The sequence below is a fragment of the Notolabrus celidotus genome, chromosome 5 (assembly GCF_009762535.1).
Source record: "Notolabrus celidotus isolate fNotCel1 chromosome 5, fNotCel1.pri, whole genome shotgun sequence".
Lineage (NCBI taxonomy): Eukaryota > Metazoa > Chordata > Actinopteri > Labriformes > Labridae > Notolabrus > Notolabrus celidotus.
The window spans coordinates 23,069,345-23,141,433 of NC_048276.1; the positions used below are offsets into that span (position 1 = coordinate 23,069,345).

The 72,089-nt window shown below is 40.3% G+C and overlaps 1 protein-coding gene across 1 annotated transcript; it reads right to left on the minus strand.

The window, feature by feature from the left end:
* Nucleotides 1-303: 303 nt before the first annotated feature.
* samsn1b (SAM domain, SH3 domain and nuclear localisation signals 1b) lies at nt 304-13,499 on the minus strand. Its single transcript, XM_034684185.1, has 13 exons — nt 13,345-13,499; nt 13,044-13,087; nt 12,885-12,925; nt 12,203-12,300; nt 10,914-11,049; nt 10,012-10,397; nt 7,235-7,303; nt 6,985-7,080; nt 4,573-4,702; nt 4,179-4,330; nt 1,284-1,484; nt 1,051-1,201; nt 304-686 (listed from the first exon to the last, which is right to left on the minus strand). The coding sequence occupies exons 1-13, from the start codon at nt 13,492-13,494 to the stop codon at nt 493-495; spliced, it is 1,848 nt and encodes a 615-aa protein (XP_034540076.1). The 5' UTR covers nt 13,495-13,499; the 3' UTR covers nt 304-492.
* Nucleotides 13,500-72,089: the final 58,590 nt, after the last annotated feature.

Below are 72,089 nucleotides of genomic sequence, written 5' to 3' on the forward strand. Positions count from 1 at the left end.
CAGAACAAAGCGTTGTTTGTCAGGCCTTATAAATGCACCTTTAATATCCAGTGTTTGTTTGCTTTGGCAGCCAGCCTCAAGTGGACACGTGGAACTGCAGTTTTAATGTCACATTGGTGTCATTTTTCATCATTGGAGGTTGGCACTCATCAAGAGTGTAATAATACAGATTATCGCTTCTCCAATGGGTTTTTATATCAGTGATTCAGTCAGATTTATGTCACTGACAATACTAAAATACAGTTATAATGATGAATATCAGCAGATGAATAAAATCTTTTATTTCTGAAAACATTACACATTTTAAAATCCATCATATGTCCAGTGTTACAGTTGAGGATTAAGAGTGGTAAAGCCTCCCAGTATAGGTTTGTTTTTTGTACATGATTAGATATGACACTCCTGAAATTACTAAAATAGACTGCTCTTGTTTGAAAAGTCACCTCAGCAGGGACATAGAGTAAAAGAGTCGCTGAACAAGATGGTTAATGCTCAAGAAGCTTCCATTTCAGGTGGTGTCGGGGACTGAAGATAAAAGTGAAGGTCTGCGTCCTCTGTGCTGGTGTCGGGGCTGTCAGATACCATGTGGCAGCCAGAGTCTCTGGGACAGTTACTCACTTCTGCCTTTGTGTTCTCGCCGGGGGTCTCGACCTCCTGATTGGCCTCGTTCTCCGGCTGCCAGTCAGCTGTAAAGCAGAGGAGATGTGCTGGTTGGATGTACTGTCACAGAGTAGAATGGATGAGTGCTTAGTAATCCTTTACAGCCATTATTCATGAGCATTAGGGCTCAACAGCCAATCCGTCTGCTGCTACTGTCCTTGTGTGTCCTGCTCTATTCTGAGAAATGCTCTTGGAGGTTATCCTGTTATCCTTAACCTCTTTAGCCTTGACCCTGATTCACTTCAAGTCTTATCTGCTTCAGGTGCAATGTCACTGGTCCCTCTTCCTTTCTGGATCCAAACGTCACAGTAAATATTTGCTGCTTTTATCATGTCCAAAACTGGGTGCAGTGATGCTGTCCTACGATGACCTTTTGTGTGTTTTACTCACAGTGCACTTGCTGCAGGGAGTTGAGAGCGGTGAGCAGACGATGCCGGTGCTCTGGATCAGTCACATTCAGCTCTGTCAGGTGATGTTCCCTCAGCCTCATCAAGTCGTCCACTGTTTGGTAGCCGTGTAGCTCCAGGGAGGAGGTGTACTCCTGGTGAAGAGTGAAGACAAAACATTTAGCAGCCAAGAGAATCCCTCATGTATCAAAGATGATTGCATTAAAATCAAATTACCTCTAAGCTGAGGCGTCTTAACACTTCCTGGATGGTTGATTTCTGTGTTATACTTTTAGTTTGTGTCTCCTCACATGAATCAGGACTCTCCTCTCTCAGCACGTCCACATATATGAACTTGAAATTGCCCATTTTTCCGTTTAGCATTCCCGTCCAAATTCCCATGGGAGGCTTGGCATGGATGTGAATCACATCTCCCACCTGAATGAAAATGTATTTCAGTTTGATTAGATTTATTTGACTGGGAAATGAATAAAAGTATACAAAGAACAGAGGTTTTGTATTCAATTTAGGGTAGCTACTTTTCATCAGTGCTCCTTGGGCCGGTTGCGATCAATGCTAACTGTTATAACATAAATACAAGATAAGAATACCAGCAGGCTACGCATGTTATCCAAAACACCCTCCCCATACCAATGTTTCACAGCTCCAAAACTCTGGGGATTCTGAAGTATTCCCCGGCTAAATGAGAAACATAATCCCTCCAGCGCTTTCTAGATCCACCCTTGGGTTTCCTTCCCATTGGAGAACCTCCAAACCTCCAAAGAGAGGCACCCAGGAGACCTCCTCACTAGATGATTGAACCACCTCAGCTGGATACTTTTGATGCAAAGGAGTAAAGGAGTTGTCTGAGCTCCAAACCCTAACTCATTTTAGATGCTTGAATCTGCGACCCCATTCTTTCAGTCAATACCCAAAGCTCATAGTTGAAGATTTGAGCGCAGATCGATGGTTTCAATCAAAAGCTTTGCTTTCAGACAGCTCCGTCTTCACTATGCCACAATGGGCAGCAAAAAGCCTCCAGTATTGCTAACAGAAGTAAATCTGTATCTCGAACCAACTACAACTACAACAAATGCTCTCCCTTATCTTTCAACGGCTGTCAATGAAACTTAAAGGGCAGGATCAAAATGTTTCAATCAGTCTGGAAACAGTAGCTTGGAGTCCACAAATAGGTTTTCTTTGATTTTTTTTTTTTTTTTTTTCATACGGATCCTTTAGAATGCTTTCCTTTAATACTTCCACAGTAAGTTATGAGGAATAAATCCTGCTGTTTTCATGGTCCCCATGTTGTGAAAAAACATGATTATAAGTTTTTTCAGAGAGCCAAATTGATATCTCCAAAAGGTTCCTTCTTTTTTTTTTTGAAAATATCCCACTTTTTCTTTTGATCCCTGAACTGCAGCAGGAATGAGTCAAAAGTCGTCTGTTACTGGGGATAAAATTCAAGAAATTCACTTAATTTGAACTTGAACAGCTGGATATTTGTGTTAGCCTTAGATACAAAATAATGTTTTACATTTTAATCTAAATCAATTTAATTTACACAACTTTTTTTTGATAAAAACACACATATCCCTCTTTCAAGACCCAACTCAGACGAGGCATGATGGCTGTCTAACATGAGTCTGGCTCTGCCTGAGGTTTCTGCCTGTTAACAGGAAGTTTTTCCTTGCCACTGTAACTAGCTAAATACTGCGATGTGCAATGCTCATGATGGATTAAGTTGGGGTCAGACTGAGTCTTATCCTGTCTTGAAGTTGGGTCTCTGTTCATAATTTGACATAGAGTGGTCTAGACCTCCTATGTTTGTAAAAGCGTCTTGAGATACTGTTTGTTGTGATTTGGTGCTATACAAGTAAAGATTGATTGATTGATTGATTGATTGATTGATTGATTGATTGATTGATTGATTGATTGATTGATTGATTGATTGATTGATTGATTGATTGATTGATTGACATATCCTTAGCTGTTTGTGTTTTTCTTAGAATGAACCTTGCAGGCTCAAGTCTGTAGAATCTATAAACCTCTAAAGCACATAGTAGAACTGGATGCAAAGCGGCTGTGCTATTGTACCCTTTACACACAAAACACACATCACTGTATGAGTTATGTGGATGCATTTAATGTTCTTTGCACTGAAACAACCACACTGCACAGCAGACACGGTAAGGGACTTTAAGTAAAGAGAGAAGCTGTGTACATTTATTTAGTTGCACACTGACGTAACTTCACTAATTATTAAAGTCTCCAGACATGCCGACGGTATCAGATATGATCTTTTGTTAATGAAAGTCCTGTGTGTATGAAAGGAAAGTAGGCTGTGAACCTTGACCTTTTCTACTTGTCAGTTTTTCTACATGAATGGTTACGTTTGAGTGTTTGTTTCTGTATTTATGAGAGAAAGAGTGCGTTGGTGTGAGAGAGCAGGATGGATGGCTGGATGACTCGGTGTCAGTCTGAGAGCTGTAAAGGGCTGGAGTTTTCGGACCTGTGCAAGGCTGAGGTGAAGCAAGCGTATGAGGAGTCAGAGGTGAGAGTGTCCTTGTCTTTTACCATCTCCTGATTGGTCTCATACTGAAAGCAGCAACATGACAAGAGGTGACAAGGGACATAAGAGCTTACCATCTCCGAGGCTTATGTCCTTTTAAAAACTAAGTTTGAATGTATCAACAAATATACTGATACTTCCTTATGAGTTGGAGCGCCACATGTCTGTGTATTCTGTCTAACTAATCCCTCTGATAGCAGGATAAACTGAACAGTTAACTTTGAGCCATGTTTTAGTCTGTGTCTAGGGCAGTCGCCCTCTGTGTCATCAAGACAGCATCCTAAGATCAGTATGTCCATGGGCAACCAGGAGGAGCAGTGAGCTCCCTAACCCTCCAAACTACACCTGTTTGATTTGGGTTTAAAGAAGTATTTACATATATAAAAAGCCAGAAGCCAGTTTCTTGAAAATAAATCAACACCGACAATTGAATCCTGGTCTCTTGATGGTTGTCCCTGCAAACTGCAAATATGGACGTAGATAGTTGTTTGCAGGGTAGAAATCAAGAACTGACCCTGGAGCAATATGGATTCTTCTCCTTTACTTTTCAAATGTTTCACCTTGAGTCTGAGGGATTCAGTGTCATATGGACTTGGAACAAAGTCAGTATGGACTCTTGCTCTGCCATAGAATTGCTTTGTGGACAACAGGTCATCATCCAGTCTCAGACTGTCTCTGTTACTGGACCAGCCTGACCCACTGGCGACTCCACCTGAGGAAGAGCAGACAAACAAGAGGGTTGAATAAAGTTTAAGATGGTTTAAGCATTTAATGATACAGTTATGTAATTAAATTATAGTAATGTCAGTAACACATCCGCTGAAGTCTGAGTGGAGGATTCTGCTTTTGATTGTTCAGTAATAAGTGTAGCTTAAGAAATTAGTGCATCGTAAGGAGAGTACGAGACACTTGAGAGAGGATTGCATAATGGCTCTGTGCCTGAAAGGTGCTTACTCGAGGAGCTTTGTCCACTGTTAAGGCTGTAGAGGCTTTCCAGAGAGTCACCAGAGCGCCTGTGTGCTTTCTTAAGCGACCCCCCACCGACTCTTTGCTTTTCTGCTTCATCTCTCTGTGTGATTCCATCCTGCACAGTCAAAGAAACAAGTCACATTTTTATCTGCCTTGTATGCTTTTGGTTCACTGCTTTGGTTATCTCCCACTACAGGCAAAGAAAAGAGAAAGCTAACCGACCAGAGAGCTGAGTCAGGGCTCTGAACTGCTACGTTTGACTTCTCGTGTGATACAACAGCTCAGTCTACAAGTTTATGCGGGGACACGTAGGATTTCTGGCAAGCAGGATACTTAATCCTGCTGGGGTTGCCTTGCTTTTTATAGCTGAAACCTGTAGGTGGTGTGTAGTGAGCTTTAATCCTGAAGTACCTGTGCTCAGCTCTCAAGGTCACGTTTATGTACAGAGGCTGTCACACCATGGATCATACTTATACGTCCATCAAAGTGCATTTCTCATTTAGTATAATTGTGGATAAGTTGCACTTACAAATATACTGATGTGCAGCCAATGAATTTATTTGAATTTAATTCATTTTGCAGGCACTGTTTTAAAAAGTGGGGAATGCATTTTTATGAGTATACAGATTATTAAAAGCAAGACTTTCACATATTAAAAATCCTAATCCGCAAATGAATATGACAGAATATAAATTATTGGTTTGTAAACTGCATAAAATTTTTATTTCTTCTTAAAGTAGCTTTAGCACTTAACCCTCCTGTTATGTTGTGGGTCAAATTGACCCTTTTTAAAGTTTAAAAAAAAAAAAAGAAATGTTAAAAGTATTTTTTAAGTATGAAACGTCATTGCTTGGCTTAATAGGTGAAATCAACATAAATCAAAATGGTTCATTTCACATTTTAGATAATATATGCCTTCCAAACAAGCTAAAAACAGCCTAAAAATCTGGGCAGCATGTGACAGAAAAGGGGTCGTGTTCATTCATTAACATCACTTCATAAAAAAAATAAAAATGTAAAATAAAATAAAGAAAACAAAAATCTATGTAATGTACAATTATTGTATTTATATTTAGTGCTGTCATCCTCAGGATTGAACACGCACACACTTGATTTTAAATTGCACTATAGCAAAGTTTTTGCACTGTTTTAAACTGTATTTTATTACTTTTATTAGCTTACTCTTTTTAATTTTAGCTTATATTACTCTAGCTATATCCTAAATTCCTATTTCCTGTGTTTATCTGTTGTTGTCGTTGGGTCTGAGAGAGAAACGTAATATCAAATCTTCTGTATGTCTGGTGCATGCTGCAGTTTTCAACAATAAAGTAGACTGAACTTTTTTCGAATGTACATTAAAAGAAGTTTTAACATGAATCTTAATGAAAAACGAGTGAGTTATCCTCATTGAATTATGATCTGTGAGAATTAAAGAACACCAATTGACTAAATCTTGATTTAAATGGTTAGTAATGGAGTAAAAATTTAGATTTAAAAAAAATGTGTATTGGGATTTTTTGGGGTTCTGACACTTTTGGATAATTGAATATGCCCCGGGTCAAATTGACCCAGGAACATTATTTCTGTTCCAGAGAAACGAACATAACAGGAGGGTTAAAGCCTGAGGATAACTTAGCAGGCCACATGTACACCCTGTGCTTGTTACATACTCTACACACTGACCAAGTGTCAATAAGCTGTCAATTCCAGGCAACAGTTATATAATCTCTTTTAATCTTTTGCCAACCTATACTGAGGTATACTTCAAAAGATGATCCACCTTCCTCATTCTAATCCAGGAAACCATGTTAAAATCTATTTCCATCATCATTAATGGGACTCTAATCCTCCATCAAACATTAGTCCTTAACCAATAACAATGAATATCTTGATTTTTCACATGCGATACAGAGCATATGAAAATCAGCATGGGCTCTATTTATCACTCCTCCACAATGTTACCAAACATTTCTCATGTGCAGAATAAATATTCCACATGTATTAGAGGTGTGGTTTTTCTTTATTGGCAGCTGAAGATAAGATTGGCTTTGTGTTAGCTGCCATATTGTAGGTATTACTGCTGCATACACATTCAGAGATAAGGTATAATGAATACTTTGGTAGAAATTTTGTAAACCATTTATATTGTTTTGTGTATCTAATTGTGTTTAAACAAAGTCATTCACTGCTGTAATTCCAGTGCTTGTGAAGCTGTGTCTGTAAAATGACAGATTACAGTTTGATACTCTGTTAACAATCTGTCAGAACAGGTGTGGGTCTGACAGCTGTGTCCTGTTGTTGACAGGTGTTTGATTCGGTCTGATCACATCACAAGCAGGGTGCCATGAACTGACAGTGGTTCTGTTAACAAGAGCTTTTTTAGAGTGAGGGACTTACATCGACGGCTGTCTGTGTTTCCTCTGGTGAGGCCTTCGGGTTCTTATCTGACTCCCTCCTCTCCACCCAGACGTTCTTTGTCTCGTCATTCTCCTGCTTCAAAAACAAAGCATATTTCTATAAGAGCATTGCCCTAAAGCTGTAGAAATAAACATTGGGCATATGTCCTGTCTTAAAAACACATCTGGCGTGTAGTCGCTGATAGAGGGGGGTTAAATTCCTCGATAAATGAGGAGGTTTTTTCTCTTACCGAGGGGCTTCCATTATCCTGAGGCTTAGATGAAGGTGGGGGCTGTCCCAAGGCATCAAATCTGGTCAACTGTTGGAAAAAGAAAAGATTAACTGTGTGTTTTCTGGGGACAGATGGGCATATCATCTGCCTGTGTGTGTGTATGTGTGTGTGTGACCCCACAACATAAACAGCTGAGTGTTTGTTTTGTTTATGGCTGGTGTTATGAATTAGGTTAAACCCTGGCAGCCAGCCAGATCATATAGATGTGATGTATTTTTCAAGTCCTGAATCACAGCATCATGACTGCTGTATATGGTCATGTTGCACAGATTTTTCTTAATATATTATGTGACAGAGAAGTTAACTGGTAAATTTGCTCAGATATTTGTCTCATTTGTATTTCCCCAAAGAAGTGTCATGAGCATCCAGACAGTAGGAAAGAAACAATTCATTAGTTCTGAGTTGGTTTAAGCTTCTGTTATTCAGCGCTGAGAGCATCTGCTACACAGCTTTAGACAACACTGACTGTTAGATGTTGGTGTGACAGTCAGTGTTACACTAACATTGTCTTTAAGGTGCAGTGTGCAGTATTTAGAACAGACTAGGTAGAAATGGAATATAGTATTCACAAGTATGTTTAAATCAGTGTTTAATTACATGATTATAACTATAATTTGTTTTTTGTTAACTTGGAATGAGCCTTTTATATCTACATAAGGAGTGGGTCACCTTCATCAGGGGCCGCCATCTTGTACCGCCATGTATTTTAGTGTCTTTTAGTGTTAGATATTCTATCTCAAGCAAAATAGCTTTTATTACTTTTGTATATTTTAGCGTTTTAACTCCTGCTTGTGTTTTATTAGTTTGGGCACATTGTTGATAAATGACACGGCCCACACTGACTGTGGTGGCCTCTTCATAGGAACCCCTGTGCTGTATTTCACTGTTCATGTTAGATTTTAATGGTATAAACGTGTCAAATGGAGAATCACGCTACTCACGCACCACTGGAGCTTCTTGTCCTCAAAGGCCACCATCGCTTCACCAACGAGAGGGGTGAGCAAGGGAGCGTTTCAATAAATCATCACATTTCTACACACCATGAATCTGAATTCTAACGTCATTGGGACCTAATTTGATGTGACTGAATTTATCTTATAGAGTGGTTAATGAGTTCATGGTGCATGTAAAACAGTTAATGTGGTAATATAGAGTTAGAAGAAGAGTGTACAATTCATTTGAGTATTTTATTTGTGAAGTGATAATCCCTGAGAATGATTTGGAAGCCATTTACATTGTTTTGTATTTAGAGGACTTCATTGTCCAAAATGCTGTGTAAAGGAAACAGGACAATGTTTTAAAGGGGAAAATCCAGCTAGTTGGGGATCTGTTGTCAGAAAGGTTTGCACTCCTTATTATAGCGAGCTAATGGGCAAACCATTTTTTCTTTAGTTCAGTATTGTGTCCAGTTTAAGGTCCAGAGTCTCATCAAGTAGTTAAATGAAGTTAAAACAAATGTTTCTCTACATAAGTCACACAAACAGTGTGACAGTTGAAATAAATTATTAATTCCTTCCTTGTGTGCGATTCCTTTAAGAGCGTCTGTTAGACCACTCTTTGGCTTTTTTCCAGCACTGACCGTTAGTGAAGTGAAGCCTCACTGTCATACACTCACAGCTCTGATGAGCCACGAATAATACTATTTTTTTTAACACTGAAAACAAACCTGGAAATGTTCTTGCTGCTGCTACAAGGAACCAAACTTAAGTAAATCTTGTTCCTCCACACATCAGAGATCTTGTCTGGGAAGGTTCTCAGCCATCCAGGTCATGGTAATCCAAAGCTTGAGCCATAAGGCAACTGGACTGGTAGAAATTTTTGAAGACGTTTCACCTCTCCTCCTAAAGGCTTTTTCAGTTCTGAGAAAATATAAGCCTCTTACAGTTGTGGGTGTGTCCAGGTAGTCACAAAAGGGTCCTAAGTAGGGTCGTTAGTCTAGTTCCTGGCAGTTGTTCTCCTATCACCTGACAGTTTTTCAGTACCTATGTCCGGATCAAAACACCTGGGGCCTGTAATGTCTGTGTTTTCTTTATAGGCTATATATTCCTCACGTGTCTCTCACAAGTCTCTTTTTCCCCAAAACTGTAGAACTCCATCAAAATTTGGAGCTGTCTCTAAACGAAAACATCCCTTAAATAATTTTATTGCCTTAGTCAAAGATTAGTCTTTTATAAAAGCCTTTATCAGGTATTTCTTTTCTGTAAGATATCTTTTGCTGATTTTATGTAGTCATTTATTTCTCACTTTTTTGGGGGGATAATTGTTTTAGATCCTTTATAGTGTTATCTAATGTTTTTAATTTATGTGCTGTTTCTATTTAAAGCACATTGGGCTGCATGCTAGATGAAATGTGATGTATAGATTAAATTGAGTTGAGTATAAACCCTGATTTAAAGTAAATTGTTCTCCTTGTTATTCAGGGAGAGCCTCCTCATTTGCCATTTTAAGATGGATTGTAAACACATTCTTTAGTTTGTAATTAAAAATAGCTCATGACACACTGGAGCTGCAAACTGAAGCTGAAAATGAAACTATGCTGTATGAAATGTTTGCCAGGAAACCCCAGATCAAATAAAAAACACAAATTAGCAAACGTTCGTCAAAAGTTACAGATGAGTATAGAACGTGACAAAAAAATGAGACTGAAGATCGAAGTCACAAAGATTAATTGCATCCAGTAGTTGCTGGTCAGAGAGAGTTCACCTGGTCCTACTTCCTGAAATCAAAGGTCTTACTGTGTTTTGTGAGAACTGCAAATCTGCGATGGAGGGGATCATCTGTGGAGGTGACAGGTCCGGCTGCTTTCTGTCCAGCTCCTGTATCAAACTCTCAAAACGATCCCACTCTGTCGCCCAGGGAAGAGACAAGGTGCCGCCGCCGCAGACCCTCGGTTCATGCTGAGGTTGTTGACAGGTGTGGTAGAAGGGAGACCAGGGCTGCGGACACTCAAAGGGGCTCCACCAAACGCCTTCATCTTTTGAATCTTCATGGATATTTCTGACTTTGTGTTGCTGAAGCTGCAGTGATGAATCAGTTTTAGATAACGTATTCTCTGTTCTCCTCCCCAGGCCGATACAGGTCAGGACAGGATTGTTGTTGCTGAATACATCTGTCGAATGATCTGAAGATAAGAAGAAAATGTTGCATTTATTATACTATTAACAGGTTCATCTGTAGGCCTGAAATGCATGTGGAAAAAAACTCTGGTGATCCATTCTTTGAGTAGTTTCTGAAATAATTTCTCTCCTGTGTTCATGATTACAATACTGTTGGGAGAAAATGTGTGATATTATTTATTTTTTATTCTCAGACCCCTGAGACTTTTTGATTAAAAAAATAATCTATGGTTCTTTTTAGCTTCTATATAAGAATATTGTTTTCTTCAGTGAAAAACTGCATAAAGCTGAATAAGCTGAATGTTTGTGTTCAGTTTCCAAAGTCACTGTTTTGTGTGTGAAACAAGTAAAAACAAAAACTGGAAGGTAAAGAAGCAGCTCAAAAATGACAACAAAAATCATCCAGGGAAACATTTTTAAACAATCAGTTATAAGAGTATGTCATATATAAGATACAAAAATAAAAAGGGACTACCAGATCACAACTTTGATGACATTATCCGACATCCTGATTAACTCACCAGGGTTGTCAGACGCACTCTTTCCTCTCCTGGCTGTGCACTGCTGTCCTTTCTTTGTTTGGACCAGGCTCTGTAACTTCTTGATTCTTCCTGTGGTGTGCAGTGACTCTGCCATGTCAGCTGCTTTTTCACCAACCTGTGAAGAAGTTAGAGAACTTCACATTCACCACTTACTGTAACAAATCCTGAAAACAATAAAGGTAGTTTAAATTCATTAAAATCAATCATTAACCGGTGTGCGTTTTCCTTCCTTTTACTCAAGAATATTTAATTCCAGGAGTAAGACCTTTTGATTTCATGCTCAAAGTTTGAATTTGTTTCCTTAAACCTGCTCTTGTACTCAGTTATTCCCTGCCAGCACTCTGATTTTCACCCCCTGTCCAGTCAGCATGTTTTTCTCCATTGACTAGAAGAAAAAAAAGACTAGGGCAGAGCTTAAAAGAGAAGGAAAAGAAAACTGGCTCAAATGTGAATTTTTATTTCAATATCTATTCATACACCTTTATTTCCTCTTTGAGCATGATAAACCGTGTTCTTGTTGTGATATCCTGTCTTCACGTTCTGCAGCTGGCAATGTGCACAACTAAACACAGGTTTTAAGAGAAGCACAGGGCAGACACAAGTGATCCGTAGAAAGAAGATTAAAGATCACAAAGCAGATTACAGAGACCTGTGGATCTGATCTGCAGGCTGATCCTGCTGACTTTATACTAACTCAGGTTTACTTCACTTTTACTCTCTGTTACTGCAAATCTGAACAACATAAGCACCAGGAGTTATTTGTTCTATAGCACAGGCCAAATAACTCTTTACACATCGGAAGAACAGAAAAGGCACTCTTGTTTCCTGTCAAATTTCCTGATAGTCTTTTAGAGTCCAATCTGAAAATATGATCAAGAATATAATCCTTTAATATGAATCTACCAGTTACATAATCAGAGAGTGGAAGATTAGCAAAGATGAACAATCATTGTCCCTCACATGCATCAGCATGTGCACAATCAGTCAGGTATGTCAGGTGTGTCTGTTTGGCTGTCATGTGGATTCAGGATTACAAAAGACTACTCTCTGCCATCTGCAAGGCTCTGCAAAATAATCAGCATTTGTTGAGTATAAGTGATTGTGTCACATGTCAATGATGAGACTTTATTTAAAGTGTAAGAAATACAAATGTTATCACAATATGACTGTGTATAAACTTGCTCAAATTATAATGTCATGTAATGCATGATATTCATCCGATCAGGGCTCTATTTGAGGATGAGTGGGGGACAGTACTGTGGTTTTACCTGAGCTGGTTGATGTGTCTGCATCCTGTCACATCTCTGCTCCTTCAAGCTGCCGTTTCTCGTCAACGTGCTACTCTGAGAGGGAGCTTTACACTTTTCTGTTGGATCAATCCACACAGGACAGACAAAGACACACACAGAGACATCAGTTTTCAAGTTGGGTCTCATATTTTACAGTCAACATGAACATATCACAGATCATCACAGCGACCAGCTAAACAATTAACTATCTACACTCCATTGATCACCACTGAGCTCTTCTCTATCAACTCCTGTCTGGTATCAATTAACTACATCAGCATCCAGGGCTATTTTGACCTTTGACCTCAAATGTAACAAAAAAATCAGTTTCTTCAGTGTGCCGTCTATCATCTGGTCTGACACCTACCTCATTGCAGTGCTTACAGGCATTACATGTTATAGTTTAGAAGCTGTCAGTCTTGTTATTGATGGTGCTGTTTTTAAAAGGAGCTAAAAAACAAACTCTCACAGGAGCTTTAAAATGGGACCTAAGGGGGTTTATTTGTCTTTTGGGACCAGCCTCATATGGACACTACCACAGTGGAAATAACACCAAGTCCCAACTCCATCAATACAACTTAATGTTTGCATTAATTCAAGCAATCAGAAATTGAAAAAATTAAAAAAAGCATCAGAATAACTTTGATAATGTTGTGCTGACCTGATGTTTCATTGTTCAAAGGGGATGTTGGCACACAGGACCTGATTTAAAAAACAATATTAATTATTAAAATACAAACCAAACTATGAAAAAGTGTTCAAATTAGTAGAAATCAATGCAATGTTATGTGTATTAAAGTAGTAAACAGAGTTCACATACCTTCTGTTATTTCTTTTTGATGAAATTGAACACTGAGTCCGGGCCTTTAAGAAACACACACACGTGAGGAAAAATCTACAGAAGCTCTCAGTTTGGAAATTGGTTACATTCAGGACTAATTACTGGAGCTGTGTGAACATGCTTTGAACACAACTGTTCCACCTCGGTAGTGTCCAGAGGTCGGCTACAGGTTGTGCAGTGTTAAAGTAAGTCATGCACAGTCGCTGATTTTAAAAGCAACACAAGTTTCCAAACTTGATCTCATCTTGGTCTGGATAACACAGAAAGATTATAAACTTACAGAATTGATGGACAGATCTGAACCGCTCCATTCAGGTTTACGGCTCAGTAGAGCAGGGCTGCACTGGTACCTTGGGAGGACTTCCTTCAGTGTTTGGCTGTAGGCTGGTTCATAGATGCTGTCTGTGGAGCCCTCCTGAAAAACAGTCATCAGTGTGATGCAAAGCTCATCTTGAGAAAACAGTAACTGCTCCAGGAGATCAGGTCAGCTATCTCTTTTTAATACTTATCCTTAATGTGCAAGCCTTGTCTAATTTTTCTGTTTGTCACCTGATTTTTTATTGTATTAAATAAAAACACAAAAAATCCTACACAAAAATAAATGGATGACTTTTATATTCATAGGACACTTATAGGTATACTTCCTCCCTACTTGACAAGTCTTTTATCTCCACATGTTTCAAGTCATTCAACCAGATCTCAACACTAGATTACTTTAAAAACACAAAGGTTGAATGGGGATAGACTGCCTCCAGTAATACTGCTCCTATTAGGTGGAATCATTTTCAAATGACAGCTTACCTACCTTCTGTGGTTTCATATATATGACATTATGACATTATAAAAAAAAGGAAACCTTTTTTCTTCATGATCACAATTCTGGATTTCAGACTTAAATCTTTTTTCATAGTCTTCCCTTGCTTATATTATTTTAGTGATAGTGCTTATAGCTGCTTTTGAAGTCTTGTCAACCTTTTGGGTTTGCATTTCATTGAATTTTCCAGACATCTCAATGTTTAGCCTTATTGTTGAATGTTCATTCTGTAATATAAAGCTCCGGCGAAAATCAAGTCAGTAAGACTTTGGCTGTTTTCGAAACCGCCTACTATACTAGCAGTACGTACTGAGTTGGCCAAAATTCAGTATGTAGTAAGTAGTATGTGAACAAGAGCAAAATCTGCAGTATGCCAAAACTCCCCAGATGCCTACTGATTTGGGAAAATTTCTCAGTATGCATCGGACCAGTCTGCCTCGCATACTGTTTCCCACAATGCACAGCGCTTCCGTTACGCTTTTTCTTTCAGTTTTTATGTGCTGTGAAAACTACTAAATTCCATATAAACCACCTCTTAACTTTTTAAATCATTTCAGTCAGACAACTCACGTTTAAATTGTTTATTGAGGCAGCAAATACATATTCATGTTTGGCGCCCAGGCTCCGGCCTCATCACTCCCTGCAGCTAAGTTTACATGCAGACTTTGAGGAGTGATGAGCAAAACATACTTAACACCCCCGGAGCCTGCAGGTGGAAGCTGGGGAGGCGGCGGGGAAGAAGAAAATATCAACAATGGCATGCAGCAGCAGAGGCGTTGACAGGTAGAGGGGGAGATGGGAGATTTTTCCCCAGTTTAAATGACCGCCAATTTGAGCCCCAGTTTAAATGACGGCTAATTTGAGAGGCAGAGGGCAGGATTGGATGATGGTTATGAGAGTGGGACATGTGACGTGTATGGCATTGCAGCTCGAGTTGTCTGCCTGAACTAGCTCGCAGGCGTCGCTCCATTAGTGATGCTAAAAGAGCAGTTTCGCTATTAGCTTGGCCGTTTTTTACTTCCGCTTTCCGAAACCGGAAATTCAGTGACGTCTGGCCCAGCGTACTGCAACACAGATCAAACAGAACAGTCATACTACATACTAAATTCAAATGCAGTATGTAGTAGGCAATACCTACTGCCTACTACATTAGTAAGTAGTATGTAGCAGGCCGTTTCGAAAACAGCCTTTATGTGCATTCACAGTAGTAGCCTAACTCTCTTCTCTCCCTCAAGCTTGCTCACCCTTTTCCATCTACATTCACCGACACTGTCATTGGTTAATCAGCAGTTGCACTGGTAGTCTCTCATCCAATAGCACAGAGGCACACCCTGATCATCAGCCTATGACTATTCTGCTCTCTTTTTAAACATGATTCTTTCACTACCTCTTGTTCCTTCTTGCTGTTGATACATTCTGATGTTTTTGACCTGTCTCTGTTTTATAAAGAGTTTGGTTATTTAATAAAGTTCTGTTGGGGGACTTTAGACTGACGTCCTTTTAAATCCTGCCACAAACTAGAAACTTACGTAACAAGCCGTTCATCCTAAGTTAAAGAGTTTCAGGTCATGTTCTGGATCAGCAACATCTAAAGGGCTAAACTCTGTTTGTGTACAGAGCAGGGTGGGACTGATGGTAAGAGCCACCATCATAAACTCAACCTTTTTGACCCTGACACAGATACTGTAAACTGTTCAACTCTGAACAGCATGTTTTGGCAGCATATTGGGATCATCTCTTCATTCAAATTACTCAGGGGAGTTTTCAGCTCTTTGTGTCTTCTCCTGTGTAATATTTGAGGCATTGATATAAATGTTTAGTGTCAAGTAAGGAGCCTTGTTGTGTAACCTCTGACATAAATCTGTCACAGTCTTTTCAGGTGAGCATCTTATGCTGCTTGAACAGTTTTGAGTTCATGAGTTCGGCCGATGACTTTTTGTACTCTTCGTGTTACTAAATTTAGAGTAAAGATCTGAATCTGTCTGGGTCACGTTGGAGTTACTACTACTCATCATGACTATGAATCTAACATGTGAAGCCATGAAACATGTGTTTAATGTTGACTAATCTCTTTTAAAATTATCAACGATGGTAGGGGAAGTAATTGATAAGTATTGGAGCAGAGCTGCTCTCAGAAGAAATCTAGTTTGGTTGACAAAAGTGACTTTGAAAACTTATTTCAAACTTATAGGAAAAAAATGAATCATTCATGTTCATGTTCATTCAATCATCTTATCTAATCTATCATGAGTGTAGTGTAGTGTAAAAACTCCAGACTGTATAAAAATGGACAAAACTGTTACCCAAAAGTAAGGAGTACGACACATCAATTCAGCACAGAGCGATACGAGCTAGACAGGAATTCAGACACGAAACAACATTAAACTTGTTGACACCAAAAACAAAAACAATATACGAAGCCAATATACCTTCATAAGGGTATATTGGTGTCATTGTATGTTTTTGTTTTTTTACAGTGGGAGGAGTTAGAGGCGTGTTGTCCTTATATTTATGGAGTCCATAGAGCAGGGGGAGATATTTCACTTCACAGGATGAATCATGTAGCCAGGTAACTTCTAAAACATTGCATTTAACAACTTATCGGAAGAGGGGTAATCAACCTCTGACAGACTGACATCAAGCTCACTCCAAAACATCAAAAGCTATGGCTCGATATTTTTACAGGTGAACTGACAATCCAGCTTTCTGGAAAACACAGGAAACCTGAACCCTGCAAGGAATATGATATTTTTCTTTAATGACAGTGTAAATAAATACCTAAATACCATGCATCACTTAATCATTACTGTGCAGAAATGGTGTTGTTTTCTTGTGCTATGTTCACTTTGCAGCGTTTACTTCACCATATATATGGTATATACAGTTTTTAGCAACATGTTGCCGTTTCCACTGGGCAATAACTTATCTACATATAAGTAAGAAGTGTGCATAGGGTATCTGCCATATTTTATTTTGACCTTCAATAATATTCTGGTTTAACTCTGTAAGAACATTATTGTACTTCCCTGTCCCTTGTTGTGAGCTGCTAGAACAAAATAATTTAGCTTTATGTATATCTTATCTTGTCTTTACCGGCTCACACTGCCAACAATAATCCATCACAAGTGACACAAGCTGCAGCCGCAACTGTAATGATCACATTAAATTATATTCCTTCCATGGTTTCATAATTTAAACACATTACCTGAAGTTCAACATGTGCTTGATCACTAAGTGTGACTGTGATTGGACAACGTTCTGCAAGATCAGCAAGGTGCTCCAATGAAAGTCCTGTTGATGCCTTTTCTCTTTACCATCCCCCTAAACTGTGCAGTTGATCCCATGTGTAATTAATAGCACTTAGTAGTAGTAGTAGTAGTAGTAGAAGCAGTAATAATAGTTGATCGTTGTAGCTTAAGACAAAGTTTCTTTTGATGATTATTTTTTATCTTAACTTTTTCTTATCCCCTCAGTTACTTGCAATATGCTTTTAATGCATCTCTAACAACTCTTTGTTTTATCTTTGTAATTTATGTTCGCATTCTTCTTATTTTTCTTCCATGTTGCTGTTTTATTATAATTTTTGAATGTGAAGCACTTTTATCTGCATGTTTGCATGAAAGGTCCAATAATAAAAGCCTAAATATAAAGCTGAGTTCGCCTAAATCATTGTACTTGGAAGCACACTATCTGAAATGTTATACAGCTTAAGAAATCTGTTATGGAGGTACTGATCTTGCAGCTGTCAGAAGCCAATGCAACACAACACCACAAAAAATCCAAGCCCAGCCAGCAAACACAGCGTGTACAGAACTTAATGAATCTAACAAAGAGGCTGAAGAGTTTGTAGTTTTGTCTTGTACTCAGGAGAGACCATCTCTGATCCTTGTCTACAACAATAACATCAGCAGTTTTCTCCTTCAGCGAGTTTTGACTTCTCTGCCTACCAGTTTTTTAAAGGCTTCAGGGGCTAAACAACATAGACAAACCTACAAACAGACAGAAGTTAAGAAGTTGATGAATCTTACCAGCGTGAAGCAGAACAGGTTCATGTTTGAAGGTCTGTTGAGCCAAAATGAAAACAAGCTGCACACCTCAGCCTTTTGGAACCACTCTCATACACCAAACCACGATCCTTACACCCACACACATGCCTGTGATGCAGAAGCTCACGCTGGCCCCACGCTGCCTACAGCCCATTGGCATAATCCTGGAGGCAAATCCCTGACATAATCCAATAGATGCAGTGAGCCAACGCTGTCCAGCACAGAGAGGAAGACTCAGGCGACCCGTGACAAAGGGACAATCAACAACACAGGCCGGCTTTGTTTGGCTTGAGTCTGAAATGATTATTTTAATGACTTGATAGAGATTAACTAATCACTCAGTGAGGTTTAAACGTGTTCACTGATGACTTTCTTTTATGATAGATGCAGAATATTGCACAAGGCTTCTCACATGCTGTCATAGGTGTACTGTATGCTGGGCACATGTTAGCAGTGTTTGCATAACAGTTTGTCATCAGTCCAGGAACACGTTTAATCCTCTATTGTTTTAAAGCACTGAAATAATCCTGAATTGGACAAACTGGGCAAAGCAAAAAAAATAACCTTTTCTCAGGTTTCATTCAGGGAGTTTTTATTTCCAGAATGACACTTTTCATTAAGTAAAAAAAGTGCTGGGATTGAATATTAATCTCACTATGGGCTGAATCATAATTGGTTGATAACTGCATTGGTATTAGGGACCAAGCAGTAAGGCACAAGACACAGGTGTAATTTCTAAAGAAAAGTGGGTTTTTATTTTACCCAAATTATGCAAACCAAAATTATAAGAACTAGGCCTCTAAAAGAAGTCACCTTAACATAACTCAAATAAACACAACACACTGTAAGGTGTAAACTAAACAAACAGACTTTCCACAATGAGACCAAGAATAACTTATATAGTGGTTGGGGTTGGGCCAATCCAAGTTTAACTCAAGGGGTAAACAAAATGAACACTTAATTAAACTGATTTCAAAGTAATACCACCACCACTCTGTACTCCCCACATGTCCTGTCTCTCTACAGATTTCCTTTCTAATAAGGGCGAAAATGCCAAAAAATATAACTTTAATTATTTAAAAAAACAGACAAAAGTATTACATAGTTAGCCTACAATAGGGAAGAATCAGTGCTTAGTGCCGTGAGCTATTCATCCTGAGGGGGTGATGCTAGCTAACTACTACCTCATCTTTTTTGAAACCTGATTTGAAAGTGGTGAAAGAAGGTGAAATAGGTCAATTGTTTCCCTAACCTGGTTTCATCCTTTCATTTTAGTTACAAAGCACTATGTGCATGCAGTTTGTGGTAACAGAACTGATGATGAAGTTGCATTGAGTTTTGACGGTTGCTTCATTAAATTGTACAGGCAATAATACAGCTACCTTGCTGTTTTGCCCCTTCAAACTGCAGTGTAGATGGATGAAAACAAAAACTATGGTGAGAAAATTTAGCCAAAGCTACAGGGAATTTGTGGCTGTTTCAACCGCTAAACCCTTGTACATGAGTCAAGAAAACATTGTCTAATTCATGAATCAAGCGCAAAGGATCAAATGCACCACAATCTGAACTGCAGAGGAAATAGTGTAACTGTGCGCCACTATTGTTTGCATATGTATAAATGAGCCCTTCACCATTCATATGGAATTTCCCAAATAACACCCAATTCACTAAATGCAGATACTATTTTAGTAATGATACACAAAAATGTTAAGATTCATTTATTTTCTTCTTGCTCATCATATATGCCAAATAATTTCAGAGCTTCAGAACTGTGCTTAAATAACTTTAGAGCAATATGTTTTTTGAATTAGACCTTGAGACGGAGCACAGAGCCGTGGCAAATGATGATCAATTCATGGTGCTGTTAGCGCCTTGATCCACTCTTAGTGAATTCACCCCCTCAGTATAAGTACAGAACATCCTACATTAGCCAACAGTGTGGCTTTTTAGTTTTCTGAATGCTTATGTTAAAACAGCTTACATTTTAGCTTTAGGTTTAATCAGAATAGAAGGATTTGCTTGGCTAATGATCATTTAATGTGACATTAATAATAAGTAAAAGCTTAATTACTATGAAAACCATGCTTTCAGGAGTGTTAGTGTGGAATGATACATTTATACAAATCTGTATAAAATGTCCTGTTACAGCTTTTACATTCATTATGATAAATAGCATAGCATCATGAAGTTGGCCGGCTTAGCGTTTTGATTATTAAGCTGAAATGTCTAACATGCAGCAGACATCAAACACCTAAATATGACCTCTTAATACTGTCCTTCTTTAAGCTATTCTGAGAACATCAGTGTTGTAGAGTTTCTGGATTTCTTCACTCCAGGCTGTTCCAGTGGACAAGCTTCTAAAAATAACTTTATAACTATCATTATTTATGTTAGACTGAATGTTAATCCTCTCTCAAAGCCCCCTCCCTTGTTCCTCCTCAGAACAGTTGTGTACACCTTCTCCTGCCGGGCTGTCTTCTTGTCTCTCATCCAGAGATGAAGAAAACTTTCATGTTGCTGTGATCAGAGCTCTGCCGCAGATTTAGGTCAGAGAATGAGAACAGCGTTTCTCTGGTTATGAAGAACAAAGATGATACTTATATTTTACTCAAGAGCCTTCCTGTCATTTATCCAACAGCGTAACTTACATTTATATCTCTGTGACTGAGACATGGGGTTATTTTTACTTTAAATGGCATTTTACAGACATAAATGCAAATATTATAGTATCAATAAAAATAGCATATCTTTGGTTATTTTTAGCCTCTTTACACTAATTCACAATATTCTTTAGAGAAGATTAAACAGATCACTTATAAGGCTCTGAATAGCTTTTTTTTCTTGCTTTATCTCTGACCTGAGCAAACATAAGGCAGGGTACTGAGGCAATAGTAGAGAGACATTTGTGTTGCCTTGAAAAGAGAAAATCCTGAAAAGTAATTGTCAGTTTTTTGCCATCTGATGATTCCTGTTTGGTCTTATCTAGAGTATAGACATGGTGCATGCTCCTGAGGTAATCCATGGATGCACAAACATACATCAATTGTTTGACAAAGGCTTTGACTAAAATAAAATTCCCAGCTAACAGGTATCAAAGTGCATAAAGTCAGAGCCTGGTGGTCAGTTGATTGCAAGGATGGTTGCATGCTTGAAGCTTGGCTAAATGCAATACCTTTGGCTGATGTGGGAAAGTCATCATCCTCCTCCTCTCATGGCAACCGTGGTATCCTACCCAAATATTGTAGCAGGTTCCAGAAATTAAATCTAGTAATCATTTGTTGAAATCTGTGTTAAAATCAGAAGGAAAGAGGCTAGTAACATCACTCAGTGAGGTGACATTTGTTTTCCTGGTTGGATAGGAAAAAAAGACTATAAAGGTGCAGCTAAACAAAATGCATCATGATGTGTTCAAATGTCATCTAAAAAAAAATCAAATTCCCCTTTTGGTGAAACACTTGAATAATACAGATTTTTTAAGGAGATATTTGTTTTGAAATAGATATTAAATGTGGAATTCAAGTCTGTTTAACTTCTTAAAATATCTAATAAGTTTAAAATACATCATCGAAACTAATAATGCCAAGACTTTCAAATCAAATATTCCAATTAAAGTAAAAAAAAAAACATTTGCAATCTTGATAAGAGTATTAAAAACTTTAAATATGTCTTTAAAGCACACTTACAAGAGACGAAAGATGTCATCAATTTGCGATTATTTGCAAGTTAACTATGGACAGTCATGAAATTAATCAAGATTTAAAAATGAATTGTTTGACGACCCTAATTCATATATTTTCAATGTATCATCATACGTAGCCACGTAGTAACATTATTATTCTTTGGATGTTACAGTGATGCCTGTAAGCTGCATTTCGATTGGTTTGTGGAAACACACAAAAGCAAGGTGTTTTGTTTAGCCTTTTGTGTTCCTGATTTACACTCACCAACATTCACGTCTGGAAGCTGACAAGCAGAACCAAAGCCTGCTCTCTTCGCTGCAGAGAAGTTTGTGTTTGTGTTTGTGTGTCACAAGGGCAGTGTCAGTGGTTGTTTGTTTGAGTAACCTCTGGGCAACCTTTCACAGCAGGCTCATTTCAGCTCATCTGGTTTCAGTCACAATCCCCTAAGTAGCTAATAATTCTGAAGCTTATTAAAATGTTATGGCTGTATGTTTAATATGTTGTGGCTACTGCTGCAGAACATCTGTCACAGTCAGAAGCGCTGTGGGACAACAGCTCTGCTCTGGTTCACATTTTGAAGCATTTTCAGTTTGGATGTTAGAGGAAGTTGACCTAACATGAAGGCAGATCTTCAGGACTTGAGTGCAGCGTAAGTTATTGAATCAGAATCAGCTTTATTGGCCAGGTATGCTTGAACACACAAGGAATTTGACTTAGGTAAACTGCGGTAAATTGCTATGAGTTTTTCAATTGTGTTGGGTTCTTAGAGTAAATTGGACCTCAGGGATATGAAGAGTTTTTGTTTATATTTCCCAACTGAGTAAAAGGGTTTTCTTGTCAGGGCGGTTCAAGTTGTCAGTATGTCGCCAGGTTGCGTTTTAACTGAGGACAGACATACAGCTGGGGAGACAGAGGTGCTGCAAAGTAAGATGGAGATGATTTTGACGATGGTTATTATTGTCAGAGCTGACTGTGCAGTGGTTGCATTTGTATACTTTTCAGGCTGCCTCCTGTTGGTTTATGACTGAAAAATACCCCTTCTGATCAAGCGGCAACCTCTAGTCTCAAACTATGAAGCCCATGCGGAAGTGTTATAAACTGCAGTTCATCGAGAATCCGCTTGAGGCTGGCTGCAGAAACACCGGAAACCACATAGACACCAATTCACACCGGTTCAGAAGATATTAGGATTGAGCTTTTGCCCAAATAAGGACATGACTGACTTGACTCCCGCCGTCGATTGGCTTCAAAACAGCTCTCAGGAACAGATGGGTGACGTCACGGGTACTACTTCCATATTTTATACAGTCTATGGTTCTGATGTCCAAGCTTTTAAAGGTTATCATGTTGATCTTGCTCAGTTGGTTATAAGTTAGCAGGCAGTAAAATTAACTTTGATTAAAAACTGTCAATATAAAAATGTTATTTTATTTCTTTATCCCTCAAAATGATAAAAAAAATTATGAAATAATACTCATATTCATACCTCCATTATCTGTACTGCTCATCCTGTGGAGGGCTGTGCGTCTGTGTCATTAGGCAGGAGGTGGGTTCACCTCAGACAGGTTGCCAGTAAGTCATGGGGCTGGTCCATTGAGTCACAACAACCAGTCACACACACACACTTTCAGAATTAAAGTTCATAATTAACCCAGTAAACATTTTTTTTCAGACTGTGGGAAGAAGTTGGAGTAGGGAATTCATGCATGCACAGGAAAAACATGCAACCTCCACATACAGAGGTCCCAGCAGGCTCAAGTCAGGAAGTGTTCTTGCTGTGAAACTGCTATTTTGGAGTGCAACAATCAAAAGGGAAATGACAAAACTCCTCTAAAAGAAAACCTGAGAAAAGCTCAAATCAATTCACACAGCAGGATGAGATTAAAGGCCACAGACATGTTCAAACAGCTCTGCCCTCTACTGTTAGTGCTCAGAACTTGCAAGTGTAAAAAACACACCCAGCAGGCCTTTGGTTCTAAAATAATAAACATGAATAGAGACAGAAGGTTAAATTCTGTGGTATACTTCTTTATGTAGGCAAACCAGAACTACTCAGCACTTGGTTTCTTATATGTCCATACACTTTTACCTGATATATTACCTGATATATTTGATTTTTAAATACTTTTTATTCATTAAACTCTTTTCATTATAACATTATTTTTTCTAAAACTGCGTGCTGTAATAACTGTGTCAAGATGAGAGTGAATCTGTTTAAGAGTGAGAACATACATTTGAACATAGATGAACAAAACAACAAAACATGTAGAAATTCATGTATTTATTCACAAATGTATAAACAAATACATTTTAAGCTATTGAAAATGTCAAGTATCATTAGTTTTTTCAATTTAACCTCAGATTTAAAGTTAAAATGCGTCTTTCTGTGATTCCATTAATGCTCTTTGAAATATTTTTTCTTAAATGTTCATTATCTTATTTTTTCTTTTGATGGTTGTACTTCATTTTCAACTGTTTTGAGTAAATATTTCATGCATTGCTATGTTTTCAGAGTTTATTATGCATGGGCAAACATTAAAACATTGAAGGTACATAAAGAAAATATGAAAGTAAGGGTGTTATATTATTATTATAATCTTTATTTAACCAGGAAATGCTCATTGAGATTAAAAATATCTTGTCCAATAGAGTCCTGGCCTAGATGGGCAGCAGCACAGTTACAGAGTTATGATATTACAATAGGCATAAATACAAATAGCAGATGCATACAACAGCTACGACACAGGTACCTCCAGAAAAACAGCATGTCATATTTAAACAAAACATGTACAGACAGATGCTTCAGCCTCCAAGTCGTTTAAAGACTGCTTAAAAGCATTCAAAGATAGTTGTAGAGAGGCTTTTTGTGTATATATTCCTACATATTTTGTATTGATTTTGCTAGATTTTTTGACATTATATCTTTAATGTTGACTCTCCTCCTGTTGTTTCATATCCTTCCAGTAGATGGCAGTGTCACACCTCCTCATCGGCTCACCTCTTCTGTCATCAGAGCAGAAATCTTGACTTTTAATGCCAGCAGTAGCACTTTGCACAAGTGATGAAATGTATGGAAACATTTGAAGCTTTATCCTCCACAATGTTAAATATCCTACATGTGTTTATTTAAATTATTCAATATTCTTCAGTGTTATAATACATCACAGTGTGCAGGAGAAAAGGACTGTCATGGGATCTTATATTAGTGACATAAATTTGCTCCCATGCAGCAACAGTTATATTTGAAGAGTGTAATTAAAAGTTGTAATTCTTCTTTTGACACAGTGAATATAATATGATCCATCCGTTCTTATTATACTCCCTCCACTGAGTGTAATTATAATATTAAATCACAGCTACACCTTCTGGAGGTGAGGTCTGACCTCCAGCCTCAGGAATAACACACAGTACCTTTCACATTTACTCTGATGTGTTCCTCTATTCGGGGGATGGAGACTACAACTCTGACCCTGCTCCCAACCTCCCGTTCGGTCTGCATTCCTGCACTGACCTCTGACCCCAGGACGCACAGAAACTCAGCCCAGAGGCTACGACCTGGTGTCCTTTACCGGGACCTCTTGAACTTTGGACACCACCCCGGTCAAAAAGTGAAACAGTTTGTCCCCCTGGAATAAAATGACCTCTCTTCCCCCGCGTCCAGCAAAGGCATGAGAGAACGTTGACCCCGCTCAACCTTTCATTAGCGCTTCCTTTTATTACACCGCTTCCTCCCTGCTGCCTCGTCAGCACGTCACAGAGTGGAGCGGGGGATGGAGAGAGGGAGAGGTAAGAGAGGAGGAGAGCAAAAAGAAAGCCAAAAGAGAAGGAGAGCGAGAGAGAGAGGTTGGAGAGATAGGGATGTAAAAACGAGGGCAGCAGATAGAGCCGAGGGAAGATAGATTGTCGGCATCTGCTGCGTTGACTGAAATGTCACCTTTAAATGGCTTCCCTGTCCTTGATGCTGGACCTCCCTATCTGATCCAAGCTCTCCTTGGGAGTTGTAGTTCTGATGACTTATGTAGGACACAAAACAGATCTCTTATAAAATACAGGCCCGGTTCAAGATAAGCTCTCAGCAAAATAAAAAAGGGGAAACGATTTCTCCTGCCTCCGGTGCTTCTCTGACTTCTACTGAAATTGACCATTTGAATGTAAGGTCAAAGATCACTGTACCATGTATGAATAAGATAATTGGATTTTTTGGGCTGGCTGACACTGAGACCTTACCGGGTGACGCAGTAACTCTCCCCAACAGCTGTAATTCATTTTTTCACTTTTAGTAAACAGCGGCTTCAGTCAAATACCTCAGCTGAAGTTTTCAGATATCTACATTCATAAGTGTTTATGCTAACGTTTTAGAATTTACATTCACCACTTACATTTATCTAAACTTTATACTCCTTGTATTTTTAGGACAGACTGTTTCTTTGCAATGTAATGCATTTTAAGAGTGCTATGGATTATTTTATTTTGTTATACCCAAGCCCTTTCAACATGGGACAACAACGGACACGTGTAGTGACACAAACATACGACACAAGACGTGTTAAATACTAAACGAAGAAGACAGGGGACCTCAGCTGTTTGAAAGAGAAGTTTTGTGAGGTGAATGAAGTTTGAGCAGATATAGAAAAGTCTTTCCTCTTCCACCTGATAATAGCTGTTAGTATTCTCTTTGAAGTTAGACTTTATGTAATTAGTTGTCTCATGACACAAAAGCCAGTAGAAATGTCTCTCAGGTCATTTTCTTCAGTGTTGTCAGTAACATGTTTCAAAGTATGTGTTACTGTAACTCCACTCCTAGTTGCGGTAACTAATAGTGTATCTGGTTAAGGTGCATATCTGTGACACCGTTAAAATTACAGATATTTCAAAGAACTCGTCACTAGCAGACAACTATTACTCATCTGACTCAGCAGGTGAGGTTACGCCCATAGACATATAAAGAGTAGACGCCGCATTGGCTGCTGGGGCGCAAGAAATACGGCCGCCATCTTGGTCCGGTCATCCTACCCATGATCCCACCTGTAAACGTTAACTGAAGCAGCAGAGACTTCAAGATGCCAGAGCACTGTGCGGCAAAATACCTATCATACATCACATATATCACATATCAGAATATTCTGTTACTGTTAAGCCCACTATGAATATTAAAATACGTCGAACCATGGGACATGTATCATACCTACGTGTGTGATGTTTGCAGAACCCCCCCCACATGAAAATCTGTTTAGTATTCAGTGAGTTATGATTGATTAAATGCGCTGACACAAGAGACCGGACCAAGATGGCGGCCCCACGGCTCGTCAGCGCCGTAATAAATAGTAGTGGTCAATGCAGCGTCTACTCTTTATATGGCTATGGTTACGTCAACATCAGCACAGTAGCATCTTGGGAGAAAGAATACTGTTTTCAGTGAACACACACAAAACTGCCAATGATTGTTCAGGTGTGAGCTATTTGTCCTGGAAATATCAACATTATTTCTCCCTCCTCAAGAATAAAGTGGTGAGTTGTAGTATAAATGTGGGATGGAAAACTTTGTCCATGGCCAAGACAAGTAAATCTAATCTCATGAAGCACCTAACCAAACAACACACTTCCTCAAAGCTGGCTGCCAGAGAACCTGGTGCTGCAAACACAGATGATCCAGGTGCAGCTCCCGTTAGCTCAACAGACCAGGGAGGGGCCGCTCCATCCAAACAGCTGTACTGTAAGGTATGTTGTTGAAGATATGCTTCCCACATTTCACAACACTCCTTGCTGGCTGCAATCGCCCTGCAGCCAGTAACCACTTAATTTTGTTTTTTTGTGGTGAAATGAGGATGTATCATTCAGATACTCTTCATCTGAACTTCTTCGTCCATGTCTACCAGAGCAACTAGAATAAACTAAAACAGAGCATTGGGGTCCAAATGGCGTGTCACCCACAAGTGCTGCATTATGTTCCCCCATGCTGCTTTGCTCTCAGGCAGCTGAGACACTCAAACAGAAAACGATAACATCTACCTTATTTTGTCACTGATGCATGCTCGTGTTGGACTCTGTTAACCCTACTGTTTTAGAAGTTAAAAAATCTAAAGAAAAATGTTAAAAGTATTTTTTCTGTATGAAACTTCTTCTGCTTGGCTTAGTTAGCGCAATCAACATATAGAATATTTTATCAACATCACTTCATAAAAAAAAAAAAAAAGAATAAAATGCAAAATAAAATTAACAAAAATCTGTCATGTAAAACTATTGTTTTTATATTTAGAGCTTTCCAATGCACATTTAAAAAAGAGTTTCAACATGAATTTTCATAAAAAACGAGTGAGTTATCCTCATTGAATCATGATCTGTGAGGATTAAAGAACACCATTGCACTAAATATTAATTTAAATGGTTAGTAATGGAGTTAATAATTAGATTAAAAAAAATGTTAATTGAGATTTTTGGGGGTTCTGACACTTTTTAATCATTAAATCATTAAATGCCCCAGGTCAAATTGACCCAGGAACATTATTGCTGTCCCTATGAAACAAGCATAACAGGAGGGTTAATACTTGGTGTAAGGTGTTACTAAATATATTATATTGACTCTAGAAAGACCATCATGATGATATCTTTTTAGGCTTGGACTGTATTTAAACATGTGACATTTGGAGCTGATTGAACATTATATCTAAATGTGACAATACCCCCCCCCCCCACCCCCCTGTGGGCAAAGATGAAGAGAGTTATGGCACGGCCCCACATTCAACAAAACCTCAAGATGTGAACACCTCTACATTTTGATGGTCTGTTTGACGTGGTTCTGAAAAAATGTCCGGCTGGAGCATTATGGCCATTACATTGAACATTACTACTGAAAACGTAAACTTTTGAAACCAGGTAGCAGAGTGAAACCTTTTTTATACATATTCCACTCTGTGGCCGTGTGAACTGGCAGGACGCAGATCCTATGAAGACAGTGATGTCACAGCTATACTGACAACTACAGGCCTGGCATGCATACTGCAGCGTTTCTGTCTTTTTGGAGAACTGCACGCATGTTGATAATTTTACCATTTCCCTTTGGTCATGAACGCAGATTTCTTCAAAACAAAAAGGGAACTTTTTTAGTTTTTCATAGGGCTGTCTTTGTCTAAACAAGCCCTTTAATTGCTCACTTCCTGTGCGGTATTTAGTAAAATTCCAAGGGGTTGTTTTTTCATTCATTCATTCATGACACATGTACTAACTAAACTTTGGATTTTATTTTGTCTTTGAAATTATCAGGGGGGCACTGTGGAGCCATTCAGAAATATTCATTTTTTTAGCACATTAAGCCACTTAGAAATTATTTTCACTCAGAATTTATTTGCAGTGATAACGATTTGTTGTTTTCCAGTAGGTTCACAAGTTCAGTGTTTAAAAAGTACACCTGAATGATTTTAAATGTAGGAATGGGGACCTAGCTTCAATGCTTTCGATGCTAAAAAAAGACTATATCAGAAAGAGCTTAAAAATAGAGGAACATTTATTGTGTGTTTTGTATAAATCTCATGCAGCTAAATCCAGCCTACGGCAAGAACAGTACATCCACATCTGGAAGGTGGCAGATCCTGTTAACTGTCACTTGACATGAGACGTAGCTGACATGTGTAAGGGATATAAATGTGTGTGTGTGTGTGTGTGTGTGTGTGTGTGTGTGTGTGTGTGTGTGTGTGTGTGTGTGTGTGTGTGTGTGTGTGAGTGAGACAGAGTCAGACAGAGTGGGGGGGATCTGCAGCATTTTGGGGCTAAGTCAGTTCCCGCTGACATTGTCTCCATGTGGTGGCTGGCCCTGGGGGCACAGCGGAGCCACTCTTGATGTCATTTCTATCTTAAATGTCACTCTCAGTAGGCCCATCACCATGGTGTCCCTGGGGCCACATTCACCCTTCAACCTTACAGTAACATAGCAAAGAGGAGAGGGCAGCCAGACCTCCTGTTTACTCCTCTTTTACATAATCCACTGTGTCACTGTAGGTCGTTACTCTCTCAGATACACTCAGAGATATCACTGGGCTCAGTGGATCCTTAGTGAGCTCATAAAGCTCTGTGGATGTGTGCACACTGGTCTCACCGTTGGCCCTACAGTGACCTTTGATCCTGTGTGACTGAGAGGTCACGAGGTGCCCTTTCATTCCCCATGGTGTGGTGACAGACGGGCTAATTACCCTCGCTGTGTGACTGCAAGGGCCATAAAAGGAGTTAAAGGCTGCAGGATGACAAAGCACTGAAACCCTGTGGATCATTCAGTGGAGCATCAGGACTGTTGTCTTCAGTATTCATTAAAGGGAGAGGTGTGGGTGGTAGTTGGACTCTAACCATATATCATGACAGTAAAGGTACACTGTTTCTAATTTAAGTCTAGTATGCAGACAAAGGAGAGTACATATCTTATCATAATCAATAAATACGTCAAACTTTATTTAAAACACCTTAAGGACAAATCATCAAACGGGAGTCATGCAGATTGAAATTAAGATAAACAATAATAGGAAAAACTAGGAAATAAAAATAAAAATAAAAAACATTTATAAAATACTACACAAAGATTGAATTACAGTTATTAAGATGAGCTACAAATTATACTACTGTATGATGAGCATGTTTTGAAAACACATTTAATTCACAACATGATCATGAAGATACATTTTGAGATTGTTGCAAAAGCTGAAAACAATGGGTTTTCAGTTCAGATGCAAACATTTATAACACAAAAATTTAGTTTTTAAAGTCAATTGTGTGCATAAACCATACGTATTAAACAATATTTATAATATATTTTTATATTTAAAACTCTTTGATATATTAAATGTGATTCCCAAAAGCATATCTAATAATACTACTAATAATAATAATACTTTATTTATATAGCACTTTTCAATACAAGTAACAAAGTGCTTCACAGTGGGCAATAAAAACAAGACGTGCAAAGCAAAATGAAGCGATAAAAAATTAAATAAAATAAAAGCTTGAAAACCCTACAAACTTGTAAAACAGACCCTTAAAGGTGACATATCACGCTTTTTTCATCAATATATATTGGTCTAAGAGGTCCACAAAACATGTCTTTAAAGTTTATGCTCAAAAAAACACTTTGAAATCAGATTTTGACATGCCTGAAAAGCCCTCTTCTTCAGTCCTCCTCAAAATACTCTGTTTTCTCTCTGACCACGCCCCCTCAGGAAGTGGATGTCGTCTCGGCTCTCCAGCACGTTGATCTAATGTTTACATGTTGGCTGAATGTACATGGCTGCTCAGAGATCGCGTTACTTCAACCCTCTGAATCTGATCCAGAATCTGATCCTGACGGAGAGGCGCCTGTAGCAGGACCTTTCTGAACCATTGGTCACAGATTTAGTGTTTCTTGTTGTTTTATTTATCAGTATGTTGACGTGTGTCTTGGTACACAGCTACAGCTATGAACATGTAGCTATGTAGCTATGCTAACTAGCGCTTGCACTTATCCATGACAAATAAAAATCATCCACTAGATCTTCAAATCTGCAGACGTGGGGAGTAAAACCGACCTTTGTGTTTATTAAGACAGCCTACAACTAGCATGCCTCCCTCCTAAGCTCCTTGTTAGCACACATTTGTGCAGGGAATGAAAAACGGAGAAGTTGAGTTGTATTTTATACAGTCTATGGGCTGAACAAGCTCCGAGCTCTGACTCCGTGACAGACCGGATATTGTTGTTACGTAACAAAAACACGGAAATCTGAAACGGCTCGTTTCACACACATTTACAGAAAGGTGGAGAAATCAAAACAGGGGCAGAATGGATTTTTTTCATTCTCGGGGGGTTTGTAGACATGCCAGGGACACATATTTCAGGTAGAGAACCATTAAAAACTCAATTTTGCATGATATGTCACCTTTTAAATCAGAGCTAAAATTAATCAAAATCAAACGATAAAAGCTTTGCTGTAAAAATGTGTCTGGAGTAATGATATAAAACACGGGACTGAATCTGCAAGTCTGATCTCCTCTGGCAGGCTGTTCCAGAGTGTAGGAGCCCTGACTGAAAACGCCCTGTCCCCTTTGGTTTTCAGTCGGGTCCTTAGAACAGCTAACAGAGCACGCCCAGAGGATCTCAGACTGCAACTAGGTTTTTAGGGGGATAACATGGAAGCCTCGTAAAATGATCAGTTCATTGATAAAGTAATGATTAAATCATTTGACTCAATAGGTTTTATTGGAGGTATTTCTTGAAAATGAATACGTTGACTGTCATACATTTTAAACTGAGGAAGAATAATTGCATCTGTATGTTCTTGCTACTTGTTTTTTTCACAAAAACAGAGCTACATTCAAGCTACATGACTAATCAAAAACATCACTTAATAAGCCTATCACCCAGTGACAACCAAGCCATCAGTATCAGTATCACTAAGCTATATCAACCTTCAGAATGACTACTGAGATAATATTGACATTAACAGAGCATAATAGAAAAGAATTGTGGATACTAGAGTTCTCAGAGCAATTTTTAAGTTAATACAATCATTGTTTTGGAGAACAGGAGAGGGTGTTGCTGATAAACAGACTGAATGTATGTGAATTACATCACAAGAGCCTTCATCCAGCAGAGAGCCTTGTAGATCATTGTAGAGGTTAATACAGCTCTTTTTTAACTGAGACCAATGGCCCACATGTGCATTAGATTGCACATGTGGTTACAATGTTTTGGTGTTTGTTCTGTGTCTTTCTTTATGTTGTCCCAATCATGCCACATGTTGCTAAAGTGCTTACAGACACTGCAATTTTCGTAAGCCGTAATCAGAAAATAAAAAGCCCTGGAGTTCTGTTTTCACACTGTGAGAAGATGCAGTTAGTGTAGGGCTGTCACAATAACAGTTTTTCACCCCATCTTCATGATTCTCACTACAGTAGAAAACACACTGTAGTAAAGGCTGGCTAGCTGGTTACTGAGTCTTCTTCTTTGTCTTCCCCCTGTACACTGTAGGGTAAACAATACACATTTTTAATGTTCTATGATTTAATTATTTTTATGATTTCATTTTAAATTGAATATTTTTTTCTGTGAAGCACTTTGTGATTTTATTCTATGAAAGGTGCTACACTAAATAAAATGTACTTACTTACTTCCTAACAAACGGCTTCAAAAATTAGTCATGCAACTCAGAAATCGGGTCAGAGTCGACATCAATTCACACAGTGTATTCCTGGTCTGACAAGTGTGAAATATCTACTCAAAAGGCAATGGTTTTAGAGAAAATAATGTGTTACCTTTTGGTTGACAGTGTTTGTGTTGCTCACAGGGGCTTTCCAATGCAAGAACAAAAGTGTCATTATGTTCACAGTTTCAAAAACCTTCATGACAGAAATGCATCTTTTGCCTGAAAGCGGCTAAAAGCAAATTACCTCTTTGCTCTTTAGGACATAACCTCTTAAATATCAGCACAAACTCAGCTGTCGTTTCAATCAGCATCTTTCCCTGAGCAGGCTGTCATGAATTGAAGGAGTTTACTTTTCACTGTAAAACTCAGCTGCAGATCAGATGGGTTTGCGTGTTTTCATTTTATGACTTGAAGCGGTCCTGTGTGTTTCAGCTGCACGACTCAGCCACCACTTTATCAAAGGCACAATAATGAAACGCTTCCTTACATCTAAATATAGAGTGCAATGAAAGTGGTGTCAAAAACAAACACAAAAAAAGATAATCCATTTGTGACCCATTTCTGTCCCTGTGTGAGCTCCATTGTTTAGAATAATAATAATAAAAAAAAATCTCTCCCCAGGCACGTAAATATCTACAAAGCCCCCGTCGCTGACAAAGGCTCTGTCGCTGTGGGACCGTGAGCAAATTAGGACTCCTGAGCGAGAGGCTTGTTCAACAACCAACACCCTCCTTAAAAAAAATCCCAGACAGGAACTGACTCTTGTTATACCACCGGGTGATCCCACTTCTAATTTTGAGATTCCCACCCCTACATGTGCATCCAAGTGTGTGAGGCGGGAAGCATTAGAGCTGCCTCTGTGATGACACCCTGACACAGGAAGGACATTGTAACCATGTGTGCTTTTTAATAGGATAGCAAAATAAACCTGTTTTCTGGTCAGCAATTACCCCTTCTTTTGGCTCAACGTAAATTAGGAAAAGCTGCAGAGAAGAGGTTTTGGAGGCCAGAAGAGGGTGGGAGGACATAGACTGAATCTCAAATTAAGTCCTGGATTATTCTTTAATACTGTGACTTACACTGAAGCTACCCAACTCTCCTATGAATAACTACACACATATACTCCCAGTGCACCTTAATTTTTTGTCCAAGCTGCAACCTCCAGGGTTGAATAAACTAGATCAACATGGAGATGTCAAAAACTGTAGGTCTACGAGTGTCCATTTGGGGTTGACTCCAAAGTGAATGAATTCCATAGACTTTAAAAAAAGACGGACAGCTTCACAGCTCAGATTTGGTGCTTCCCATACTCACTGACTGCAGGGTATTTCTTAAAAACTAAATGCATCATGTTAACAGATGTGATGTAAGTCAAACTACAAAATAGAATACTTGTCAAAGAAATGTTTGCCAAACATGTTTTTATAATTACATATAGCTCATACTGTGTTACTTTATGTCCAAGTGTTCACTTTTTGAAAAAGTGATGCAACAAATAAGAGATGTACCGCCACTGACAGCTCTGTTGATAAATGCAGCTCCTGGGGTGCTGTGTGCAGATCTGAGGGATTTTTCTCTTTTGTCGGCAAGTTAAATGTTTGTTTCAGTCAGTGGAGGGGTCAGAGTGTCAATATCCCTCAGACACCATCTGATCACATCAGAGATATGGTTACTAGAAAATGAGGAAGAGAGACAGGAGCTTAGTCACTCAGGTCCCCCGGCAGTCTAAGCCTATAGCAGCATAACTAAGAACTGCTCCGAGCCAAATACAAGCTTATCAAAAAGGCACATTTTAAGCCTACTCTTAAAAGTTGAAAGGGTGTCTGCCTCCTGGACCCTGACCGGTAGTGTATGCTGCAGGCTCTACCACCCATATTACTTTTTAGAGACTTTAGCCCCAGAAGCACACCTGCATTCTGAGAGCATAATAGGGTACAATGAAGTCTTGAAGATGTGATGGTGCTTGACCTTCCAGATTTTTGTAGGTCAGTGGAAGGATTATGTATTTTATTCTGGTTGTTATGGCGAGACTAAAGGCTCTTTTCCACTACATAGTTCCAGCCCTACTCGACTCGTCTCCGTTTGGGTACCTTTTCCACCAGCCCGAGTACCGACTCACGGTGGGCGGGGTCGTCATGACACAGCTGCGCAAAACTGCATTTACGTCATTTTGAACACAACACAAACACAACAATCACAAACAATTGATTCCTGTGTCGCGCTCATGATTCTTCAGTGACGACATTCTCTGACCAATCAGTGGCCGCAGCAGGTACGAAAAACTGGTATCTGACACGAGGTACCGCACCTGTGGAAACGCAACACAAACCGAGTAGAGGTGAGTCAAGTCGAGTAGAGTAGGGCTAAGACGGGCTGGTGGAAAAGGGCCATAATATAGCAAAGATGTGATCCTTTTTCTTAGTTCTTGTCATGAGAAGGTGCTGCAGAATTTAGGACTAGTTGAAGTCTTATTAGGACGGCCTAATAAAAGGAAGTTACAGTAATCCACCCTAGAGAAAAAAAATGCATGGACCAGTTTTTCTTCATCATTTGGAGACAGCATGTGTCTGAGTTTTCTGATATTGCAAAGGTGAAAAAAGGCTGTCCTTGAAATGTGTTATATGTGGAAGCTGAAGGACATTTCCTGCTTAGGGTGGTGCTGGATGCCAAGTTGATGCAATCACAGGAAGTTTTATCATTAGAAAATATTTTTCTGAGGTGTTTGGGGCAAAGAACAATAACTTTAGTCTTGTCAAAGTTAAAACGCGAATAATGTTTGATCATGGAGTTTAGTTAAGTGATTAGTTTTATCTCTCTTCATAGATTCATATAATGGAGTATCGTCAGCTTAACAATTGACAATATTTTTTGAGAAAATGTCAAAATAGTTTCTTCATTATATTACTTAAAGGAAGCATATAAGCTTAATATAATACATCTTAGAAAATCTGCTGCTGCTGAGTGGGACTTGGTAACAACAGTACTTCAGGACCTTTCTGAATCAGAGGACACCAGCGGCTCACATATGGCAGCAGTAAGCATTACTCTCCACCACTGAGTAGGCCTACTGCTGTTTACCAATTTTCAAAAGTTAAATCATAAAACCGACAAAGCTGAATGGAAGTGCATCTTCAAAGTAAGATTTTAGCTCTTGCTATTTTTTGACTGCATAATGACACAACCCATGGTCCACACCATATGTTTACCTTATCTGTGTTAGCTGCTGAAAGGGAAGACTAAGCTGAAATAACAAATTCTACAGACCATTACTGTGTTCATCATCAGCCGTTTAAAATCATGTCAAACTGAGATGCTGAATTTTTAAATTAATAATATATCTGTGTACTGTACAGAAGTCAAGTAGACTTACACATCATAAACCTGAACAGCTGATCAGTGTGCTGCAGGGAGAGGAGCACGTATGTACTAACATTAGTGTTTGGGTCAGACTCTCTTAAAATGAGTTACATAATGTGGTAGAGATGACCTTATCTGCAGCCGAGCTCCCGTGCTGGTTTGTTGGCCTGTTTTTCCATAAAGAGGCTGAGCTTGTCTGGGATCCCCTGTGGAGGACCCCACTTCAAAAACCCAAACTATCCCTCTAACACGTACAAAGTGAGATTGATAAATGCGATTTAAAACAACTTAATGTGATACTAATAAGTTATTCTAGGCTTTGTGATAGGGTGTGAAGGTCAGTGGTGTCCAGTGAACCTCTCACTTCTTTCTTGGCTTAGCCTCCTCGTCTAAAAATGGTCACTTCTGGCACTAACAAACAAGATGGGGAAGGCCATTTTGCCAAATATCAGGCTTCGAAACAGCGGTCCACACATAATGGGTAAAGTCACTGTGTCCATTCCTGTAACAACGCTCTGGTTTTGTTCGTGTTTTCCCATCTCGTGCCCTCATTCATGTGATGGCGTGTTATCAAATGTGTCTGCTGGCTTTGTGTTTTCTTCAGCGGTTATGCTGCTGGCAGAGAGGAAATCAAACACCTTGCTCTCATGGCAAACCACAGAACACCGCCCCCCCCCCCCCCCCCCCCCCCCCCCCCGACTCGTTCTGAACCACAGTGCTGACTGTCAGAAGCACTCAGACGAAACACAGGATTATGACTACAGAGTAAAGTGGTGTGGAGGATTATTTCAACATTTGGCTCTCTGAGAAGGAGTTTCAAAGAGACTCCATCTTTACGGTGATGATGCTGCAGTTAGAGGAGTAAAAAAAGATTTTCAATCACTACACCAACAAGGACATCGCCCAAAGGCTGGTAGCAGCTGTATGGATGTGATGTATGTCACTTGTAGGGTGTGTTAGATGGAGGTTGTTCATAAAAGTGAAGGTGGTGTGCATAGAGAGGCCTCAGGGGCAGGTGATGCGCGGCTGTGATGCCACCTGACATCTTCCTCAGAGGTGTTTCAGGCAACAAATAGCAGGTCTGTCTGCTGTCAGCCTGCAGGCCACCTGGGGGGTCAGCCATGACACTCTGCGCTTTGACAGCACCAGCACCCCCCCCATCCCCCCAACTCTCCTCCCCACGTTCACAGTCCAGGGCCAGGCCGGAGCCCCAGAATGCAACGGGAGCCGTCACGGAGGATGAAGAGTGACGCCGCTGAGGAGGGGAGAGAAATCCCTCTCTCCTTAAGGTGCAATGAAAGGTCAGGAGCCGGTATCACTGGGAGAATTACTCACCGTGCTGCCTACCTTGACATCAACAGAGAGCTGAGCTGCGGGGAGTGAGAGGGAGCGAGACGAGGGGAGAGAACAGGTGGAGGGCTGGAGAGCGGCGGCAGATAGGCGGTGAGGGAGTAATGAGTCGGAGGGGGGAGGACGGGATGACAGGGTCAGGGGGAGGTGGAGAGGCAGGTTGAGGTAATGGGCTATAGGGAGCGTGTATGTGTGTCCTGGTGTTTGAAATACCTCTGTGTGTGTGTGTGTGTGCGGGGAGGCAAAGAGGGAGGAGGTGGGGGGCTTGCTGAAGACGTCTTGCCCTTGCAGCACTTCATCACATTCAGTTTTTTATCCACGCTTCCTGAACTTCCACTGCCTTTTCCGCTCCAGTTGGCCCTCAGCGGACAATGCGATCAGAGTGTCCCTCCATGTGCATTATGCAAGCATGTTCCGCTCCGTAGTTAAGATGTCAATGGTGCGTGCACCTCCCCAAGGTCAACACCCTAATGAGATATCTGCAGGGACAACAGTAATTATCAAATAACTAAATGCAAAGCCAGACAAAGTGTGATAATTACTCCTGAGCCCGCCGCTGATAAAAGCTTTGATTGCATCCCTTCCTTCGGCTTCAAAGAGACTTTTTTCCCAAAAAAATGTCTTCCTCCCTGAGTCTGAGGATGTCAGATTCTGGTTTCAGTCAAGGCCTGCCACATTTGAAATCTGCGACCATCTGCTTCTTCATACATCCTCTCTAATAGCTTTCTTTTTCCATCAGGGCTGTCTCACTATCTGACATAATGTAGTTATGCACGAGACATTCACTCAATATTCAACAAAGCGCACACTATCTGACTGCAGGGCTGTGTGGCATTCTTTCAACCTGCTCGCACATAACAAGAATTTTAGCATGAGCACTCTGCGTTTGACTGCTCCACAGTCTGAATAGCGTGGAGGGGAGTTGAGTGCAGGATTGAGATTGATCAGTGGTGAGACAGTGACTGTGCCGCTCGCTGAGTGTTTCTGATTTTTTAAGGTCACCCTCACTAGAACCAAAAGGGCACATCAATTTTGGAGCCCTCATGAGGAGGCGCAGCGTCTCCTCCTCCATCACTCAGCCCCCTGTGGAGAAACGACATCTGAAGGTGCACTTGATTTGTGTGAAACTCTGTGCCGTGCATGATCAGAATAAAAAATAAACAGACACACAACCTGGGTAAACAGATGGATGGTGCCTCAACATGTGGTGCGAGACGGCTTCACGAATATGTAACAACTGGAAGACAACTGATTAGAGCTTGGCAGTTGTCAAAAACAATATGGTGCTCTGTTAGTCATACTTATCTGCATACAACAGTGTGTTTTATTTATATTTGGGTAAGTTACCTTGGATATAAAGATGTGACAAACATCAACATATTTCAAAGTTTTCTTGTAATTTGTTCTTCAGAAAGTTGCAAAGAAAAGTCTGAGGCAGATTCATTTTCCTGTCCTTTAACTGCAACATCGTTCCCACCTGTGCTCTTAATCTGATGAATGCCTCCCTGTTTAGCACAACTAAATGCTTCTCCACTGCAGATAAAAAAGGCATAGACTCCAGGAGTGTGTGCACAAACTCAAATCAGACAGGATGGAAATGAAAGGTGCTAGGAATGACCAAAGTAAAATCTGAAACTCCAAATGTAAGAAAAACTTCAGTAGCTCTGAAATGAAGGTAGTGAGCAACAAACATGCTGATTTATGATATCATAATTAGCCGTCCGAGTTGTGATAAAATATAAACTACAAAGAACAGATGGATGACTTGTTAATAGAATACTGTCGTAAAGCTGGGGTTGGTAGTCACGGAAAACTAGCATGAATTTGAATGTAGCATTTCCTCAATACTCCTTCTGACCCCTCCCCTCGGAGCCGTTCAGAGCTCCTCCAAAACAACGTCCCCGCATGCACGAGCGCAGCTGATTCACAACCATTTGATTGTGACTGATTCAAAACCGATCCTTGTGAAAGTTAAAAACACAAACAAACATGGCTATTGTTAGTACTCACAGGGAGCAGGAGAGAGGAGAGACAGACAGGAGAAGTTCTTCATTCATTCAAACATTGATTGTTGCTTTGTTGGTTGGCGTGATCATGGCCGACAGTGAATCGGCTCATCATCCCTACAGCGTCCGGACAGATGCTACAATACATATACATTTTCTGTAGGACTTACTAAATGTCATTAATTATCTTGCTTGTCAGAGCCCCCGTGGTGAGAGCTTTTTAGACTCTGATCCGGAGTATATTCCTGAGCAAAGTAACTCTTCGAGTCAGAGGGGACAGGCCCGAGGTTGAGCGAGAGGGGCAGTAAATAAAAGCAGGGGAAGCAGAGGCTGGGAACGGGAACTCGCCGGGGAAATGTACACGCAGGAGGTGGGCAGAACGGCAGGACGGGATTTGATTGGTTTTATAAATTGGACCCCAAAAACTGTGATTGGTTGGTGTTTTCCCAGGTTTACTCCAGCTGTAGATAGCAGCTTTTTTTCACTCTTTTTTAAGAACACATTATGTATTGATTACCATCGGGACCGAAGGATCATTTTAACCAGTATAACAAAAGTGTATCTAAATCTGACTACCAACCCCAGCTTTAAGAAGAAGAAGAAGAAGAAAAAACGAGAAGACAATACTTGATGAATTTTCAGAATCAATAGTATTTGGCATTTATTATTAAAGCAGCTGCTTTAAAACGATGGGACAGATTTCTCATTTAAATACCTGTTTATAAAAATGTATAAATGTTTTAAATAATCTCTTTTTTTCCAACAGTATTCAAAGTAGTGCAGTCAGTATCGCGTTACTGAGTAGTATGTTACTGTAACTCAACTACTATTTACTACTAGTATTGTATCTGGTTACTTTTCAAATTCAATAAAAACCAGCACAATTGCAGAAATGTAAAGGGCTCGTTTCTTTACTTTTAATAGGGGACAACTACAGAAGATTAACTCGAGGGCGAAGTTACACCTACGCCAGCCCAATGGCGTCCTGGGAGAAAGGATATCAACACAGTAAAAACACTCAATGACTGATGATCATGTGAGCTTTCTGTCTTGAAATACTAACATTGTTTTTCTTCCCAAGAGACTATGCATGAAGGTAAACTTGTTCACCAAATTGAGTGATTCTAATCTCATGAAGCACCTGACCACACCACACGCTTCTGCTACGCTAGCTGCCAGAGGCAAGGCAAGGCACGTTTATTTATGAAGCACCATTCATACAAAGAGCAATTCATAGGCAGACCGAGGAGGAGTCGCTTCATACAAACAGCTAAGGCTTGATTTGAAATCACTGCTAGCTCCAAAATCAGTAGGCCAGAATGGACTGATTGCAAGGTTTGTGGTTCATGACATGCTTCCCATATCAAGTCTTGAGTCTCCTGCAATCAGAGAAATAATTAGCTAAGTACCAGCGAGACGAGATGCAGGGAACATTTGAATATTGAAGCAAAAAGAAGTAACGCTGAAGTGACTTTCCAAAGTAACCAATTACTTTTATAAAGCAGTAACTCTGTTGGTAATTCAGTTACTTTTTGACAGTAGAAACTTGTAATGTTTCCATGAATTACTAATTTCCAGTAACTTGCCAATACTGGTAGGAATTACAGCATTAAGCAGAACAGACTTTGTAGAAATATAATATAATATTCATACATATGTTTATATTAGTGTATAATCACCTGAATACAAAAATAATTTATTTTTTGTTAACTTAGAATGAGTCTTTTATATATACACACGTAAGAACAGGATCCCTTCAATGAAGGCCATCACATGCACTGACATGGTTCTATTGGGGATGCTCCGATCAGATTTTATGCTGCCGATTCCTATACCGATCAGCCATGAGTGCCGATCACTGCCGATCACCGATACCGATCACATGGATTTTCTGTACATTTTTCAATTTAGTTATGGTGAGTGCTACATCATCTGGGAAAAAAGAAACATAAATTCACCTTAATTTAGAAAAAAACGTCTTTTTACTAACTTCTTCAAGAGAAAAAATACAAAAAAAACAACTTGCAGACACAATGCAGCAACTATTCAGTCAAAAGGACAACTGACACTTAAATGTACCTGCTATCAGTAACCCAATCTTTAACAGATTGGAAACATTAAGGCTCTCAACAGGCTAAATAGTGCAGAAAGTCAAATAAATAAAAGACAATATATCTCAAGTTTGTCTTTCTGAATATGCCATGTTTGAAACTCGTGAAACTTACAGAGAATAAGACTCCTTCTTTAGGGAGACGTTCGATGTGAGAGTACACTATCTGGTGGAGCGCTGGCAGCGCTACGTCTCTATGAATTATTTACGTCCCGGTGGCACGTAGCGGGGCTCAAAGTGAGAGAGCAGTCGGCGGAACCCGGTGTCTTCCACCACTAAGAAAGGCTCATCTAGCCCGATTCAATTATTTTTCGGGTTATTTGCTTAGCCTTCTGACTGTCACGCTCATACAGGCGAGTGTTGCCACCGTGGGCTGTGTTAGCTGCCGTCTGACTGATGCTGCTCCGGCTGTCTTCTTTTCATTCACTGCCGTGAGCCTCAAAACCTCACCATACTCCGCCAAGTGTTTGCTCTTTAAATGTCTTATTAAATTGGTTGTGTTGAAGCTTTTTTAACGTGCTTCCCCTGCGAGGTATTTTTTCGTCGCATGTGTTGCAGGATGCAAACTTTACATCACTCTCACAGACTGTATAACACACACACGGCAGACATGTTTGTTGTGGTTTGCCGCTTACGCACCTGCGCAGTGTGAAGGAAAGGGGGAGGGGGCACATTACACACAGGTCCTCTTCGGGCTGCAGGCTGCAAAGTATTTGCCACAGGTGATGGTTTTTTGTGATCGGCAATGAAGGCATTGATCGGCATACACCGATCACATACTTTTTCACAGAAATTGGCCGATAATGATCGGTGGCTGATCGATCGGAGCATCCCTAGTTTCTATAGTAGCTCAGGAAAGACAAACTAGTAACAAATGTGTTTTTGTATTTAGTCAGTGGCCTGGTGAAATGCATCAGCTGGAACAAGAAGAAGAGAGTGGTTGTTGTGTGCAAATTAATTTGTAATAATATATGGTAAAAACATGACAAAAAGAAGATCATAGTTATCATGCATCACAGCAGCTTTTTATCCTCAAAGGCCACCACAACTTCACCGACAGGAATGGTGAGCAAGGGGGTGTTACAATCTAGAATGTAAATATTTACATTCTACACGCTGTACTTTTAAAATTTTATCCAGGTGCTTATTTTTTAGTCAGAATTTTTTAAAAATTACAGGTGCCAATGTAGGCCAGCAGTTTCAACATGCATCTCAATCGTAGTGGCTATGGTCCTTGTTGCAGCGGTTGCTGGTTTGACCACCAGCTATTACCCATTGCTGCATTTCATTCCCCATTCTCTGCTCTCCACATGTCCTACCTGACTTTGGCTGTTCGATCTAATAAAAGAATCCCAAATAATAATTCAAACAATGTAACATTTTACAGTTAACCCTCCTGTTATGTTGCGGGTTAAATTTACCCCTTTAAAAGTCTATTTTAGGTAATATATGCCCCCCAAACCAGCTAAATGCAGCATAAAAATCTGGGCAGCATGTGACAGAAGAGGGGTCCTGTTAATTTATCAATGTCCCTTCATAAAAATGAAAAAAAAAATCAAAATTTGAAATAAAAAAAAAAACAATAATCTGTCACGTAAAACTATTGTATTTATATTTAAGGCTTTCCAATGTACATTAAAAAAAAAGTTTAACATGAACTTTAAATGAAAAACCAATGGGTTATCCTCATTGAGCCATGACCTGTGAGAATTAAAGAACACCAGTAGACCAAATCTTGATTTAAATTGTTGGTAATGGAGTAAAAAAATAGATCAAAACAAATATGTATTGGTACTTTTGGGGGTTCTGACACTTTTGGATAAATGAATATTCCCTGGGTCAAATTGACCCAGGAACATTATTGCTGTTCCAGAGAAAGGAACATAACAGGAGGGTTAAGAACATTTAAATCAAAGCAGATTTGTTTTTTAACAATGAACAGGAGCGGAACTGAAGAATATACAACAAGCAATCATTATGCATGACAATATCAGCTCCAAAATGCGTGTAAGTGTATACGTGTAAGTGTTCACAGATGTTGTACTTACCTTTCATCAAATCTCAGGTAAACCTTTCATGAGTGTCAGAATCTTCTTGTAAACTTTATGATCGGGTTTGAAGAAGACTTGTTTCTAAGAACAGCTGGTGAATGAGGCCAATTATTCTTTCTATCATCATTCCCTTATCACATCAGCAGGCAACCAGTGAAAACCAGCTGAGCAAAAATGACGTCAAAGAGATATGAAATATATGTTTTAATTTTCTGAACAAAGTGGAACATAAGCTTTTTAAGTTTATTTACCAGTGAGTGTAGCTTTCACATCTAATGCATTCATGAATACTCTCTGGTACCAGACTAAAAGTAGTACTACTTTGACGACTGCTAAAAGTAGAAGTTAAAGATGCAGTCGGACAGTTTAACTTTGTCTTGTCAAGTGCTTGCTGTCAGAGTTAAGAGGAACAAGTTCAGCTGCTCGCAGCAAAATGATGATAACTTCCTCATTTTACAAAGAGAAAAATAAAAAAGGAACTTAAACAAGCATAAAAGCTCAAACACTGTGAACCATCAGTCTCTGCAAATAAACCCTCTGACTCGAAGGGAAGTTGGATCTATGCAAAGTGAAATGAATAATTAAATAAATAGTAATTGGCCTCGACATGACCTCGCCTCCTCTAAAAAACAAAAAGGTCAAACAGAGTGTGAAGCAGCTCGACATCAACATCCAATAACGCACTTCTGGAAAGCAGAGCAAGGACAAAAACAATGAGGCGTTCATCCCCGAGACAGCTTCAGGGAACAGCAGCGAGTGGGAGGAGAGTGAAAAGATAACATCACAAAAAAAACACAGACAAGGAGAGGGAGAACGAGGGAGAGAGCAGGAGGAGGAGGAGGAGGAGGAGGAGGAGGAGGAGGAGGAGAGTCATCAGAGATCAGGGTGACCCTGTGCCACTCAGGAACATGTTCTGCCTATAAGCTAACTGAGGAGCTGAAAGTTTGCCACTGAGTAATCTCTCCGCTGTCAACATCCTGGAGACTCGACCTTGACTGTGACCATGTTCCTGCAGCGCGGGGCCACGATGCTCTCACAGCTCGGCCTGACATGGCTCCAGCATGTTCAGAAAAGTGCACAGCAAGGTTTCCCTGAGCAAACAGGAGTGAATAATTATTCACTTGCTTTAAAATCTTCAACAGTAAGACATCAGTAGAGACACCACAGGCACATGAAGAATCACAACTCTACAGAGGAGAAATGTTTTTTATCAGGTTGCAAAGCTGTGTGTGTCTGGCTTTGATGTATGCCTGTTCTAATGGAGCCTAACTACCATCAAAGCTAAACAAACACCAAACTTAAACTAAGTGAGCCTGATGAAGATGTGCATTACTCTGCAGAGCTGCCTGTGCTCAAAGGGACTGAACAAATAAAGACAATCAGGCCACAGTTCAGCTTGTCCTCAATAACCGACCATTCAACCAGAGCCAGACTTTACAAACAATAAAACTCCAGCTGTAGAGAATCGGAAAATCTAAGAGCACAACTTTCAACAACAAGAAAAGAGACACGTTCAATTATGCTGGAGGAACCAATTTTACAACACAGTGTGTGTTTTTGTTTTCTGTTCCACTCAATAAACCATGTTAACCTCTTAACAGATTGCTGAAAAAGTAGGATCATACATTAAATATTAACTTTAGTTCTGAGGTCAATCTCTGTTAAATGATGTGACCTTTGACCTGGTAGGTTCCCATGCCGAAAGGGAGGGCATCAGATATAATAACATCAGTTGTTCCCTACATCACACTGAAGATCACATCTGTAGTTTGGAGTAAAATATCTCAACAACTATTGACAGTTTTTTTAGTTTAGCTTTGTTTATCCATTTGTTTGTATTGATGTGCTACCCTCAGAATACATCTCAGTAATAACTGTCTCATTTCCATATGTTATCCGCATGACAATAACTCAGTTTGTCCATACCTTTGTTTACAACCATTTAAAACAAAGATATAGGCCTCATTTTAGGCCTCACAAATTCAAGGAAAAACCCTTCAAGAAAAAAAACAAACATGGAAAGCATCAGCACGTTGGCACGTTGGCACCATGGCCACATGAAACCAGCTTGGATGCAAATGCTGTCAACGTAATTTTTGATTCTCTCTTACACTCAACCCCAATCACATCTATATTTTTTTATAAAACTGTCTACAAATATTTAAACTTCTGTGCTAAAGAAATGAGAAATCATCCAGCCCATAGTATGCAAACAGAAATGAAAAGGGGAAATGTGAGGAACACCATGCATCTTGGATTTGGGACACTGGAGGAATTGTTGTGTTTATAGAAGACAGCGTATGTTTATGAACCCTTTAACCGCATGTTAATGGTAAAGAGGAAATCAGCCATGACATTATGACCACTGAGAGGTAAAGTAACAAACACTGATTATGTCTTTACAGTGGCACCTGTCCTTGGTTAGGATATGTAAGGAGTTAAAGAAATGTGTTTATTTATTGCTTTCTCTTGTCTTTTGACAACACAAAGCGCTTTGGACTTTACATGTCACATTCACCTATTCACACCACATTCATACACTGTAGGCAGAGGCTGCAATGTAGAGCCCATCAGTATTAACTAATCCCAATCACACCAGGGGCAGTTTGGTGTTAGTGTCTTACTCAAGGACACTTCAGTATGGGGACTTTGGGAACTGAGATCGAACCCCCAACCTTCCAATTGAGACATGACTGACTCTACCACTGAGCCACAGCTGCCCCATGTAAGGCAGCAAATGAACATTTTGTCCTTGAGGTTGATGTGTTGGAAGCGGGGAAAATGGTCAAGTGTAAAGATGTGAGCGACTTTGACAGAGGCTAAATCCTGTGGCTGGGCCAGGGGGGGGGGGGGGGGGGGGGACAAGAGTTCTCTGGTTAAATATTGAGAAGGAATCACAAAATCTGCCTATACCCCCCAAAAAAATATAGATTGAATGTATTGATGAACTACGAGTCAAAAAAACAAACTAGGTTTGTTTAGATTATTAAGACATAAATGATAAACAGCTTATAAAAATGCTTTAAATGGAATTTTAGAATAACAAAATTATTAGTTGTTAATACAAATAAGATTATTTTTTTTTAGAAGTTATACTTTTTTGTTTTGAAAAAGTCCATGGAGATGTTTGATGTGTTTGGGGATGCGTAGATGCGTAGATGCGGAACAGTCAGGGTGCTCATTCTGAACCCTGTCCCACAAAAGCGCCTACAATGGGCAAGTTAGTATCATAACTGGACGACAGAGCAATGCAAGAAGGTGACCTATGGGATAACGACAAGAGGTCCAAGGTGTCGAGTTAGTCCCCAAATACCCCAGATCTTGGGACAAGGAAGTCTGATCCATGGAAACCCAAAACAGGACTAAAAGGATCTACTGCTTATGTTTTGGTGTTAAATAACACAGCACACCTTCAGAGGTCAGGGGCCAAAACGGCCCTGGCCTGATGATATTAGTCAAGTGGTCAAAATTTGATTGTGCATCACACAGAGCAACAGTGTGGCTAATCAACAAGTTTTATGGTATTTATGGGTTCTGATAACACTGCATATGTAGAATTATATTATATACTTTATAAAAATTGAATAAGAGCCAGCTGTTATAATCCATAGATCGACCAGTTGTTATCTCTTATCTGCACATAATAGTTGTCAGAGCAATACTCTTTCAGACATTTTTATTTCCAAGTTAAATGTTCATTCATTTATTTCAAATGCCCTTTTCAACCCACTTCTTAGACTCGCTGTTGCATATTTATTCTCCTGCTCAAAGCAATGTTTTAGCATGTCTGATAAGTATATTAAAAGCTGACTTTCTTCCAAAACATAACCTTGTATACTTCACAGTTCACAGCTTCCTCCCCTCTGCTACAATGCAAACTAATGAAGCTACTAAAGCTGAAGGAGGTCAGCTCAGAATGGATAACCCCAGCAGAAATGACTAGCCCATTTGACCCCATACATAAACAACATGGCTACTGAGACCTGGGGACATGCTGAAATCTGTCTTGTTAGGATTTAATTCTGCGTCCATCCCTCCTTAGTCTAACCCCTCTGAAACTCTGCCGACCTCTCCCTTAGGTCCTTTGTTAGCACAGCCGCTCTTCACTCTAAACTACCATTTGCATTTTTTGAATTGTTAAACAAATACCCAACCATGGCTCCTTCTGCTGCCACCCGCTGTGACCCTCCACCCACTTTCCCTCAAGCCAGCCAAAGGTAATAGCAGATGTACATCGAAGGCTGTTACAAATGTGAGCAGAGAGAGCGGGGTCAGAGGTCGGGTAATTCAAATGAGTGAGTGGAAGAAATACTCAAGAAAGAGGGATAAAGGTTTAACAAGCTTTGCAGCATCACTGACGTTCCAGAGACACACGCAGCATCAGGGGTTGTGATTGTGGGAGCTGTGTTCATAGCAAGCTGCAACCTCCGGTCTCAAACTGTGAAGCCCATGCGGAAGTGTTATAAACTGCAGTTCATCGAGAATCCGCTTGAGGCTGGCTGCAGAAACACCGGAAACCACATAGACTCCAATTCAAAAAAGACGATCTTTGCAGCATTGATAAACATGTTTACAGACTGGTTCAAAAAACGTCTTGGCCCTACATAGCTAATTTCTCTATCGGCACACACTGTAGGGGGGTGAATTTTTTCTAATGCTACAGATCAGAAGATATTAAGATTACAAGTTTTTGCCCAAATAAGGACATGACTGACTTGACCCCCGGTCGGGAACACATAGTTGAGTTCCAACACATGTTGGCAAAGAGGCTCAAACTCCGCCCCTTTACGTCACACTCTGCCTGGTTGAGTTCCGTATTTCCAATATAGATGCCGCCGTCGATTGGCTTCAAAACAGCGCTCAGGAACAGGTGGGTAACGTCACGGATATTACGTCCATATTTTATAGAGTCTATGGTTCATAGTAGTGATAGCAAGAAAGTTTAAAATAACATGAGTAAAAAAAGTAACATTCAGTTATCCTGGATCTACCAAAAATGAATCACACATTAATATACAGTCAAGCATGGTGATTTCCAAACAATAGAACTAATCACATATTGTTTTCGCTTCACTGCTGAGATGATGAATACTGTTGATCCAGATAGACATTGAGCATATGATAACCCAATAGCTTACAGAAGAACACAAATAGCATTAGCATCCACTTCCTGGCTAACATTTGTGTTTGAGAATAATTCATGTTTAAGCCGTGTCTGTTCCGCTAGTTTAAATGTTAGTGCTTGGCAAATAACTCCTCACCTTGATGGTGAGTTTGTCAGTTCAAATGGAGCCATTCTTTGTAATTTATGAAATGGCTCACTGCGCCATGTTGTGGAAGTGGAGCTGAACAACTATTGCTTTATCGAACAGGGGCTCGACATGACATCGTCCCTGTGCGCATTAGCCGATGATGTCAGAGGCAGGGAGGCATATTTCTGCCACTTGGCATTTTGGAAATGTGGTGCGGCCATGACTGTCAGGGCCTGAGTGTGTAGGACTGCAGATCAATAGGCAGCTATTGGGTAGACAGTGGCAGTGTGCTGCAGTGCAATCTGGAGTTTCCTCTGGGGAGGAATAGGTCACAGGGGGTGCGGAGCGTCGCGCTGCTCATGTTGTTTAAGATGGGAGTACAGGCGAGCGCTGTGTGTTTGTGTTGCAGCTGCTGATGCGTGAAATGGAACTCAGGTAGCTGGGCGGGCCTCGGGCCTTCGCTGTATCTTCCGCCAAGTGATTACTTTACTCTATTGATTTTTCTCCCTCCTCCACTGATCTGAGAAGATCACTGCGAAGAGAGAGGGAGGAAGAGAAAGAGGAGAGAGAGGCAGAGAGGGCAGGGGAACCATTGATTGACCTAGTACTGAGATTCAACGATTGACAGCAGAACCTTGAGTGGCAGTGCTCCCTCTTAGCCCACTAATCTATGACTGGGATCCCTGCTACATTCAGGGAGTTCTGTTTTATAAATCCTTACAGAGTGAGGCCAATTCTTTTTCTGTCCAACATGCTGAGACATCCAGGGAAGAAAAAAACAAAGCTGTAGTCACTGTCAAATTGAAAATGCTGTTAGGAACATCTTAAACATGCCTGTAACATCACTTTATGTGGAATAAATTCTCCTTGCTGCTTATTACTGCTGTCTGTTCATGCACTATGTTTGTTTCTCCATGGTCTTATCAAGGTGTGTTGACCTGGCAGGGCTGAGTAAATATATTCATGAGTTTTTGAATGGTTTATTTTATTTTCATTATGTAGTGCATCTTTCAGACAGCATGCCATCTCTAAGGATCAAACCTATACTTCCTCAACCCCGAGGCAGATGATATAAACACATATGCAAAAGGTGCGCCATCATTACCATAAGCTGCTGTGGGTTTGTATGTGTAATAGCTGAGTGTCTGTTAAAGGATAATTGCATTTTATTTTTATCATAATGTTTCGTTCAGTCTTGGGGCCATCATCTGTCGAGGCTGCAGCCACGGAAGACTCAGAGGTGGAGGTGAACCTCAGTGAGATGAGTCACAGAGGCTGGAGTGAGAGCGACTAACACAACAAGTTGATAACAGTGTGCAAACAACTTGACTTGTCTAGAAATTCATAAATATTCACTCTTTTGTTGACACAGCAGCGCTTCTTAGCTCTTTATAGAGGGCGAAAGATTATCTGCAATCAGCTCCAAAGGCCTGTCTGACATTTTCAACCTGACATTTACATTTTATCTTTGCACTTATAAGAGATAGAGCTGAAACTACAGTGGCAGCTGTTTTATGATCACTGTTAAGCCTTTTGAATAAATGAAAGTTTATAGAGGCAAAACACTCTGCGAGAGACTTATGTCTTCAGAAAATGCTGAAAGACAGAGAAACTGCTGGTTTTGGTACTTTCATGGGAGTTTTTGTCAGTGAGAACCTGAATCATCACTTGTCTTTTGAATGCATCTGAGTCAAGCTGAACTTTACATTCAGCAATGGTTTAACAAAATGACTAACTATGATTGAATGCCATTATAAAGAATTATAAAGAATACATTACAGTGATAGTTCAGGTTTTTATATGGGGCTGTATGAGGTACCCCAATTCCAAAAACAGTTGGGACTCTGTAAAATGTTAAAAACAGATATTAATGGTTTGTAAATAATCTTAACCCCATATTTAATTGAAAATAGACCAAAGACAACAAATCATATGTTACAGCTAAATACTTTTATTGCATTATGAAAAATATATGCTTTTTTAAAATGTCATGTGAGCAGCACATTTCATAAAGGTTGGGACAGGGATGACAAAACTCTGAAAAATGAGGCTAATCTGACTCTCTGCATAAAGGGACAAGGCCAAGAACCAATACTGTATGGCCATGATCTTTGGTCGCTGAGCCGGTCCTGCATTGCAAACAGACAAGACTCTGGGGCCTGAAATCACCTAAAAAAAACCTTGCTACAGTTTGTCGCTGCATCCACATGATAAAATTGTAACATGCAAAGAGGAAACCATATATACAGTAAGTATGATTCAGAAATGCTCCTGGCTTCTCTGGGCCTCAGGCAATTTATGATGGACTGGGCTAAATGGATAACTGTCCTTAGTCCAATCAAATTTGACATTCTTTTGGGAAATCATGGACACCACACCAAATACGAGAGGGGCAACAGCACCGTTCAAAAGCCAGTATCTGATGGTATGGGGATGAATGATACCATTTTCAGATCTCTCAACAAACATTCACAGAGAGTTGTTCAAAGAAGAGGTGATGCAACACAATGTTAAACATGCCCCTCTCCCAATTGTTTTTTTAAACATGTTGCTAGCATATAATTTAAAATGAGGTACGAGACCAGCTTAGCAAAAGTGGAGGTCCCAGTGATGAGAGACAGGACAAACTCTTCTGGTTTTGATGAGCTGGACACAATTCCCTGAACTAAACCTGATGTTGAACTAGTAGATGTTGTTGAATCCTGTGATGTGGCTCCACTTGGAACCAGCTCTTCTTGTTGATATTGAACTGGATGGAGAAGAAAGGTGACGTTAGCCTGTCACTACTTATATGATAACTACCTCACCTATTGGAGTTTGATGAGTCAAGCAGTGGTTTTGTTTTGGTTTGCCACTGCAAACGAACCACTCCAAGGTTCAACTGGAAGGGAGTATATGTCCAGACAACTCCAGGCCAAGGAGATAAACACATCCTGTTTTGAAACAGGAACTACTCCAAAGATCCAGATGGGAGAGCACCCTTAGAGACAGCAACAAACTGAAAAGGACTATCTTTGGACTGTGGGAGGGAGTTAAGTCATATGCAAGGGGAACCTACAAACTACACTGAGAAAGGTTCCTGTCCAGCTGGAACATTGAACAGGAACTTACTTGCTGTGAGGCAACAGCGCGGCACCACCCTGCAGATAACATTATATGCAGAATATAAAAAGTATCTGTTAGAAAGAATAATTCAGCTCACAGTCGTATTAATCAGTGGCAGAAAAATGCAGTAGCAACTAAATTACTTAATATTCCAAGTGACAATTTCTGTTTCATGATCATTTTATTTCTGCTAATATGCTAACATGCAGGGTCAATAATACCTTTAGCAATGTGATGAATTAGGAGGTTCAGTATTTGCCACTGAAATGAAGCAGCGTAGGATTAATTATATAAAATTGTTAAACAGTAGCCTATGCTACTACAAAACTTTGATTGATTTAGTCCTTACTTAGTCTTCACCATGACTTAGATCAAACACACAAAAAAACGTAAACTAACAGAGCAGTTACTGTGTGCACAACGTCTCCCTGACAGCCACACTCAGTGTGATTGAGCTTGTTACTAAATAAATCAAGAAAGAGATTATAAAAAGCTAGAAATGAGAAAAATGACATGTTAAATTCAGGTCAGGTCTGTTAATAAAATGATTGAACAGTAAAATTACATCCTGTACTGGAGGAGCTGCTCCTTTGTCCAGCCGGCTGTAGTAGAAGGTCAGACTCAGCGGTGTTATTGGAGCATCATTAGGCGAGGAACCATGTAAAGGCCACCGTCGTAATTAAGACCTGAGACCTGCGCTTAACACTGGCACACTCGGGGTCTGCAGAGTGATAAGTGCTTGATCCTGATCAATAAGATGCACAGCCCTGTTGCCACTTGCAAAATCAATATTGTTTTATTTGCTGTTACAATAGGCTTGTCTGGCTGCAAATGAGGTCTGAGCCAGAGTTACTTTGAAAGTGGAGACCTTACCCCAGACTTCTGCCCCCAGTCCGCCTTAATGAAAAGGCCAATAAGTGTCTGAACTGGTGACCTCTGCAGACGGAAGCCTGGGGGAGCCCTGCAGGAGAGATCCCTAAAGGAGGGGGGTCATTATCTTAACATACACACGCGTACAAAATCTGGAAGCAGCGTGCTTAAATAAATCTTTTTATCATTTTTTGTGTTGTGTTCCACAATTTTAGTTCATGTGTTGAGAAATAGGAACAGTTGTTTGTTATGTAAAAAAAAAAAAAAAGCAAGCCAAAATATTTGTAGCTCCCCCAATGGGAGTTGTAGTTGGGGTAAAATGGGACTGACTTCCCAGGGTTCCATACATACATTTAGTTTGCATATTTTACTCTAAGATATAACTATCATAAGTTTAGTAAAATCAGCTAAATAACAGTTCTTAACTCAATTAACTCACTAAAAATGTTGAGTCTGTCCTTCTGAGCCTCCTCTCATCCTGCACAAAATGGTTTAGTCCACCTTGCATGAGTAACAGGACCAATCTGAGTGCAGTCTAGTGAGTGAAGTAACTAGCAGCACTGTGTCTTTCCCATAGACTGTATAAAATATGGACGTAGTATCCGTAACGTCACCCATCTGTTCCTGAGTGCTGTTTTGAAGCCAATCGACGGCAGCAGCCATATTGGAAATGCAGAACTCAACCAGGCAGAGTGTGACGTAAAGGGAAGGAGTTTGAGCCTCCTAGCCAACAGCTATGTGTTCCCGTACGGGAGTCAAGTCAGTCATGTCCTTATTTGGGCAAAAACTCGTAATCTTAATATCTTCTGATCCGTCGCGTTATTAAAAAATTCACCCCCCATACAGTGTGTGCCTATAGAGAAGTTAGCTATGTAGAGCCAAGCCGTTTTTTGAACCAGTCTGTAAACATGTTTATTAATGCTGCAAAGGTCGTCTTTTTTGAATTGGTGTCTATGTGGTTTCTGGTGTTTCTGCAGCCAGCCTCAAGCGGATTCTCGCTGAATTGCAGTTTATAACACTTCAGCATGGGCTTCATAGTTTGAGACCGGATGTTGCCGCTTGGTCTTTCCCTGATATGGTTACTGGGACACTCTTTGTTTGAATAGTTTGCAAAACCTCAGACGCCAGACTTAAAATTATAAGAAGAGAGAAGTTTGATATCAGTTTGGCTCGTCACAGCTAACCTACAAACAACCTAACAAAGGAGTTTGGATTTTGTACAGTTAGAATCATAGTGCCAATGGACAGTACTTATTTGCATTAATGGTTCAAAATGGTTTTAAATATGCACACAGCTTCGCTTCACAGTTCATATCTTGGCCAAATAGTGGCTTTACCCATCTGCTGTATATAAACATTATTTTTCATGTTTGTATTTCAAAAAATCCAAACTATCCCTTTAAGGTTGCATAAGGTGACACCCTCGAGCATTAGGACTCACTGCAGCGATTATAAGGTCTCTGTAATGTTAATTCCCTCTGACATAAGACAGTCTCAAATATAATGGAGCGCATTGTATCCATTAATCCTCCTCATGTGTTCTATAGATACAGAGGTGGGATGAGTTAATCTGGATTTAGCAAACATGAATCCCAGCATTGAGCCTAATTGTTACGATAGAGCAGAGATGGGGATAGAACAATGATTTATACGATAGAGATCTGAGAGTTATGGATGGTGCTGGGCAGTTCACATAATAGAGAAAAAGGTCTAGAATAGAAGGTCATTAATAGACTCAACAAATCTATTCATTCTGAGAAAATGTACTGCGTTCTTCCACCAGTCCAATCATACATCATGCTAATGCTCTGGCACATTTCACCTCCCATCCTGACTTGTTCTCCAGTGTTTAATTTAGGATTCAGCTTCATCGGCGCCCGCTGAAACACTCTGGCATGTGATCATGGCTCATTTTTTTCACCTTGAATTACAGGAAACTCCAGTGAGGCAGATATTCTGATACCTTTTTCTATTAACATTACCTGAGGAGATGACAAAAATTAATCAGAAATGAAAATGCTAAATTAGTAAATGTATATTCTTGTTGTTTATTTAACTTGTGTTTAGTACTTATGTGGTCAGGAATCTATTTAAACAAGGACCACATATAGTAGTAGTTTATTTCTTGATAACATGTCATGCACCAAAAGTGTGTCCAGACTTAGGAGCTTCAGCCTATACCATAGGTCCCTGTAGCGCAATAATAATCTTTGCAATAATTGCAAAGAAGCAGTAACTGCTGCTCAACATATATCCGCTCCAACTTCAACATAATACACTGGTATAATGTTCAGAGTCGCCAGTTTCCTGTGCACAGAATAGTACAGAATATAGTGGGACCAGAAACTGGAGATATATCAAGCATAGAAGTCACACTGCTGACTTCTATGAGCGTTTGGGCGGAGTATTGCACAGCGACACTGCGCCTTAACCAAGGCTCTAGATGCTCACAATGTGCTCATCAAGCAAATTAGCCGACATTGCAGCTAGGGTTGCTAACTGCCAATCCTATTTATTGGGCTAAATTGGTTTGTTTCATATGTGACCTCAATTGTCCCGTATATTGACTATTAGCTCTTGTAAATACAGCAGACTGACTCCTAGATCAAGTAAAACGACAGTGGCAGATCATGTGCCAATCACACTGCCTGTCATCCAATCAAAGGTCCCCTCTCGCGCATCAGTTGTAAACAGCACAAATGCGCTAAGTCCTGCAAAAAGTCTGGCTGTGCAAAAGGACAAAAGACTGCTTGAGTCAGTCAAGAGCAGCAAAAAAATTTAATTTGGTGAGTCATTCTCTTCTTTTGCATTTAATTTTTCTTTTGCCTGTTTTTTGATGTAAAGAGCCAAATTCTGGTTTATTTGAGGTTTATTCATATGAGGTTACAAAATGATACAGTAAGGATTAAAGGGAATATACACACTTTCTGCATTTCCAGGTGAATCAGAATATGAATACATGCTAAATTCAGACATCCTGCTCACACCACCATGGCACCGTGCACCTGTCCCTTATCTAGTAGTGAGAAAGTTGGCAATCCTAATTGCAGCACCAGCACTCACGTGAACATTGAAGCCACACAGTAGTAACATACAAGTCATGTCAAGCTCATTACATGTTAATTCATATCTGGTGCAGATTCTGGCCTGTGTTTGCTGCCGAGTCAGAAAGAGGAAGAGAATAACGCAAATTATGGTTGATTAAACTATTTGCTAATTTTGTCAGCCTGCAGGAGGAGCAGAGTGTGACTTCCTGTTTCACAATAAAAGCCTCTGAATGTTTAGCAGGAGCATGTAACTTGTATAACACGGGACAGGAAGTAATTTGTGAGCAGAAGCTTTAACTTGCTGTAGCAGCATTATATCTCAGATTCCTGTGATGTTTAATGATGTTGTTGCAAAGAGGGATGTGATTGTAGAGCCTTTTGATAGCTGTGTAGACTGAGTGTCAGACAACAAACTAAGTCTATTTCTACTGCCTCCAGTACAATGTCTGTTTTAAGGTTGTGTTTTTTGCAGCTGATGTATTGGATTATATTTGTAACTCTGTAGAACCTCTCTATGGTCTTTGTGTGTGTATCAATGTGTCATACATTCAGTGGCTGTAACACGTGACATTGTCAGCTGTTGTTCCCAGTATCTCACAGGTGTTGGCTCATTTTGTTTGTCACCCTCACCTTGCAGTGACCTCCTCATGCAAACTACTCCAGGTAAAGGACAAACAGGAGACAGACTGCTGCTTAGCCCTGCCTGTAACACCTTTTCCTCCACCACCACCATCTGCCTGAGCCTTCTGTATCCTCCATTATCACCTGCTCTCATACAATCTGATCAATAATGTTGCACTTAAGGCTTGTTCACCCTTTAAAGATTTAAACCCTCAGCTCTACATCCTCTCAGACTCCACCAACTTCATTACAGCATCCTGCCAGAATACATTCGCCACCCTGGCTGTAATGCTTTCCTTTCTCTCCCCCATAATTCACCTGGGCTTCACCTATGGGGCGCCATTTTGTCTCGGTGCTAATAAGGCTCCATAGCTCTCTGTGATTATTATCAGTGACAGGCCTGGTCAGGGACCAGCAGCTCTCTACTGCCCCCCCTGTACATCAGATGCTGTGACCCACTTGCCCTCATGGCTCTGGCCAGCTCACCCTCTTGCCCCTCTGACACGCCAGTGCTCTGTGTGGCCTTGTGGAGGGGCGGAGGGGGCTGCAGAGGTTGTTCGCTGCTGGTACCCAAAGCACCGCCTGCTGCAGCCAGGCTCTCCACAGCCCTCCGGCTGTTCTGTCTGTTCAGCATCTCCCTTTAACCTTCATCTAGGAAACAATAAAACAAGAACAGAGAGGAGGAGGAGGAGGAGGAGGAGGTGGAGGGGGGAGAGAGAGGGTGTGAATTTGTGTGTGTGTGTGTGTTCGTGCTCAGAGTATCTGTGTGGGGGGAGATAGAGAGAGATGCTGTGGACATTTGACACATCTCCTTAAGCCAATGTCTACTTTATTATCTTTGGCAGTCCTTATTGGTTGCACTAATCAAGTGGAAGGCAGTAGCGCAGTGTCGGGGGCGAACACGCTGCGTGTGACAAATATATTATTAACTGGAGGGAGACGGGGCGACCTTGGCCGTGTCACCTGAGGACCCCGCCGGCGCTCGCTCTGCCAGCAGGAAACGACCTTCATATTAAATCCCCGCAGAGGTCAATAAACTAAATAATCACAAAGGTTATATGCTTTGCGCTGAAATCTGCTAAAAAAGAGAGAGTGATAGGGAGGGAAGAGGAGAGGGAGATGGCAAATCTTTAACTTGTGAGCAGCTAAAGGAGGACTTGTGTCCTTGTCAGAGTGTAGTCTCTTTATCATTGGGGGGCGTTTATATGAGCGTGTCAGAGGACGATGTAAATCCTGAATCTCTCTCTATTTCCTCACTGCTGTCACTCTTCAATCGATCCGTCATTCTGTGGCAGTGGGGGTTGGACAGGAGGGAGGGGGGGTCAGTGTGCTCTATTAATACAACAGCCTTTTTTTTAACATAACTGCACACACAGCTGTATTTATAACCACACTGACAACCTGTAGTTGATCACTGCGCTGCTTTACCAATGTTTAAAGAAGTCTACGTAGAGTGCTGCTTTGTTCTCGTCTGGTGCTCGGCATGTACGATGTCAGATTTTGTTTTATGTATTTCCAGTGATGGATGCCTTGTGTTTGTGATAGTCCATGCAGGGCTATTCTTTGCAGGGGACGGGGCTGACACAGCTAAAGGTCACGGTTACAAAAAGAAACGTCCATCTCTTCATCACTGCCAGGCAGGAGCAGGAGGGAGGTAGGGTCACTAATTTAATCATCAAACGTGAGTTTTTACCTCAGCTAGCACAAACATGCTGACGTTTCCTCTCCATGTTCACAATCTTAGTTTAGCATGTCAGCCTGCTATCATTCATTAAAAGCTTTATTCCATGGCTGTGTTGATTCTGATTGGCCAATTCTTTATGGTCTGTTATTTCCTGTATATTGTTCTTACAGATACAGGAAATAACAGACCGTGGTGGACTAACACTTAGAAGTCTGGTTAGTTCAGTGTTTGTTTGTTCACTGTGGGGAAAAAAAGTTGAGAAAAAGCAGTAGAGGTTAAAGACAAAAAACTGTAGGCTAGGCTTCTGCTCACCATGCAAGGGTTCAGATTCCCAATAATAACCTTTTTACCATGCATTCCTTTACATAAACAACGTGATAGGTTTAGGATTTTCTTCCTATACAAGCACCAAACTTGTGGGCATAAAAACGTAGCAAAAGTGAAACTTTCGAAAGCTGCAGTTCCTTAATTGGCCTCTTGAAGCTGAGTCATCCTTACAGAGCCTCATGTTAAAACATCTAACTTTTTTTAAAGATTTGATGGATTGACAGCCTGCTTAACATACAGGTGTTGGTCTGTGCTGCTGATTACTGTTTTCATGACAGCTGTGCTGTAGAGTCTCATCACTGTGATAACAAAGTTTGACCCCCTTTCTTCTCTCTGACCTCATCCACCTGTCCAAATAAAGTCAACTTTTAAGGTAAAAGCTAAATATTCAAAGTTTTCCAATCAGAATTTTTGAAAAACAACAACAACAAAAACATTTGGTAACATTGTGATGGATTTTTCCACTTTTCATAATCAGTCTTAATCAATTTCCGATGTATTAGGCATACTATAGGTCCGACTGGATAGTGGGACTGGAGGGAAAGTTACCGTACATCCTGAAGTGAACATGAAGTTTTAAGGAAAGGAAACCACGCACTCAGGAAACAAAGATGTCTGGTTCATTGTCTTAGTTTGAGACTCTCAAAAATGTATTTAATGGTTGAAGGACCTCCTGGTTTATTCCGATTAGTTTTTACTACTTTTAAAAATAATTCCTCCTTACTTTTCTCTTAACATTTTTTTATTTTAAATGTTTTAAAACGTATCTATTTATTTTATGTAATTTTTCTTCATTAGAGGCACTTTCTACCTTAATGTGCCACGTGCTTAATGAAAATAGAGACTTTATCCTCTTGCACAACTGTAATTATTATAACCATATTGAATAGCCAATCAAATTTGTAAGACTGCTAAGATGAGCTATTGTTGCACCTTTTAAAAAACAGGTTTAACTGTGCTTCTTCAAGTAAAAGTGCATAAATGCTAAGCACAGTACAACTTGAAGGGGAATGTATTTAAAAAAACACTGACATGTATGAACACCTCGACATTTTAGATGATGAGATGAGATTAAAGCTATGCAGGGAAACCACTGAAAAGTAAGAGCACAGTAAGTGTAAAATCTGACTGGGGTTTGTTAACTTTTCCAAGCTTTGTGATGGTCTGAGACTGCTAACTTCAAATTGACCACATTATAGCACACCAATGCTCATAAATGTGTTCTCTGCTGTTTAAAAATTAAACAGGGTCACAGCTGGAGCAGCTGTTCACACACAGCTGATTATCATCAGCATACGACTGAATAACTGGTATATCTACAGATGATCTAAACAGGGAGAAGTGACGCTGGGAGGCAGAGATATCATCTATCTGTTCATCTCTGTCAGGTTTTATCACATGGCACAGATAAGCTAAAGGAAGGTTTTCTAATGTGCCATCATGATCTGAGATTAAACTTTGTTCACCTGAGTTAACTCCAGATGATGTGGTAACATGCCTCTCTGTTATTTCCTGTCGGTTTGACCTCATTCAGAAGCTCATGTTGTTGTTGATGGTTTTCAGTCTTTACTTTCCATTTCACATCGAGTTATGATCTCTAAAATATATGCTTTTCTCTTTAAAATGAACAATTCTGTGAAATGACAATTCAATATTTTATGTGCGGATACATAAACATCCAAACAAATATGAAAACTCAATTATGGCAATCTTAGAGACCTCTGTGGACCAAGCAGTACATCTTATCTCTTTTATGCCTTTTGATATACTTTACCCTTCTCTTCTTTTCATTCATGTTTCAGGTTTTTTGAAGAGTTTTTATTTCAGTCTTTTTATTTACTTTGGTAAACTTCAGCGGTCTTTATGAATAAAGTATTGTATTTACTGATCTTGTCTGTTTAAGTAGTGTTTTCTGATGAAAAACATTATCCTGCTGTCTTTCTAACCGTCAGTATCACTTAAAGTTGTGAAAGGTATAAACAAGAGCTGTCCCAGAAGCATGCTGTAAATCGTCTCTCATGACACCGGCCCTGGGGTGATGGTTAAATAACATGTGATAAACTTTCAGTGTATGCTGATTTTGGTACGAGAACCTTTGCTGCATGTAAAAGGCAGCTTCATCAGCGTGAAGTAAATAACTTGGTTTCACACCTGCCTCATGCCAGTGATTTCTGAAATTAAAAAGAACTTTAATTGAAAATAAACGTCAGTAAAGAATTAAAGTAATAGTCACACTTCCTGTTGATTATCTGGTTTATTATTTTTTAAAGAGACATCAATGTAAATTACTATTTAGAAATGCTATTTTTTCTGATGGTATTTTTTGCTTTTGTACGTCATTTAAATACATACAGTTAATCTTTAGTTTGTTTTATAAATATAAAAAAACTCATAGGAGCTTACATGCTTTAGAAAGTACCAGATGTTACAGACCAAAGTCTAAGGCTGTATCTGAGAACACAGCAGGAAATATTATTGAAAATTCGATGCAAGGGAGTGGAGTGGGGATTCATGACCTTTATATCATGCATCGACTGGGACAAATACACAACAGTGACACGTAACCATGAGGAAGGAGAATTATTTTCCACATTCAATGTCTGCACATCTGTCTGTTTACACGTAGCACTGATATAATGATGTGAGAACCATTACTGTATAAACTATGGACGTAGTATTTGTGACATCACCCATCTGTTTCTAAAGAGCTGTTTTGAGGCAAATCGTCAGCGGCAGCCATATTGCTGCTGTGGAGCCAGTGTGATGTAAGAGGTGGAGTTTGAGCCTCCTAGCCTACAGCTACAGTGTTCCCGCAGGCAGCTGTGCCTCTCATTGGAAGACTCGTAATCTCAATATCTTGAAATTGCAGCGTTTGAAAAAAATTCACCCCCCTCACAGTGTGTGCCGATTGAGAATTAGCTATCCAGACTACACTCCTCTTTTGTACCAGAATGAAAACATGTTTTTTTCTGCTGTAAAGATTGTCTTTTTCACATTCATGTGTATGTGACTTCCGGTACTTCTGGAGCCAGTCTCGAGCGGATCCTCAATGAACTGCAGCTTTTAGCACTTCCGCATTGGACTCATATTTTTAGACCGGAGGTTGCCACTTGGTGAGAACTCAGCAAGAATATACAGGGTACACTCAGGGAAATTCGAAGTTTGAATCATAGAAAAATGTTTGAACCCACAAACATGTAAAATGGTGAAAACCTTCACAAAAACTAGTTTACACATTAAACAAATAAATGCAAAAACTGTCATCATAGCGTAGGTCCCTGTTGATTATATCTGCCACTAGAGCTCAAGCAAATTTCAAGTACATGCAGATGGGTTGTGTAAGTGAAAGAGGCTTTAGATACCAAAATTAAGCTCATTGCAACTCACCTTTCAGGGACAAGTTTAATGCAAGAATAAAAACTTGCAGCTTTGAACATGCAGGTTGACCGATAGGTTTAGAACCAAATGTAAATCAAATATGATTTGCCTAACCCATTTGGTCTTGAGAAATGGCCTGAACAAGAATATGAGTCATTTTTTAATCCAAGTTTTTATGTTTCTTGTTAAATTTTCAGAGACTTTTTTGTCAATTCTTAATGAGATGCTCAACCTTGATGCCTCAGGAGCTTTTTGACTGTCTCTAGCTTTCATGTTTTGGCAAAGCATGTCCATTTCAAAACATAATCTCCAGTGTGCTGACACCTGAACATGCATATGTACTGTAATATGCACATACACACAGGAACACATTCACACACATTTCAAAGTAACAAACCAAGCAACACATCTTGCTGTAATTAGACATTGCGTAACTGACATCTGGAACTTCCTGACACACTTGCATCCTATACGTGAAGGGCTGGGGGTGGGGGGTGGGGTAGTGCTCACCTGGCAACGCGCTTCACTACGCTCTTAAAGCGTCAAACATTTCACGGCTCAAAGAGTTTGCGGGGGAAGTCTTTAATATGGCTGGTAGTATCTGCTACCGCCTGTGTGCGTCTCGCTCGTCTGCCTTTGAGGTGCAGCGGCAGATCAGACACATCAGTGCCATCACGGCTTGTCACGAGGAACAATCACGTCTTGAAATAACACAAACAGCTGTGTTCAAAGACCAAACATGAAAAGATGACATGCATATCAAGAGTTCTGAAAGCATTATTGTGTTCCAGTGTGTTGTGTGTGTTGTGTGTGTGTGTGTGTGTGTGTGTGTGTGTGTGTGTGTGTGTGTGTGTGTTACATGAATACAGACAGTTTTGCAGGGATAGAAAAGAGAGGAGGATAAGTTTTACATAAGGTGCAAAAAATGAGGGACTTAATGTGTACTGTACTGTAGAAGAAGAAAGGCAGGAGAGAGAGAGGAAAAGTGAGACAGGCAGGAGAGAGGGAGGGGGATGAGAAGGATAGACTTTAACTGTCTGAAGGACAAAGCTACTGACCCGCGGATCATTCAGAGGATTGCCTTTCAGTTTCAGAGCAAGGTCAGGCTGCTTTTTTACCTCAGTGTTTTCACTATCTGTTTTTTGTGTGACACAAACAAACACTGAGGCCGTGTACACATACACATGGCAGCACACACGCACACACACATGCAAACACTGAAACTAAGCCTTCCCATACTGCCTTGAAATAATAACAGCCTATGTAGGCTTTGCTATCAATAACATTAGATGTGCAGGCTTTGTGCCTACATGAGTATCACACTACCTCGGACCTGTCATGAATTTCAATCGCTGGAAGGGCCCTCACAGACTACACGTGTCCACACTGCATTTTAATGTGTGTGAGACATTTTTTCCTCGCTCAGATGAATAAAACAATGTCAGCTTTATGCTTTTAATCTATTATTAACCTCAGCTCGACTAATGAGCTAAAATCAGCCGCCTTGTCGCATATTGACGGGTCTTAAGGAGCTGACAGTGGTTGTTGGTTGGCAGCTCATTAGTAGCCACACTACATTTATGTCAACACGTTTACTGACAATCAGCGAGGGGATGCTGGGAAGCCGTGGCCATCCCCCAGGAACCGCCAGCATCTGTGGTGGAGACGTAGCAGTGGCGTTGGTTCAGCACTCAACAGTAAGGAGTGAGTGCTAAAGCTAGCTTAGTGCCCCACTGTGGGTTTGAGGGTAGGGTTGCTATGAAGCAGCGGGCAAAAATACAGCTCTGAGAGGAGAGTAATCTGCAACCAGTGTGTGTTGTGTGTGTGTGTGGTTGCGTGTGTGTGTGTGTGTGTGTGTGGTGGGTGTGTTTGTGGTGTGTGTATGAGTGTGAGTATGTTGTGTATATACAGAGTGGGTTAAAGTGCCCCAGTGTGTTCCATGCTGATCTGATAATGAGTGAGCAGGTCAAGGATGTTAACGGCCCCGTGGGAACGGCTGCTGGTGGATGGTGGAGGAAGGACGAGGGCCCAGGACACTGAGCTGTGTTTTCACTGTCCTAGCTCACCACCATCTGTGTTTGTGTGTGTGTACATGTGTGTGTATGAGTTTGTGTGTGTGCAGCAGGGACAGTAAGGTGCCTCTGTCCCTGATATTTGACTCTTTAGCTCAGCCCCCGCTGTGTCCGCCCAGTAAAGTCTCAGTCAAACAAAGCAGCTCGTCCAGTGTAAAACCAACATCAACACAGCAGCTTTGACTTCGGATTAGTCACTGCACTGCTGCTTCATCTGTCACACACATGTTAGACAAACATGCATATTATAGTGCATGGTTACCAACATAACAAGGGTTGCAACTTGGCTTCACATTGTGGCTTCTCATTTTTAACAAATACAAATACTCAGAAACACGGTAGTATACTTTATAGGAACCCCTTTGAAAATCCTATTATTTGCATAACCAAATATAAGGACATACAACTCTAGAGCAGGATTTTCCTGTTTGAATTTGTTTTTCATCTAGTAAAATACTAAAACCCAACCTTCACTATAAGACTTAAAACAGAAGGTAATTTGGGGGGGGGGGGGGTGGGGGGGGGGGGGGGGGGGGGGGGGGGGGGGGGGGGGGGGGGGGGGGGGGGGGGGGGGGGGGGGGGGTGGGGGGGGGGGGGGGGGGGGTGGGGGGGGGCTTCTCTCGTTTAGCAGGCCATCCTCAAAGAAAATACAAGTTGGGACACTATATTAGCCTATATTTAATTGAAAATAGTGCAAAGACAATAAATCCAATTTGTTTTATGAAAATAATATGCTCATTTTCTATTTAACGCCAGCAGCATGTTTCAAAACAGTTGGGACAGGAACGACAAGATACTGCAATACAAAAAGAAAAAACACATGGAGGACGTCTTCAAACTACTTAGGTTGATTTGCAAAAGGTTATTAACATGACATTAACATGACTGGGTATAAAAAGACACTCCAGAGAAGCTGAGTGTCTCAGAGGTGAAGCCGGGTAGAGGTTCAACGCTCTGAGAGACTGTGTGAGCAAATAGTTTCAGAATAATGTTCCTCATTGTAAAATTGCAAATAATTTGGGGATTTCATCGACTACAGTACATAATGTCATTGAAAGATTCAGATGATCTGGAGAAATCTCTGTACAAAAAGAACAAGGCAAAAATCACAGAACTGGATGGCCGTGATCTTTGGGCCCACATGTAAAAAACAGACATTACCCCGTAGTGGATATCACTACATGGGCTCAAAAACACTTTCAAAAAAACATTGTCTGTGAACAGTTCATCACTACATCCACAAATGCAGGTTTAAACTGTACCATGCAAAGAGAAAACTATAATCAATTTATGCCATGCCTGTGACTTCTCTGAACTTGAGCCCATTAAAGATGGACTGAGGCAAAGTGGAAAACTGTCCTGTGGTCTGATGAATCAATGTTTTACATAATTATTGGTAATTATGAATGCAACATTCTCTGCTTTAAAGAGGGTAGGGACCCACAGACTTGTTATCAGTGCACAGTTCAAAAGCCAGCACCTGTGTTGGTATGGGGATGCATAAGCGCCCATGGCATGGGAAGCTTACTCATCTAAAGGCACTGTTAACCCTGAACAATATACACTACCGTTCAAAAGTTTGGGGTCACTTAGAAATGTCCTTATTTTTGAAAGAAAAGCACTGTTTTTTTCAATGAAGATAACATTAAATTAATCAGAAATACACTCTATACATTGTTAATGCGGTAAATGACTATTCTAGCTGCAAACGTCTGTTTTTTAATGGAATATCTACATAGGTGTATAGAGGCTCATTTCCAGCAACCATCACTCCAGTGTTCTAATGGTACATTATGTTTGCTAATCGCGTTAGAAAGCTAATGGATGATTAGAAACATCTTGAAAACCCTTGTGCAGTTACGTTAGCACAGCTGAAAACGGTTTCGCTGGTTAGAGAAGCTATAAAACTGGCCTTTCTTTGAGCTAGTTGAGTATCTGGAGCATCACATTTGTAGGTTCGATTATACTCTCAGAATGGCCAGAAAAGAGAACTTTCATATGAAACTCCACAGTCTATTCCTGTTCTTAGAAATGAAGGCTATTCCATGCGAGAAATTTCCAAGAAACTGGACATTTCCTACAACGATGTGTACTACTCCCTTCAGAGAACAGCACAAAAAGGCTCTAACCAGAGTAGAAAGAGAAGTGGGAGGCCCGGTGCACAATTGAACAAGAAGACAAGTACAGTAGAGTCTCTAGTTTGAGAAATAGACGCCTCACCGGTCCTGAACTGGCAGCCTCATTAAATGGTACCCGCAAAACGCCAGTGTCAACGTCTACAGTGAAGAGGTGACTCCGGGATGCTGGCCTTCTAGGCAGAGTGGCAAAGAAAAGGGCATATCTGAGACTGGCCAATAAAGGAAAAGTTTAATATGGGCAAAAGAACACAGACATTGGACAGAGGAAGATTGGAAAAAAGTGTTATGGACAGACAAATCGAAGTTTCAGGTGTTTGGATCACACAGAAGAAAATTAGTGAGATGCAGAACAAGTGAAAAGATGCTGGAAGAGTGCCTGACGCGATCTGTTAAGCATGGTGGAGGTAATGTGATGGTCTGGGGCTGCTTTGGTGCAGGTAAAGTGGGAGATTTGTACAAGACAAAAGGGATTTTGAATAATGAAGGCTATCACTCAATTTTGCAACGCCATGCCATACCCTGTGGACAGCGCTTGATTGGAGCCAATTTCCTCCTACAACAGGACAATGACCCAAAGCACACTTCCAGATTATGCAAGAACTATTTAGGGAAGAAGCAGGCAGCTGGTATTCTGTCTGTAATGGAGTGGACAGCGCAGTCACCAGATCTCAACCCCATTGAGCTGTTGTGGGAGCAGCTTGACCGTATGGTACGCAAGAAGTGTCCATAAAGCCAATCCAACTTGTGGGAGGTGCTTCAGGAAGCGTGGGGTGAAATGTCTTCAGATTCCCTCAACAAATTAACAGCTAGAATGCCAAAGGTCTGCAATGCTGTAATTGCTGCAAAGGGAGCATTCTTGATGAAAGCAAAGTTTGAAGGACAAAATTATTATTTCAACTAAAAATCATTATTTTTAACATTCTCAATGTCTTGACTATATTTTCTTTTCATTTTGTAACTCATTTGATAAATAAAAGTGTGAGTTTTCATGAAAAACACAAAATTGTCTGGGTGACCCCAAACTTTTGAACGGTAGTGTATACAGGTTGTGGAGTAACATCTGCTGCCATCCAGACAATGCCTTTTTTAGGGAATACCTTTTAGCAAGACAATGCCAAACCACATTCTGCACGTATTACAACAGTATGGCTCTGTAGGAGAAGAGCCCTGGTGCTGAATGTGCCTACCTGCAGTCGTGACATGTCACATATGAAAACATTTGACGCATAATGAAACAAAACAAACTGTTGAGCATGTTTTTATATCAGTAAAAACATGGAGAGGATGTTTCCCCTTTACAAACACAACTGTAGGATACATAAAACTTGCAACTGAGATGAGCATTAAAGAGTATAAAGCACAGAAGCTCTGCTTTGACATTTGGCTACATATGGCAGGATATTCACGCCTGTTACACCTTGTGTACAATCTGTAATGCACAAGGGTGGAACGGTGGGGTGAAGTCATTCAGCTTCTGATCTGCTATTGGAGGTAACAGAGGCACAAATGGGTGGGAAGACAGTGGCAATGTAGCATCAGAGCCAGGAACAGAACAGTACTGTGTGTGCATGTCCAATTTTGTGCATGTGTGTGTGTGAGAAGCTTTGGCTGTTTGTTTGCCTCTTGCCAGCGGATCGTCACCAACTAGCTTGCTATACATTTTCAGGACTTCTACCTGCTGCGTTCACATGAAAACTCACTTGAATTCTTGCAGGAATCACACTGACAAGATGAATCTTCCCCAAGCGGTAACCTCCGGTCTAAAAATATGAGTCCAATGCGGAAGTGTTAAAAGCTGCAGTTCATCGAGAATCCGCTTGAGGCTGGCTCCGGAAGTACCGGAAGTCACATACAGTTGAATGAAAAAAAGACGATCTTTACAGCAGAAATAAACATGTTTACAGCCTGGTACAAAAGGCGAGTGTAGTCTGGATAGCTCATTTCCTGATCAGCTCACGCTGTGAAGGGGGGGAATTTTTTTCAAACGCAGCAATTTTGAAGATATTGAGATTACGAGTCTTCCAATGAGAGGCACAGCTGCCTGTGGGAACACTGCAGCTGTTGGCTAGGAGGCTCAAACTCCGCCTCTTTACGTCACACTGGCTCCACAGCAGCAATATGGCTGCAGCCGACAATTGGCCTCAAAACAGCTCTTCAGAAACAGATGGGTGACGTCACGGTTACTATGTCCATATTTTATAAAGTCTATGATCTTCCCACAATCAACTGTTTGTTTGTGTTGTTTTGTCATGTAGTGTCCTATATCTAATTTTCATAGAACTTTGCATAGGGCATGAAATGCGCTGGTTAAAAGAGGATATGTGTTGGTCTGGGGCGCACGGTTAAGTTGATTCATGCACCTCATGTATGGAGGCTTATAGTCCTTGAAGCAGCTGGCTCAGATTCAAATCCAACCCACGTGCTACATGTCATTATGTTGAAATGCTGGCACAGAATTAAAATAAATCTCAAATTCAAAGTAAAAAGCCATTTTGGAAAATTAGCCGCAGAAAGTTTTGGTTTTTTTCAAATGTAGGAGGTAAAAGTGAAGAGTTGTTAAGAATATAAAACCTCAAATAGATACCTGAAAACCTAACCTTATTATTTATCCATGTCACATTTTAAAAACAAAAAAATAAAACATGTACAACACAACACAGGGGAAGTTTGATGACTCATGGTACACTGTCATAAAAGCTACAGACTGAAAACTTTATTGTGGGACAGTATGAAGTCCTGGTGGTAAAGCAGATGATAGTGTCTCTGTCATGCCTGTGATTGGGCACTCCTTCGTTGTGTTGGTTTTAAACAGGTAATGCTTGTAAATACAAGGTGAATGCGTGGGTTAGCAGAGCCATAAAGCATAAGGTAACAGAGTAACTGGATCACCCAAACAGAAGTAATAAAACCTCATCCACATAGACAGCATGTCAGCTGTGTGTCAGTGAGAAAACTCCTCTTACATGTGTAATCTGAGAGAGCAGCACTGATAGTCAGGCACCCACCCGCCCTCTAATCAGGCAACACACACTCACACAACAAATACCCTGTGACACACAGAGAGAAAGTATCGGTGTCGCTGGGTCAATATGTGCAAAAATATGGCTGCCTTTTATGTCAGACAAGTGGGATGAAAGAAGTAGACCAATGATGGCATGAGGAGAGAGAAGGGGGGGTGCACTAAAAAAAACATTGCGTGTTGTGTTGGCAGGCGTTCCAGTCAAATCCCTTGGCAGTTCAGAGATGTTTTTTTTTCTCTCAGTGAGGAGGCCCCGCCTCTGCCATCTGATATTCAAATGCAGAGGAAACTGGAGGAGAGCTCCTCCCAGACCACCCGCAGAACCGTCAGGGATTAGTCAAAGAGCACCAACTAGGTCAACAAGATGCAGGGCCAGAGCGTGTACAGAGGGGACGTGAGGCTGCTCGCCCACACAGGAGTCGACCTAGTCCTGCCTGCCTGCCTGCGCTCCTATTCACACGCCTCAACTGTGCCTCAGTTATACACACACACACATGCACGCACACACACAGGCAGCCACGCTTACGCAGTGACCTGTTTTCCCATGCTTTGACAGATATCCAAAAACAACTCCAAAATTCCTCTTGATTTCTCTCTTTCAGAGCGAGCGTGTACGGGTTAAGCATTCGATATGAGGACAGGCGTAGGGAGATGTAAACATTCCCCTCGCTGTCAGCAAACTCACAATGATTCACAGACTCAACATTTGCTCTGGATAAGAAAAAATTGTGATGAAATGATGCGTTCAATCAATCAACCTTTATTTATAGTGGAGGTACGACCCCATTTACAACAGTGAGTCATTCAAAAGCAAATTCAACTGAGAATAGAGCAGGTGACACCAAAACAAGCTAAATGCAAAGTCCTCAAATCTGGCACCTTTGACTTGTATCTGTTAGTTTGTAAGGGGATTACATACAATAAACCACCCAAGCATTAATTTTTACCAGCTGGTGTATGCTACCAGAGTTAGCCTCAAACTAATTGTGATCTGTCGTCGGTTGGCTGGTCACAATAAAACATCCATTAAGTAATAAAAAAAAATGTACAAACAACAACTGCATAAACCACACAACAGAATGACAAAATCTAAGAGTGAAGCAGGGTACAACAAACAACCGCACGCATACACTCATCAGATCATGTATGTTAGTTAAGTAATGAGGAGATAGAAGAAGAGGACTTTTGTCTGTAAAATAAGAAAAGAGAGATATTAAAAGAATGTTCATACAGTAGGAAAAAGGAAAAATAATGTAGCAGAATATTTCACCCTAAATTTACCTGGACTTTTACTCATCAGCCCCTGAGTGAAATTCCCAAAAGAAATCAGGTAAGCTGATGTAAGAAAACAACAGGAAATATTCAGGAACATTAACCATGAGCGAGGGGGGGATGATGTCGTGTTTATCATGTGACTGCTGCAAATCCGTAGAGCGAAACGTAACAGGATGAACAGAAACATTTGAGGTTGAAGGAGGAATATCATTTTCGAGACAAGAACAGCAAAAATGTCTGCCATCAATACGTTTACATGAAGCGTTGATGGAAATGCAAAAACTGTCATCATACTGTAGGTCTCTGCTGCTACAGCTGCTGTATTATCTCCCAACCCCCCACTTTATGCTGTGAGGAACATGTCTGAAAAAGAATCTGGGGCTCTGAGGCAGAGCTCCTGAACATTTTTAAGATGTAATCCTCATTTAGAAAGAAAAATGAATCTTTGCTTGCTGCACTGGCAGATAGCTTAACCCTAACCCTAAACTGTGGTTCTTGGTAAATATTGTATATAGTCAGTAAGGTGGTCAAGACAAAATAAATTAGCTGCTTTGGTAACAACCTGTGTCTCTTTTGGGAGCAAGAAAATGTGAATAAATTGATCTCCATAATCAAATGGCAAAGCACATTCGATATTGTTTATTGCAGGGACCAGAACATGTGTCAGAAACTCACATTCACCTCTCAGTGGTTTCTTCTCAAACAAGTAGCTATTGAAGTAAGTCACTGCCATGGTGTGTTAAGGTCATGCAAATGATTGAATAACATCTCTGCACTTTACCTGAAAACACATCTTGGGGCATGATGGCCTTGGAGATTTTTTTTGTGTTGTTGAAACCAGAGGTGTTTACAAAGCCTTTTCTTCTCCGCACAGGTTGCAGACTAAAGAAACTGTTGAATGGGAAAGCAGACACCATCCCTATTGTAGTCGCAACATCATGATATCCCTGAGCAGGGCGCTGCTCTGACTGTGGATCTTTTCAGCCCGATCATTGGCTCTGTAGAGAAACTCAACACAGAGCTGCAGCACTAAATAACACTGACATACCTGGACGGCGAGTGTAGTATCAACTGTCTGAGAAGACATTTCTCTGTGTCCCATGATGACCTCAGTCAAATATAATGTTGCCTTCCTGGAGCTCTTTTCCTGCAGCCTATCTTAAATAGCCCCCAGGAGTGAAACTGATTGTGGCGTCTGATGAAAAAAATAATGTGGAAAGGAGAGAGTCCCCCCCTCATGTTTGAATCATCGGTTTGGCACACCTTTGCTTACCGTGGCAGCGGTGACTTTCATGTATCTCCTCTCTTAGCGTCGTACAGGAATTATCTTTCTCGTCTATCAGACACAGTTTCATCCCCTGACACACTTCAAGGACAAAAGTGGAATATTTACTGAGACGGCAGAGATGGCTGTTTAGCATGTCGGCCATAATCCAGTCATAATCACTCTTGTCTGTTTATTTTTGAACAGAGGTCAGGCATTTCTCCTCCATAGTCCTTACTTTGTTTCACCAATAAAGACAGTTTCACATCGTTAATGAATAATCCACTCATCACAAGGACGGCGCTCAGTCTGTAAAAAAAAAAAGTCACTTTCATGGCTCTGCTCAGTGTGATTCAGTTCAAGCTCTGACCTTGTTAGAATTAGTTTGAAAGATGAATTTCCA

What these genes read in the sequence shown, in the direction of transcription:
- samsn1b (XM_034684185.1), bottom strand. Translation starts at nt 13,494, where the DNA reads ATGACTGTTTTTCAGGAGGGCTCCACAGACAGCATCTATGAACCAGCC. An exon ending in AGACACATCAACCAGCTCAG is followed by an intron (nt 11,050 to 12,202) that starts GTAAAACCACAG and finishes ACTTCTTCACAG; the next exon opens with GTTGGTGAAAAAGCAGCTGA. An exon ending in CAGTGGACAAAGCTCCTCGA is followed by an intron (nt 4,331 to 4,572) that starts GTAAGCACCTTT and finishes GCTCTTCCTCAG; the next exon opens with GTGGAGTCGCCAGTGGGTCA.